The sequence below is a fragment of the Primulina tabacum genome, chromosome 1 (assembly GCF_025594145.1).
Source record: "Primulina tabacum isolate GXHZ01 chromosome 1, ASM2559414v2, whole genome shotgun sequence".
NCBI classification, from domain to species: Eukaryota; Viridiplantae; Streptophyta; class Magnoliopsida; order Lamiales; family Gesneriaceae; genus Primulina; species Primulina tabacum.
In genome coordinates this window covers 40557167-40629255 of record NC_134550.1, presented here as the reverse complement: position 1 = coordinate 40629255, position 72089 = coordinate 40557167, and the positions used below count along the sequence as shown (strand labels likewise).

The 72089-nt window shown below is 38.3% G+C and overlaps 1 protein-coding gene and 1 pseudogene across 1 annotated transcript; both read left to right on the top strand.

Annotated features, from left to right (window-relative positions):
* The first annotated feature begins 22567 nt into the window (after nucleotides 1-22567).
* LOC142509355 (uncharacterized) lies at nucleotides 22568-23699 on the top strand. The gene is made up of 3 exons (XM_075619564.1): nucleotides 22568-22586; nucleotides 22732-23517; nucleotides 23581-23699. Exons 1-3 carry the CDS (start codon nucleotides 22568-22570, stop codon nucleotides 23697-23699), a joined length of 924 nt encoding a protein of 307 aa, XP_075475679.1.
* Nucleotides 23700-32713: 9014 nt separating this feature from the next.
* Nucleotides 32714-53012, top strand: LOC142509339 (hydroxyproline O-arabinosyltransferase 3-like; annotated as a pseudogene).
* The last annotated feature ends 19077 nt before the right edge of the window (nucleotides 53013-72089 follow it).

Here is a 72089-nt window from a genome sequence, read left to right as displayed (position 1 = left end):
AGAAAGTGATAAGTATGAGGTTCAGGGAATGAACACTCGGATTTAACCTGTTGGAGGAAGAACATGTGTTTCAGCTGTCAATTCTTCTTCAAATCCGTAGGACCATTCCTTTCAGCCATGTGATTATACGATGTATCTGAATAGTTAGAAGACTGAACAAAAGCAAATATATAGCAACCTTGGCCCACTGGGCCGAATTTGTCAGATTAGCCAAATTGGCCATTGGCCCAAATTGGCTAGGGGGGCAATTGTTGTGCCTAAAATATAATCCAAGAAGCCCACTTTGAAGCTCATGAGCAGTAGCCCAACAAAGGAAAGCCCAGGAGAATAGCGGTTGGTCCAGGGAAAAGAACGATGCACCATTACACGACGTGGAAATCGTGGGGAATCGTGGAATGTGGCTGAAACTCCTCCGTGGAGGGTGACAAAAGCAGAAGGAATAACTAGAAAAAGTCTCTCGACAAATTCAAAAAAAATCCATAGCAAACTCTCTGAAGAATTTCTCTCATCTGTCTGTTGTTTATTTCCATTTCCAACAATCTTTTTCTATAGATTTTAGTATGTCTATCCACATTTTATGTAAAAAATTTGTTCGAATTTATAACAACATAATGAATGTTGATGTTGTTTATGGATTTCCTCTTTAATTTCATTATACTCCTCATTCCGTGTTCATATTTTTGGAGTCATTTCGAGGGAATTAGAACGAACGATCGAATCGAGAGTCGCAACGTTTGATAAAGAAGTCAGATTATTTCACAACTTTGGCACAAACACGTGCTTGGCACGCCCGCAATTTTCATGACAAACAGGGCCGAAATCCTTATTCAAAATTTTCTTGATGGCCGAGAGATCATGATTCTAAATCATGATTTCTTGTGATTAATGATTCTTAATCAATAATCAACAAATTAATCAAGCAAATCTAATTTGTCTTTTGTGGCCAAAAAACTTTTTCTTCCAACCAACTTGTGTGGTGGCCGTGAGTGGTATTGCAATTGGCAACGATTTATTTTTGTTTTGTGTGCAATTTTTCATCCTCCAACAATGAGCCCTTATGGTGTATTTATAGAGTGAGACTCCTAATCTAATTAGGAGTTCATCTCCCACAAGGACTCTAATAATTTCATTGGTTAATTTAATTCTAGACTCCTCTAAAACATATATGAGAATTTGTGCAAGTTAGTAGTCACCACTACTAGCACAATAATTTAATTAGTAAATTTTCAATTCACTAAATAAATGATTTCGAACTCATTATAACCCCGATCGACGATTCGAGAGCGCCGATGTGTCAAGAATACAAATCTCGTTCATAAAATGAAAATTGAAAATTTCGAAGATCAAAATTTTCATTTGCCAAATTTAGAACTTACCATATATGGCAGTTACCATATTTTGCAGCTGTCAGTTTTAGTGAACTCCTTCACAAAACAGGCAGTTCCACTCTCCTTCTTATTTAGCAATCATGTTAACTTCCATTTCTTCCATCCTATGGATTCAGCTCATAAACTCCTTTATAAGCTTCTTGTTTGATCTCCATCAAACTATAGTCGCCAAATTCCAACTCTTCGAAATTTGACTATCTCAACGGGAACACAGAATCCGATACTTGTGTGATTTTCAATGGTTCAGGGATACAGCTAGCCGTGGGTTCACATCTCCATGTGATTCAGAATAACATTATTCTTATTCGGGTTTACTCTAGTTAACCCTATTTTTTTCGTCAACTCATTGATCAAGAATGTCAGAACTCATTTCTGATTGCACTCATCAGATCATGGTAAGAGCGTCTAGTAGCATCGCATCCCCTAGGTATCACTGATAGTGCCTACAAGAACCTTTAGTCATGGTTAGCGTACAGTACGGTCCCTTCAACACATATATCCCGATCGAATGTGCAACCATTGGTATATTGAGAGTTGCATATGAATTCAATAACAATGTGATTTATCTTTGAGTACTAATAGTCGCATGGCATGTGTAACTAGGAAAACACCTTTCCCTTAATTACATTTCTTGCTATGGCCAGAGATTCCTTACACTATTAACTCATCAAATCACATATGATATCTTCACCCGTAGGCGAACGGTGAATCCCCGACTACAATGCATTTGCTCCTACGTATTTCGAAACTCCACCCAACCTCGCCTCCTGATGACCCTCGATGGAGTCGGTAAACGGATCAAAGTGCAAGCTACTACGTATAGCCCCTACATTGTCACGGGTCAAAGGACTAATGGTGTACAACAATTACTGCGGACTATTCCACTCGATAAGTGGGAACCACTTGGATAGTCCGCGGGAGGGTTGTTCAGTGCATCATCATATGATCACCCATCTGTGTGAATGGACATCTCCATGCCCTTACCAATGAAACATGGCATTTACACCACAAATGCTAGTCTCGAGCTCGAGCGATCTTTATCCTTGTTTTAGGCGGCTGAATCGACTAGGAACCTGTTTAGAATATACGGTACTTTTCCTAATGAGTTTCATGATCTTACGTTGCGACGCAGACCTCATAGTACCTATTGTATATTCAAGGACTTTATCTATGCAGCATGCATGGGTATACAGATAAAGTATAATGCCATAATCGAATAAAATCATAAAATATTATTAAAATAAATATTGTTTAACATTAGAGTCAATAAAGCCCGAGCCACAAGTTGGCTTGTAGGGCACCTACTCTAACAGTGCGGGGATGAATATGTGCAGAGGATGACATTTGAGAGCTATCTATACAAGAAACTGGCCAAGGGGAATGCGTGGAAGGATGTCCAAATGGCGGCCAACACCATTGGCAGCCTTGTTCGGTTGACATTCTAGGAAGAGAGATGGATGCATATCGGAAGCGACAACGAGTAGAAGAATAATAAATTTTTTTCCCTCAGAAAATAAATATGCATCTAGAGTTACAAGTATTTTGATTTTGTAAAAAATGTATGTTTATTGAGTAATTCTTTTGTGAGACGATCTCACGAATCTTTATCAGTGAGATGGGTCAACCCTACCGATATTTACAATGAAAAGTAATACTCTTATCATAAAAAGTAATACTTTTACATAGATGACCCAAATATGAGATCCGCCTCACAAAATAAGACCCGTGAGACCGTCTCACACAAATTTTTTCCATGTTTATTTGGATGGAATGGTTAAAGTGTGTCTCCGTTAGTGAGTTATGTATATATTTATTGGTATGTGATATTTTTTTTATATTTTCAAATATAACTATGTTTTTTATATCAAGTTTAATTATTATTTCTACAATAATGTAATTAAATAATTAATTTTATTGTTAAATTTTTTCAAGCACATGGTTAACAAAATATGTTAGTAATTTATTTTTACGATTTTGACGAAACTGACTAAAATCGATCAAAATAACATAGTTGCATAACTATAAATCAACGAAATATACATGTCTAAAAATATAACTCATCAATGTATACAAAAATAAAATTGAATTTTTTCTTATATTATATTTAGGTTATTTGATAATTACCTCCTTTATTAAAATGTTAAAAATGATAACATAGAATATATAACAATGACAAATTTTATATAGGTGATGGAAGAATTGACTGCTGTAAAGATTGAGAAAATTTCACAGGTGTTATCTAAGGCAATGTCTGATTGTTTGAAGACCCTTTTGAGTAAACCGAATCAGTTTATCCGAGGGGAGCAAAATAATATTGTCAAAGAGGCTGATCAGGGAAGCAACCAATTCCATGAATTTTACCAGGGAGTAGGAAACTCAATGGCTGGTGATCCTCGCCGCCCAGAGTTCACTCTCCCAAATCAGCCAGAAAGAAGGTATACACCAAATCACAGGAGAGAAGAGACCTTAGGTGGAGAGCCCAGTCATATTCACGTGCTCACGGAGTGGGGAGCTCGAAACAAACAGTTACTCAAGTATACAGCGTGACAAATCCTCTGTACCAACCAAAAGCTTATGATGACATGTCACACATAGATTATCTAGGAGTAGATGGGGGCTTCCCAGGAGGTAATATTGTTTTAAATGCAGGGTTTCGAGCTCGGAGGAAACTATTATTACCATCCATTCCCCAATAGAAATGCAGCAATAATCAATCCTGATGTGGTGAGGGAAATTGTTCAAGAGCTGTATGGGTCGACTTTGAGAGAGATAGGCCGCCCAGAGTTCCACAAACAATATCCAGACTACATTGACGTGAATAACCTGTACCCAAGGGGTTATAGAGTTCATGATTTCAGTCTATTATCTGGGGTGGATGGACAGTCTAACATGTAACACATAGCCAGGTTTACCATCCAGTGCGGGGAATTAGCCAACCTGGAGAACTTCAATAATTTAAAGTTGCGACTATTCCCGGATTCTCTCACAGGGACTGAATTTGCGTGGTATGCCTCACTCCCAAGAAATTCAGTGATGAGTTGGCAAGAGATGGAAAGACAATTTCACATCCAATTCTATAGAAAAGAGCCAGAAGTGTGTATTTCCGATTTATCCAGAGTCACCCAAAAGAAAGTATAATCTATAGAGTCTTTTATCGACATGTTCAAAAAGATGAAGAATACGTGTAAGGTGTTCCTACCTGAGACCGAGTTCGTGAAGATGGCACAAAAGGGGCTGTATTTTGAGTTAAGGAAGAAATTCAAAGGTATGGAGTTCAGGGACTTCTTTGAGCTAGCTGCGAAAGTTGCTGAATATGAAGAACTGGTGCGGGAAGAGTCATACAAAAAGAGAACTGATATGGGGTCTTATTATTATGAAGTGGAAGATATGATATTTGCAGAAATTCAATCGGATGATTCTTGCACAGTTCCCCTACTAAAAAAGAAGCCGACAGAACCTAAAAAGAAGAATATCTCTCAACTCCCCAAAGACATTAGTATACATTTGATGTGTCAAAGACTGAGGATGTTTTCAATTTTTTGGTAAAAGAAAACTTCATCACCTTTCCACCTGATCACGGGATGTCACCCAAAGAAGAGCTGAAAGGTCGAGAGTATTGCAAGTACCACAACTCCTACAACCATGCTACTAATCTTGTTGGGCGTTCAAGAACATTTTGTAGGACAAAATTAACAAGGGAATCGTGAAGTTCCCTAACAAACAAGAGTCCATGGATGCATGTAATTTTAACTTAAACATGTACATGCTGAAATTATCACTTGATGCTTAATACATGAAAGAATTTAAAACTTTAAAACTTACGGATTTGAGGTTTGACTTCGTGAGCTTCTCACAACTGGCAGTAGGCATAACCTTTTACAAGAATATCGTTATGATACCAAATGTAATGTACCGTATTTTTGAACTAATTGAAATTTTGCGGAAAATAAAAATTTTCTTAAATAAATAATAAACTTTCAAATTGCGAAAAAAATAAACTGCTCGTCTAAAATATTTGAAATAAAACAACTACGACCAAGATTCGCAAAAGCACTTGTTTAAACATCATAAAGTAATCCCATGAAAATTAGAGTATTTGATATGTGCATAAAAATTTCTTAAAACATAAGCGGTCCTCGGGTTTAGCCTCCGTGAAGTCCGAGCCAACTCACTGATCCCCACCTCACGCCTCCTCAAACTTGTCCTCACCTGCATCGATCAAATCTAGTAAGTCTAAAGACTCAACATGTATAAACTGAGAATAACAAGTAATACGTAATAAAACCACATGCATTTTAAAGTAGACCATATATACTTAAATTTGAACGTACTTATATAAGCATAGACGTGCCATCATTTCATAAAACTTTTCATAAACATACTTGCATCATACATACTTGAACATGCATAACATCATTTTTGCGTAGAGATATGTTTCAAAGCAAGTGACCCATACATAAATGCGTCTTATCAGACTAAACCACTGTACTGGGCTGTTAGGGATGTCCACTACTATATACATGAGATCCCCGGTCATGCTTTACCGGGTGGATTGGTCCCTGGTCATGCTTTACCACTTTCCAATCATGATCTAAACCCGGTTATGCTTTATCGGGGTGGAGAGGTCCCCGGCCACGTTCATCGGCTTCCAAAGCCGTTCATAATTGGTCACAAGACATTTAGAATACCTTAAAAAAACATAAACATTTTCTTTGCATGTCGAACATACTTACATGGCGTTGAGGGATTCGTTGGATCTCACTTGGGCTACTGCTGCACATACTTACTCTATTTCAAGCACTTAATTTTTCATAACTTAGACGTAATAGTCGTGCTCACCTCCGAAATAAAAATTGACTTATGACGTTCTAAATCACTTGGGACTTGACCTCGTTTAATAAACTAACCAAACTATGACATCGAACCCCGAAACAATCTCTTTATGAAGTGTGCATATTTCCCAAAACATGGAAGACATGGACCTAAATTAGTGGTTTAAAAATCATGGAACAAGTGCCTAGGCACTGGGCAGTGCTGTGTTGCGGCGCAGCCTAGCGCCGCGACGCAAGAAAGGCCGCAGCCCTAGTGCTGCGGCGCTAGGCTTGCGAAAGTCGAGGGTTGCGGCGCTCCCGTAGAGTGCTGCGGTGCTAACTCTGCGCAAACTCGACCCCAAAGAATAAAATTTGATGCAAACACTATGCCATGACCAATCGACTCAAACAACACCTGGAGATCCATCCTAGGACGCTATGGCAAGATTCAACTCACACAAACGCCTCAAAACAATGACGCACGACATGCAATGCAACACAACTCATAAACACGAATTTTTTTTTACGCAAAATGCTTTTTACGACTTCTAATACAATCAAATGCTTAAAGACATGAAACACCAAAATATATCAAAACACCATACAGGATATACCTAAGCGCAGCAGTGATCACCCGGCGGTTCCCAACAAAGCCTGCAACAAAGAATTCTCAAGAACACGTAATGAACACATTTTCATAACATCACACTTTGAGCAGTCCCACAAAAATGATCATAATTCACTCGTTTCTTGTCCAAAAATTTCCAGAAAATCAACCTAAATTAACAGTAATAAAAATGACAGCAAACTCGGTTTTTCAGATCTAAAAAACGTTTCAAAATCGATCCAACAATTTTTGCTCAGACTTTGCATAACATACATGGATTTTTGTACACAATAAACATCAAAACGTATAGTATGACAAGAACGATGCAAAAACAAAAGAATATACATGCCTTTGATGATTATACTCACAAAACGACGAAAAACGAAGCGGAGAGATGCGAGGGTTGATCTGGGACGAGTTGAAACACGATTTCTTGAGGTAAAATGGATGTGACTTGTTGAAATTTTTGAAGGGTAAGGGTGGAGATGTGGCTGCTGAAGAAAGAGCCTATGAACCCTAGATTTACCTCTCAACAAAATGAAATGAAATGTAATGTGTATGTGTTTGTTGTGTGTCGTGTATGTGTGTGTGTGTATGTGTGTGTGCATGTGTTTTAATATTAATTAGGGGGAAAAATTGCTTAATTAAACAATTAGAAGGTTAATTAAAATACTAACCCCCCACTAACTATTCTAAAATCTCTTATTTTAAAATAAAATTTACAAGTGTTAAATTTTAAAAGTTTTTAAAAATCTTAAAATCTTCAAATAATTAGGCTTAAAAATTGCTAAAAACTTCATAAATCATTTAAAATATCAAATTCTTGTCTTGGAATAAAATACCACATTTTTTTCAAATCGTTCAAATTGTCGTCGATCTCTTTTCCCGATCCCGCATCGAACAGTCGTATGAAACTTGAAACTCAAGGAAATATTGTAACGTGCATCAACTAAACATAAATTAAATTCAAATAACGAAAATCATAAATTATGCATCACTAATATTCATTTTAAAACTAAATAAATAATTTAAAAATTTAAATAAATGCACGGGTTTTACGTGTATTAATTTTTGAGCTCTACATGTATTACTTGCTATCATGGTTAAGGTTGGTTGAGTCAATAGACTAACTAAGTGTGATCGATGCAGGTGAGCATGATGTTGGTTTTAATGGAGGATTTGATGATTGAACTAGCTGGACTAAAAATGCAAACAACCCGATGATCGTCGCTAGTTTTCCGCAAAATTATGTTTATGATTTAAGTTTACTTTAAAAATTTAATGACTTATGATGCTTTGAGTGGTTTTGAGAGGAATTAAAGAGCTTATGCTTTATTTTGAAAGAAAAATGCTAGCTTTAGTATGGTTGACGATTTACGATTTCATGTTTTGAATTGCCTTTTTGGGGTTTTCAAATAATAGGTTGGTTGGTATTTAATAGCAATTCTATATATATATATATATATTATATGTATATTGTTTCGGCCGAAAGTATGCATGGAAAAATAATCTCTAGTATATTTTAAAAAAAAGAATAGTGGACGTTTCGGTTTTTTCTGAAAATTCAAAGGACAAAATGCTTCTACGTCTCCCCTTCTTTTGTTTTCAGAAGGTTCTCTAGAAGACTTTGATCAATACACACTTGTACAAACGCAGTTCAGTAGGACTTACTTTTTCCTACTAAAACTTTAAGCATTACAACTCAACACTTAATGAATTATGATTCTAGGAAAGACTTTTTTAATAGATTACAAACAATTTAACTTTTTAGTAAGAAAATACTGTAAGGCCCGAGGATTTGATTATCATGATCTGAAATGATTTGTGGATAAATTGATGTGATTATAGACGGAACGGTTCATTTTGAGATAGACGAAAAGAAGATTTAATTATGTGCAAGGAGGAGCCCTCGCGCATATGCGCGACCCCGTCGGGTGCATATGCGCGAGGTAGGCAGAGGACATCGCGCATATGCACGACCAGGATTCGTGCATATGCGCGAGGGTGGCAGAAACTTGTGAAGGACCTCGCGGATATGCGCCGAGCAAGGGCGCGCATAAGCGCGAGCTGCCGTGAGAATGACGCGCCGAGACATATTGTCTCGCGCATATGCGCCGAAGAAGGTCGCGCATATGCGCGAGACGTGTTTCTTAAAGAAGCGAGCCACGTTTCTATACATGCATGGGATATATATATATATTACTTCCTTCATTCAGAATTGAGAAAGGAAAAGGAAAAATCGAAGGGAAAAGCTCCAAGTCCTTACGTACTAGAATTTGAAGGTAACGTAGAATCCGTCCGTCTGATTTTGAATCCGACTTCGGTATCGTGTTTCTAGCGACGAGGGATTCAACTGGACGTAAGTTTTATTACGTTTTGATATGATTTTAAATTATGATACTGCCAGAATCAGATATGATTGATATATGTTATTCTTGACATAGTAGACATCGTATAATCGAAACCGGATCGAAGAACAGATACCGTATGAAATTGTTATGATTTTCTGAACTGATATGATCGAGATTGTACAGATTTGAGATTATGATATGTTATTGTTGAGATTATGGGTTGTACTGATATTGATTATGAGACGTGTTATTATATCTGTGATGTTGAGATTAATGGGGTTATTGAAATTGTATTGTTATGCCGTCGAAACATCAGTAGATTGATATTAATCAGATTCGCTATTGATTGCGATTGTATCGTTGTATAGTTGACATTGATCAGATTATGTCTAGATTGAGTATTGATACATGTCTTGAATTGAGTTGTACATTGACATAGTATATTCGATATTGTCATTACCAGATTGAATATGGACAGAGTTGAATTCGAGACTTCGACTTCGTCAGACCGAGAAGAGAAAGGTATAAATTAATGTTGATTCGGGATTGCACAACTCGAGTTTGATTTAACTTGAGTCTCCCAAAATCACATACTTGATTTTCATTGCCTCGATATATAGCAGTGTTTAAGATTGATATGCTTATTTTATAATTTATAGTTAAGCATTTGTTATGTGAGTAGACATTGGCAGGATATGCCCAGTCTTTGGCAGGATATGGCTAGTCATTGGCAGGATATGCCCAGTTTTGGCAGGATATGCCAAGTCTTTGGCAGGATATGTCAAGACGCCGGACGTTTGGTCGTATCGATGTTGCTTAGGAAAAGAGCAGCTCCTATCGCCGAGATTCGATACAGAGAGGGCCAGAGTCCGTGAATGAGAACGTACCACCACCACGATCGGGAGAGTAGGTGGGTGTTATGTTCTTATTCAGATCGGGATCCCTAGATTAGGAAAGAGTCGAGTCAGAGATTGTGAGTCAGAGTTTGATTTACAGCTTTATATCTTTTCATGTCTTTCAGATTTGATATATGTTATTGATATTTGTTTCATGCTTTTATATCTATTTATATGATTGCATGTATACATGATTTATACTAGGAATGTATTTCTCACCAGAGTTATCCGGCTGTTGTTTGTTTGTATGTGTGCATGACAACAGGTGGGATTAGATCTGTTGCATCACATGACATGTAGTGAATGAACAGTAGTTGTTATGATTTACTTTTGTACATGAATTGTACTTAGATCTAGATACTGATCTTTTAAATGAAATAAGATTTATTTCATTTGTTACCGCATTTGTATTTTAAAAAAAAAATTTAGACCCTATTTATTATAATTGATTAAATTATTCCCAAAGATGATTAAAAAACGAATTAGCGTCCGGGTCCCCACAAATACAATGAAAGAGTGTGTAACCAATGATAGCTCAAATACTTTTCTAAATATGAAAGAATTTTATAGTGTGTAATGGTTTTTGTAGATTTCAATATGATAAGCTAGAAGATGTGAGTGATTTTGCAATTTCACAAAGAGGTCAGTGTTTCTGAACTCATCATAAAACCTTTTATAAGTCATCTTCAACGTTCAAATGAGAACGACTATTTTTTTCTGTCACGAGTACCTGAATCCAAAAGTAGACGTCTCACTTATTTTTGTACCAAAAATGACAATGAACAATTGATGATCTGCATTTAACGACTTTAAATAAAGTGTATTATTTTACAAAATGACTACAATAAATAGGTCATTCTCTGGTAAATAATACAAACAAAACATATATCACTAATCTAATCTGATAAATTATCGTAAAAGACTATCTTTCTGACTATTGTTGTTGGTTCTATATCACTTCATTTTTAGTCTAGTCTACTGATATTTCTAGTTAATAGTGTGTTCTGATTCTCCTTGAGATGAATATTACTTCTGGTTTTCAGTTTTCTTTAAAAGTTTTCTGGAATTCCAACAACATCATCTTCTTTTAAATTACTCTCAATTACTGAGATTGTCATTTCTGAAGCCCTAAGATCAGAAGAAGCTGATTAATCATTGCTTGATCAGGAGAGGTAGTGGGATCTTGATAATCATAATTGGAGCTTAGAACGGACCGTGCCTCTCACAACTTTTGAATTTTGACATGCAGAAGGACATTATTTATTCCGTTCATTGCTTCAATGACAAAGTCTGTTTTGGTGGCAACAAATACCATTATGAAATTTTTGAGGGCTTTGGCATATGCGCCCTTGGTTTTGAAAGCTGATAGATGTTGAAGTGTGCAGATGTGAACCCAGTCATCAAAGTATGCAATATCCTTTACACTTCTTTAAATTTCCTCCATGTGAAGGTCTAATTGTGTTTCAACAGAGGATTTGTGTCCTGCAGTGACTGGTTCTTCAGAAACCTTAGGATTTTTCATTTGCCCTTGTATGTTAAAACTGGTTGCTTAAGTCTAGTGTGAGTTGACTCTGGCAGTAGATCTCGAATGTCCACGCTACCAGTTGGCCTTGGAGCGATGAGAATAGAGCCTGAGCTTCCCGCTATTGCATGATTCGGTGTTGGAGCACTACTTTGGTCTGAATTTGGTAGAGGTGCTTTGGGAGTTTGAGATGTGGTATTGACAGCAACATCAACAAGAGTGAGGATAAATCGGACATGGCTCTAGTTTTTGTGACGCAGATAGGAGGTTTGGATAACTTCTTTGTTGGGGTTAGATTTGGTGGAGGTTGGGTAGGACCAGAGGATTCCTCGGAGACAGTTTGTTCAAAGTCACTAACCACAATGATTTGTTTCCTCTTGGTCATTGTTTGTTTTTTAGCAGTCTCTTGCTTGGTCTTTATTTCTTTTTTGGCTTCAATAAATTCAGAGACAGTGGGTTTGGGTAAAAGGATAATAACATTATAATCATTATCAATCATGGTAGTTGTCGTGCCATCTTTATCAAAATTGAAACCAAAATCAACATCCTTGAGAAGTTTGCTGATGTGTGTAGCAAAGCTAGTACTTTTTCTATTCAAATTGCAACTTAGATAATATGCATATGAATGATAAAATGTAGAGTCTTTTGATACCATAAACCAACATTCGGAATACCATTTAAATATTTTATTAACATCTGTATAATTAGATTGCTTGTGATCAAATTAAAAGCTAATATAGATGCATATTGCAAATATTATGTATGACCTACTGAGTAAGATTTAGCAAGAGTTTATTTGCATCCCAAAGCTCGCACAGTCGAGGGTCATTTTCATAGGTTGTTTTCTGGGTTCATTCAGTTAGATTACAGCACAACACAAATCTCAAGGTGTCACTTCTATGGCCACCCATTTGTTTTATTGGAGTAATGGTGAGCCTTCGATATTTTATTGGGTTTGTCGCAATGATTTTCTGTTGTGGCTTTCTTTCTTGAATTTTGTATTTTGAAATGATTTGTATGAGGGAAATGTTGACTTTATCACGTGGTACAATATATATATATGTATATATTTTGTTTTTTTGGAGATTTTTCCTGTGCTATTTATCAGAAATTTTTGTTTATTTTGTCTGAAAATCTTGTTTGAGGTTATGTTCTGTAATCTGTGTGAAACGTTTGTTAGAGTAGATGCCCTGCAAGCCAACTGTTGGTTAGGAATTTTATTGACTCAGTTGTAATAAACAATTTTTATTTTGATATAATTCATTATTTCATGTTTTGTTATTTTTTTATCTGTATACCCATGTTATCAAATATAAATAAAGACCTTGATTATACTTTAATACAAATGAATCGTAATTCGATGTTGAAACTCGTTTGTAAACACTGTATGATCTAAATTCGTTCCTAATCAATTCAGCCGCCTAAAACATGGATAAAGGTCGCTTGAGCTCGAAACTAGCATCTGTGATGTTGTGTACTGCGTTTCTTGGTAAGGGCATATAGATGTCCAAACATGCAGATGGGTAGTCATATGATGATTATACCGAACAACCCTCCTCAGACTTTCCAAGTGGTTATCATTCATCGAGAGGATAAGTTCGTGTTTATTTGTACACCATTAGTCCTTACGACCCGGGACAACACTGAGACTCAATATGCTAGGGCTGTGCTTTGACTCGTTTACCGAATCCAGGAGAGCCATCAGGTGGCGAGGTTGGGTACAGTTGCGACACATATATGAGCCAGTACATTGTAGTCGGGGATTCACCGCTCACCTATGGGTGTGAATATCCTATGTGATCTGATAAAACAATAGTGCGTGGAATCTCTGGCTAGAGTATGAAATGTACTTTAGAGAAATAGTTCTCCAATAGTACATGTGATGCCACTATTTATATTTATCACATAGTTATCAAATTATTATGCAACCCTCAATGAACCAATGGCTGCAGATTTGATCGGGATATATGAGATGAAGGGACCGTACTTTACATTAATCATAATCGACTGGTTCTTGCAGGCACTATCAGTGATACCTAGGGGATCATGGGGCGATGCTACTAGACGCTCTTACCATGATCCGATGGGTGCAATCAGAAATGAGTTCTGAAATTCTTGATCAAGGTGTTGATGAAAAGAATGGGGCTAACTAGGGTAAGCCCGAATAAAAATAAATGTTATTTTGAATCACAAAGAGTTGTGAACCCAGGGCTAGCTGTATCCCTGAACCATTGAGGATCACACAAGTACTGGATCATTTGTTCCCGTTGAAGTTGAATTTATATATTATAGTAAATTCAAGAAGTTGAATTTATGATAATTAAATTTTGGAGGTGATAAAATTCAAGGAGTTGAATTTACAATTTATGTAATCAATTCAAATGTTGAATTTATAATTAATTTAATTTATTAAACTCAAAAGTTAGGTCTGTTAAATGTTAAATTAAAAATGGTGGGAAATATGTTTAAATGGGCTTGTAGGAGTAAAACTATAACATACTAAATAATTAAAGTTTAAATGGACTTTGATTAATTAATTAAAACTATTTGGACTAGTCAATTAATTAACCAAACCCATTAATATTAATTAGAAGGCCCATGTATTATTTTATGTGTATTAAGGTAATGACTTAATTATAAATAGGTTAATCAAGCCATAACCCTAGACATAACAAGCTGAAATTTTCGAAAATTTCGGCCTCCTTCCTCCTCCATAAAATTTCGGTCATCTCTTGAAAAAGGGTTGAGCCGCCTCTCGTTTTTAATCTCAAACGTAAAAATTTCTCACAATTTTCTAGTGCAAATTGGAAGAGAAATAAATAATCTAGTCGTGGACCTGATTAGAAGAACAAAGAAAGGAGTCTCCTCTTGAAGAAAGTTCGTAGGGATTGATCAAGAGCTATCTCCGCTAAACCCGGAATAGTTGGAGCCGTGTGATTAATTCACTAAAAGTATGAAATTATAACGCCCTATGAATGTTTGATTTTTAAAATCATACGAGCGCTGATAAGCACGAATTATAAAGCGCTTTAGGGACTTTATTTTTTCATATTCGTGCTTATCAGGCGTTTTTATTCCGAGTTTCGCGCTTTATTAGTGTTATTGTTGCTATTTGCAGGTTTGACCAAAAGATAATAAATGCCAAATAAAAGAAAGAAAAGTCAACCTTCGCAATGCCATGTCAGAAACAACCGGAAAAATAGGAAAATAGCACAAAGAAGTATCCGGACCGGGGTCCGTGCCTTAGAAGCCGAGGGAAGATTTTGACAGAGTCTACACGGACCCCATGACAGACCGGTACACGGGGTTCGTGTACATCAGCATCCGAGAATGAATATCACAGTGACTACACGGACCCCGAAACGGACCTTTACACGGGGTCCGTGTCCATCGTTTCCGGAAAGAAATTTTTAACAGTGTCTACACGGACCCCTCCCCTGATGTATGCATGGGGTCCGTGCCCTTGAGAACAGACTCAAATTTGGTAAGATTTTGGAGAGATTTTGGAGAGATAAAAAGGGAAAACCTAGATCATTTTGGGGCACTTTTTGGCTGGGCAACGTTTGATTGAGAAAAAGAACAAAAGGCGGCGGCTAGAGCTTGGAGAAAGGAGAGGAAAAATGTGCTTTACACGCAAGATTCGCGCATCATTGCTGAGATTTTCTCCTCTTCTACTTTCTTATTTTTAGTCATGAATTCAAATATTAGAGTTTTTTCTAGTCTTGAATTTATGGAGTAGTTTTTCTTGTGTTTGGGACCACAATCGGGACAAAATTTTAATCTTATGCATTCATTGGATTATTTGATTTATGAATTAATCTATGTTATTGATTAATGTTTGCGCAATTTTCTTGCTTTTAATTTGGCTAATTATTTGCATGTTTGTTGTTCGATCTCGACTCGAAAGAGAATAGATTGAATTTAGCATAAAAAATATTAATCAACACACGGTTAAATCGACTAGAAATAATATTCGGTTTCAATGTGCGATTTTAGGCGACAGCTGTAATGTCATTGTTGAATAATGCGTTTTTGTTTGATTAAATTCAATTAGAAATAATTGGACTGTTGAATGAAAATAGGATTATAAATTCTAGAAATAGATTTATAGTTAATTCAGGGAATTTCATCGTGGCATCGAATAATCGGTGGTTAATTAATTCCAATGCGTGATAATAATCAAAGTTTGGACCGTTGTGCGTTCCCGGTCATTTTCTTTAAATTTGAAAATCCCCAAGTTCCAAGCTGTTCTGCGAATTCGATCTTGATCATTAATTTAGCATAAATTAGTTTAATTTAATTAATTTAAATTATCATCAAATCACTCGTTACTGTTTGCCTAGATTAATTCGAATAATTCAATCTTAGTAGTTAAATAATAGTCTCTATGGGATCGATACTTGGACGTGTCCTCCATTTACTATTACCTGACCTAGTCCGCTTGCTAGAATTTTTCCCAACCGAATTCGTCGGTCAAGTTTTTGACGCCGTTGCTGGGGACTATTTGTTTAATAGTAGGATAAATTATTTATTTTAGACTAGGAATTTATTCTTAGTTCTTATTTTCATTTAAAAATGTTTTATCATTTTTTATTAATTTTTGCTTCAGACTTTTGCATTCTTTTGGAGCTTGAATTGTGCACTTAAATTTTTGATTTCAGGAGTCTAGCTCGTTTTATATGAGCCGTGCTCAAGGCTTTGAAAATCTAGTGCCACTTGATCTAGAGATTGAAAGTACTCTCCGCCGCATCCGTAGAGCTCGAAGGAACAACAACTTGACTCTTGAATTCGAATCTGAAGAGGAATCTGAATTAGACCTTAAACCAAAATCTGAAGATATGGCCGGGGAAGAGGATAATCGTACTTTAATGGAGCTTCATCGACCAGCGTTTGGAGGTTATGGTTCTAGCATTGTCCGCCCTACAATTCAAGTGAATACATTCAAACTAAAGCCGACCGTATCCAGATGATTCAACTCCAAGTCAAATTTGGAGGATCACCTTCTGAATATCCAATGCACATCTATAGAATTTTCTGTCGATCTGTGATACAATCAAGTGCAATGGGGTGAGTACTGATGCCATTCGACTCAGACTATTTCCATTCTCCCAGGAAGGAGAAGCTATGGAGTGACTTCGAGATCTTCCATCTGCTTCTATTACTACAAGGGATGAGTTAGTCGAGGTCTTCATGCACATGTATTTTCCCCCAACCAAGATTACACGGTTGAGAAATGAAATTACATCAGTTAGACAGAGAGATGGGGAATCATTGAATTCAGCATGGGCAAGGTTTAAGAAGATGTTGAGAATGTGCCCGAGACATGGTTTTTTGATAGGCCAACAAGTTGAGACGATCTACTACGGGGTGGATCCATCTGTGAGATCCATGCTTGATGCAGCAGCAAACGGTAGCTTATGCAGGAAAATGCCAACCGCAGTGCCTGAAATCATATCTAATATGGCTGAGATCAATGTAGGCTGGCAAGACAATCGAAGGGAGAAGAAAGTCGGATTCCTTGAGATGGATGCTTTGACAGCGATAACAGCAAATCTTGATGGATTGACACATCAGAAGGCACAGTTACAAACGATAGATCAACATCAGTCAAGTCAATGAATCAAATTCAAGGAAATGCTGAGACAGTTGGGGGATCATCTAGTGACACGCCATTCATGCCAGATATGTCTTGTGAGGGAATACAGTGTTTTGGAGGGGACTCAGTGAATTATGTGGGAAACCAGGGTCAGCAAAAATATAATCCATACAGTTTCTCATATAATCTGGGCTGGAGGAATCATCATTTTGGGTGGAGGCAGTCAGAAAATACTATTGAGCAACCATATTTTAATCCTCCACAACATCCTACACAACAAAAGCCTCCTCAGCAACCACCTAAACTCCGCAAGGTACTGGACCCTCTATGCCACCCGATTTCAAGCCGCAAGATAGCAAGTCGAATCTTGAGGATATGCTAGCCAAGTACATAGCCGGGAACGAGATGATATGGCAAAATCATGATGCTATGATGCAAAAGGTAGAGACTCAACTAGGGCATTTGGCGACACAAATGGTTGCACGAGCTCCGGGTTCACTACGTAGTGACACGGAAAAGAATCCGAAGGGTGTCAATGCAGTCACGGTGACATCTCCCATAAAGCAAGAGATAGTTGATGTTGAAGATGATGTGAAAGAAAAGGGGTCATCCAAGCAAGGGCCCGAGGACGCAAGGAAAGCAGGTAAGTCTCTAAACTCGAACCCCACTGTTGATATTATTTTACTCCCGTTTCCCCAAATAGCAAAGCAACTGCAACTGGATACTCAATTTTAAAAATTCCTTGAGATTTTCAAAAAGATGCACATAAATATCCCGTTTGCATAGGCTTTAGCTCAAATGCCCTCATATGCAAAATTTCTTAAAGAAATTTTATCGAACAAGAGGAAACTAGTGGACTTTGAGACAGTGAAGCTTTCAGAGGAATGTTCTGCAATTTTACAAAATAAGTTGCCTCCAAAAGCTAAGGACCCAGGTAGCTTCTCTATCCCTTGTACCATAGGAACTTCATTTTTTAGTAAAGCTTTATGTGACTTAGGTGCAAGCATTAATTTCATGCCTTATTCATGTTTTGAGAAGCTAGGAATTGGTGAAGTTAAACCTACTACAATTTCCCTACAATTAGCTGATAGATCTATCAAATACCCTAGGGGAGTAGTAGAGGATGTTTTGGTGAAGGTTGACAAGTTTATTTTCCCAGTGGACTTTGTTGTGTTAGATATGGAAGAGGATCGTGAGATTCTTTTTTTTAGGAAGACGATTTTAGCCACTGGAAAAGCTCTGATAGATGTACACAAGGGTGAGTTGGTGTTGAGATTGCGAGAGTGTAGTGTTTAATTTTTTCCAATCTATCAAATATCCCAATGATGTTTCAAATTGTTTTAGAATTGATGATACTGACGAGTCTGTTGAGTATGGTTTGCAGGGATTAATTTGTGAGGATCCTTTGGCGGTTTTTTTGCACCCATTCCTGCCCGCAAGAATTGGGAAGTCAAGAGCTGGACGAATGTATTCATTATCTGGAAGCAGGCAAACCGATTTCGAAAACTGTAAACTCGAGGATTGAAAGGGATCGATTTTAGGTGCCCGAATTCGCAACGGAAGCAACAACATTTTCGAAAATCATATTTTCTAGCATAAAATTTCGAGCACCTCAATACTAGTGTGTAGCAAATACAATACACCTTTGTCATACATAGGGTGTTAAGAAATTATACCTATCAACCTCTTGAGATTGATGATGGCTCCAACCAAGTTGTAAACAACTTAGCTCTTCAATGGCAAGACAATCTTCAAGCTTCCTTTGAGCCCACCTTGCTCAAATATTAAGCCCACCACCAACTAACTAGAACCACTCTAATTTTGCAATAGAAAAATTAGAGCATTTTTCTTTGAGAAGTGTATTGTTTCCTAAACCATTGAAGAACAAAATTGGAGAGAAAGTTGAAGGAGAATTTCGGCCATGGTGAGGTTGAGAGGAGAGAAGGGAAGACTTTTCTTGGTCCTTGAAAAACTTGAGTTAAGCATGTGCATGCCATGCCTTGGTTGTACAAAAAGTTGTCTCCCAACTCTTCACCTCCCTTGCATGCAATATGACTTGGGCTTGTAACAATTACAAGGCCCATGGACTTTATTTAAATGTATTCAAACACATTTGATACCATTTAACATTTAGTTGATTTTAATCAAGCCCACTAGTTTAATAATTATTTCTAATTGGGCTCTACAAGGTCCAATGTTATTTAATTAATCCAACACTTGAATTAATTTAATTATTTGGACTCTACTAGGTCCACTAGTGTTTAATTAATTCAACACTTGAATTAATTTAATTTAGTCCATAATAATGTATATGAAAATCACAATTTTCAAATACATTACTCGTTTGCCCAACTTTTAATTTAGGAACACTTCCTCAAATTAAAAGTTACATTCTCCTTATAGAAGTCATACTTCTATTTTTATTTACGCTTATAAACTCCTCTATAAGCCGTTCAACACATTGAACTATTTTACTTCTCAACGGGATCTAGAAAGCTAGTACTTGTGTGGCCCTCAATGGTTCATTGATACAACTAGCCGTGGGTTCACATCTCCATGTGATTCGGACTAAACATGTCCTTATACGAGCATACCCCAATTGCTCCATCCGTACTTGTCAACCCCTTGATAACAAGAACGTCAGAACTCAAGTCTGATAGTACCCAACCAATCATGTTAAACGCCTAGTAGCATCGCTTACATGATTCTCTAGGTATCAAATGATAGTGCCTGCAAGAACCATTTAATTATGGTTAGCGTACAGTACGGTCCCTTCAACTCATATATCCCGACAGATTCGACAACCATTGGTATATCGAGAGTTGTCAATGAATTGATACTATGTGTCATGTCGTAGTTGCATCGATGGTGTAATCTATGAAACCCCTTTCATAATTACCACCATACTCTGATCAGAGATTTCATACTACATACACATAGGATATCCATACCCGAAGGTAAGCGGTGAATCCCCGACTACAATGCATCGACTCCTATATGTTTCGACAAAACACCCAACCTTGCCACCTGATGACCCCTTGAGAGTCGGTAAACAAGTCAAAGTGTAATTCTAGCACATAGAGTATCAATGTTGTCCCGGGTCATAAGGACTAATGGTGTACAACCATAAACTAGTACGTTTCCACTCGATAAGTGAGAACCACTTGAAAAGTCCTTTATGGAGGGTTGTTCAGTGCACTCTACCAGGAGCACCTATCTGCATGCTCGGACATCACAATGTCCCCTACCAATGAAACATGGTACTCACATCGCAGATACTAGTCTCGAACTCGAGCGGCCTATATCCTTCTTAGCAGCAGCTGAATCGACTAGGAACTGTTTAGAATATACAGTATTCCAAATATGAGTTTCATGATACTCATCATATGAGCATCTCATATTCTTTCTACTATGTGTATATTCAAGGGCTTTATCTATGCAACTAGCATGGGTATTCAGATAAAGATGTGCCAATAATAATTTCAAATATTATTAAAATAAAGATTGTTTATACATAGAGTTTCATTGTGAACACTCGGCCAACACATTGGCTCGACGGGCACCTACTCTAACAAGGATTGGGGAGCTTGGGCATATCCCACGACCTTTAAAATCATCCATTGAAGAAGCCCCAATCCTCGAGATGAAACCTCTTCCTTTGCACTTAAAATATTTATTTTTACTTGATAATGATAAATTGCCAGTGATATTTTCCTCTACTTTGACAGGTACGGAGGAAGAAAAGCTGTTGCGAGTTCTAAGAGATAATATCAAAGCCATAGGTTGGAGCATTGCAGATATAAAAGGGATCAGTTCATCCATGTGCATGCACAATATTCTGATGGAGGCCGACCACAAAACATATACCCAACCTCAAAGGCGGTTAAACCCAGCTATGCAAGAGGTGGTCAAGAAAGAGGTGATAAAGCTACTAGACACAGGTATTATTTACACGATTTCTGATTGCAGGTGGGTAAGTCTTGTACAAGTTGTTCCGAAAAAGGATGGGATCACTGTAGTAAAGAATGAGAACAATGACTTAATTCCTACCAGAAATGTTACAGGGTGGCGTGTTTGCATCGATTATAGAAAACTTAATGACGCTACCCGTAAAGACCATTCCCCCCTCCCGTTTATTGATCAAATGTTGGAAAGATTGGCTGGACATTCTTTTTACTGTTTTTTGGATGGTTATTCGGGTTATATGCAAATTCCCATTGACCCTGAAGATCAGGAGAAAACCACGTTTAGCATGTCCTTACGGGACATTTGCATATAAACGAATGCCATTCGGCCTATGTAATTCACCAGCAACTTTCCAACGATGCATGATGGCAATTTTTCACGACATGATTGAGGATTTTATTGAAATATTCATGGATGATTTTTCCGTCTTTGGCACTTCGTTTGATACATGCTTCGATTAACCTGTCTAAAGTCTTAGAGAGATGCGAGGAGTCAAATTTGGTTTTAAACTGGGAAAAATGTCATTTCATGGTGAGAGAGGGAATTGTGTTGGGGCACAAAATTTCAGAAACTGGGATTGGAGTTGATAAGGCTAAAATTGAAGTAATAGAAAAACTCCCAGTCCCAAAAAACATCAGAGGAGTGCGTAGTTTTCTAGGCCATGCAGGGTTCTATAGGCGCTTCATAAAAGATTTTTCTTGCATTGCTAAGCCACCGAAAAATTTGCTGATAAAAGATGTGCGCTTTGATTTTTCTAATGAGTGTGCGCAGGCTTTTCAAGTTTTGAAGGAGAAATTAGTCACCGCACCTGTGATGATAGCGCCTGACTGGGGGTTGCCATTTGAGGTGATGTGTGATGCAAGCGACATAGCTCTAGGGGCAGTGTTGGGGCAAAAGAGGGAAAAATGCATCCATGTCATCTATTATGCTAGTATGACACTGTCTGCGGCCCAATTGAACTATGCCACTACAGAGAAGGAGCTTCCTGCTGTGGTTTTTGCTCTGGATAAATTTAGATCTTATTTAATAGGGAGCAAAGTTGTAGTCCACACCGATCATTCGGCATTGAAATATCTGATGGCCAAAAAAGATGCAATGCCAAGGCTAAGTCCATGGATTCTTCTGTTGCGGGAATTTGACTTGACGATAATCGATAGAAAGGGAACAGAGAACCAAGTTGCAGACCATCTCTCGCGTTTGGAGAATCCAAGTCAAGGTAATGAAATTATTCGCGATGATTTCCCAGATGAACAACTTCTTGAGATCAATAGTTTACCATGATATTCCGATTTTGTTAATTATCTATCCAGTAAGTTCATTCCTCCCTATTTTACCTATCAGCAAAAGAAAAAAATATTCTCAGATTTGAAATATTATTTGTGGGAGGATCCTTATTTGTTTAGAATATGTGCAGACGGTATAGTCCGGAGATGTATTCCCCAGGAAGAGGTAAGTGAGATTTTGTTTCATTGTCATGTTGTTCCGGCTGGAGGCCATTTTGGAGCAACAAGAACTGCATCAAAAGTCCTCCAGTCTTGTTTTTATTGGCCTACATTGTTTAAGGATGCACATGAATATGTTACAAAATGTTCAGATTGTCAGCGGACAGGTAATATCTCTAGGAGACATGAATTGCCTCTTAATAATATTTTGGTGTGTGAGATATTTGATGTATGGGATATCGATTTTATGGGTCCGTTCCCTAGTTCTTTTGGGAACAAGTATATCATGGTGGCTGTCGATTACGTGTCTAAGTGGGTGGAGGCACTTGCATGCAAAACTAATGAATCTAGGGTTGTCGTTCAATTTCTCATGAAAAATATTTTCTCACGTTTTGGCACACCTAGAGCCATTATTAGTGATGGGGGTACTCACTTTTGTAATCGTCAATTTGACAGTCTGTTGGCTAAGCATGGGGTCCGACATAAGGTGGCCACACCTTATCATCCTCAAACTAGTGGCCAAGTCGAGGTATCGAACAGAGAACTTAAACGCATTCTTGAGAAGACTGTCGGTGCTTCAAGGAAAGAATGGTCTAGAAAACTCGACGATGCACTTTGGGCTTACCGCACTGCTTTTAAAACCCCCATTGGCATGTCTTCTTTTAGATTATTGTATGGGAAGTCGTGTCACCTACCCGTAGAACTTGAACATAGGGCTTATTGGGCTACTAAATTTTTAAATTTTGATGCTAAAGCCACAGGTGACGAGAGGGTGCTGCAACTGAATGAACTGGATGAGTTTAGGTTGGATTCTTATGAGAATGCCAAGCTTTACAAGGAGAAAACTAAACGTTGGCATGATCAAAACATCGTCCATCAAGAATTTGCAGTAGGACAACTAGTGCTGCTATACAATTCTCGATTGAAGTTGATGCCAGGTAAGTTGCGTTCACGTTAGTCAGGACCATACACCATCACGCAAGTTTTCCCTTATGGGACAGTGGACATCACTAGTGAAGCAACCGGAGCGTTCAAGGTGAATGGGCATAGGCTGAAAGTTTATCATGGTGGTACCATGCCCGATGAGCCGACCACCATGGATCTGCAGGATCCAAAATAAATACAGGGCGTACAATCAGGCTATCGACTATAAATTTAGCGATCGCTGGGAAGCAACCCAGTGTTTAGTTTTATTTTTCTTTTATTTTAGTTTTCTTTCTTTTTGTTTTATGCATATCATGTGAGCTAATCTCAGTGAATGGTGGTGCAGGTAATTTATTCACTGGCAGTGGGATTTCTCAAGTGAGGGGAGTCTATTAGGATGAGCGGATTCAGAACATTAAATAGACAAGGGAAGTTTCTGTACAATTCTTGCATCTTGTGTGCTTGATTGAGTTTCAATTTGATGTGTAGATTTATAAAATTGTACATTCATGGCTTTGCATATGTGTTTGGTTCGTAGTATGTGTAGGGTATTTTATAAAAATAAAAAAAAATTCAAAATTCGATTTCTCGAGTCGACACGGACCCTCACTCGGATCCCTGCACGGGGTCCGTGTCTCATTTCTTCCAAATTACCAGCTTTCCAAGCCTACACGGACCTTGCCCCGGACACATACACAGGGTCCGTGTGTATCACTTTAAACAATGCCAGCTTCCCGAGCCTACACGGACCTTGCCCCGGAACCCCACACGGGGTCGTGTCCTTTTACTTCAGCATCTCTCAGAATAAAATCGCCACTTCCCTTTCCCCAATCACAAAATCCCTAAAATCAAATACTTCGCCTACATCGCTACCCTCCGCCGCCTTACTCACGTCGCCTCTGCACAACACCGTCCGGTATCCCCACCACAACCATCATACTATCGCCGCCTCCGCCTTCTCCCACAACCCCAATATCATCACAACCTACTCTTTTTGCCGCCGACCTACTCTCGTCGCCTCCGCCCTCCACCATTGCGCAATAACATCTCATTCTTGTTCGGGTAAGCGTGGCTTCAACTTCACTCCCATTGGATTTTTGCACGTTCGTTCGATTATTGATTGGGTTTGTTCAACGATTGTTGGACGTTATTTTTGGGCGTTGATTTGTCTTGGATTTAATTGTTACTACTTTTAGTGGTTTCTTCGGGATATTCTATTGTTGAGCATATTGATTGTGGATTACGTTGGGATAAGTTTGAATTGTTTCAGTCTGTTTGGTATCCGTTGGGTTGTTGTGCTTCATTTGTTGGGTATTTGAATCTAGCTGTTTGAATCGCCATGCCTCCTCGCCGACACAATAGTAAGCACGCCAGAGGAGGTGCCTCCTCATCCTCTGGGTCCGCCAGGTTGCCATTTGATGCTTTAAAGTTCACCATCCAAGAAAATTTCGAGTGGTACTCGGCGCTTCATGAGAATTCAGTCATTGTGGAACGTTCTATTCATCCACGGATTGACCACGAGGTGCCAATCCGAGCTGAGTTTGAGAAATTTGGCTGGGGACCCCTTCTGGACATCGCCGAGCCTTACTACCCTGACTTGATATGGCAATTCTACGCCAACTTTGAGTAAAAGGACAAAACCGGGATGCAACACCTCCGTACTTATGTCAAGGGGATTACATCGAGTTGACTAGCGATTATCTAGCCGCTATATTGAACTTCCCCAATGACGGGCCTCCGGTAGTCTTCAACCAGTTGGACCTTTTCTTATCAGACATCTCGTTCAGGATCCCCTATGTGCGAAACCGTCTGCAAAACTTCACATCCCAAACCGGTTCTCGCACCAGCGTCCTTCCGACATCCCTCCCGATGCTTGATCGTCTTATCTGTTACTTCACGGGAGCAAATATGGGGTCGATGTGGGCGACTAAGCGCATATGGGAGATTATGATCGACGATATTTGCTCCCGTGAAGTAACAGATAAGACGATCAAGCATCGGGAGGGATGTCGGAAGGACGCTGGTGCGAGAACAGGTTTGGGAAGTGAAGTATTGCAGACGGTTTCACGCATAGGGGATCCTGAACGAGATGTTTGATAAGAAAAGGTCCAATTGGTTGAAGACTACCGGAGGCCCGTCATTGGGGACGTTCAATATAGCGGCCAGATAATCGCTAGTCAACTCAATAGTAATCCCCTTGATGTAAGTACAAAGGTGTTGCATCCCTATTTTGTCCTTTTCCTCAAAGTTGGCGTAAAATTGTCATACCAAGTCAGGGTAGTAAGGCCCGGCGATGTCCAGAAGGGGTCCCTAGCCAATTTCTCAAACTCAGCTCGGAGTGGCACCTTGTGGTCAATCTGTGGATGAATAGAACGTTCCACAATGACTGAATTCTCATGAAGCACCGAGTACCACTCAAAATTTTCTCTGCTGGTGAACTTTAAAGCATCAAATGGCAACCTGGCGGACCCAGAGGATGGGGAGGCACCGCCTCTGGCGCGCTTACTAGTGTGTCGGCGAGGAGGCATGGCGATTCAAACACCTAGATTCAAATACCCAACAAATGAAGCACAACAACCCAACGGATCCCAAACAGACTTAAACAATTCAAACTTATCCCAACGTAATCCACAATCAGTATGCTCAACAATAGAATATCCTGAAGAAACCATTAAAAGTAGTAACAATTAAATCCAAGACAAATCAACGCCCAACAATAACGTCCAACAATCGTCGAACAAACCCAATCAATAATCGAACGAACGTGCAAAAATCCAATGGGAGTGAAGTTGAAGCCACGCTTACCCGAACAAGAATGAGATGTTATTGCGCAATGGTGGAGGGCGGCGGCGACAGGTGTAAGACGGCGGCGACAAGAGTAGGCTGTTATGATATTGGGGTTGTGGGAGAAGGCGGAGGCGGCAATAGTATGATGGTGGTGGTGGGGATACCGGATGTTGTTGCGCGGCGACGACGTGAGTAAGGCGGCAGAGGGTAGCGATGTAGGCGGAGTATTCGATTTTATTGATTTTGTGATTTGGGGAAAGGGAATTCGCGATTTTATTCTTAGAGCTGCTGAAGTAAAAGGACACGGACCCCGTGTAGGGGTCCAGGGAAAGGTCCGTGTAGGCTCGGGAAGCTGGCATTGTTGAAAGTGATACACACGGACCCCGTGTATGGGTCCAGGGCAAGGTCCATGTAGGCTCGGGAAGCTGGCAATTTGGAAGAAATGAGACAAGGACCCCGTGCAGGGATCCGGGAAAGGGTCCGTGTCGACTCGGGAAATCGATTTTTTTTTTAGTTCACCTTGCTCCAATTCACCATTGATGAGTAAAAGTTTGACCGAGTGTATGGAATGAAACGTCGATACAAAACTGGTTCATGTATGACTCTCTCCTTGAAACTACGACTCCTCTCATTCAATACTAATCATGAAACGATTTCCCGGGTGATCCAAAGTCTAACAAATTAATCCGATTATCAAGTAAAACAAGAGTTCTTACTCTAGATATAGTCCCATCCTACGTGAAAAGTGTTGTTAAGTGTTGTGCAACGACGTGTAACAAAACTCGCCTACCCCTAGACTTTGAAATGGACACTGCCCTCACTGTAATGCGATAAAGATTGAAACGAGCAAGACAGTTAAAGCAAAAACACTTCCTTGAAAAAATGCCGAGTACATAGGAAAAGTGGGGTAGAACTCATCAACTCCTGAAAAGCACGACAACGAATACACAGAGAAACGTAAAAAGGAATAGAAAAACCACTCAATCAATCGAATAAACCCAGAAGAAGATAAACATAAAAAATAAGTGTCATAAATTGTACAACAATATCTGAAAGCAAAGCATAAAATGAGAAAACTGAATAGACCCTCTCCCTAGTCCTAAAATAGTACAGCAAACTACTCGTCATCCGCTCCTACGTCAAAATCCTCAAGGGTGTCCAGTGTCGATCTGTCGAAGGGCGGCACATATATATCATCGGAATACGACTGCGTCCTGGCATGGTGCTCTAGTCGAGCCAAACGTGTGCGCAATTCGTCCATGCAGTCGAAAATGGCTGAGAAGACCTGACGATTACCTCTCGGGGCGCGCTGTCTCGGTGGCACATCAACCTGAGGTCCTGCTTGGGCATCCAATGCCGCTTCTTCTGCCACTCGATCCTCCCAGATTTGCTCATTGGCTGTAGGGGGAGGAACCAGTGGGTCCCGGGGGTAGTGACTGATATGTCGACTCCCTGCATTTCGGTACCATGCACCCTGCATGAAAATGAAGTACATACCCTGCATGGCCTGGGAGGTGAGCATATGTGTAGAGGTGGGCAAGAAAGAAGTCTCACCAGCGAAATCGACACCATGGGCCACCATGATCCGAGATATCATAATAGGGAAGGGGGCACTTTTTGGCTGGGCAACGTTTGATTGAGAAAAAGAACAAAAGGCGGCGGCTAGAGCTTGGAGAAAGGAGAGGAAAAACGTGCTTTACATGCAAGATTCGCGCACCATTGCTGAGATTTTCTCCTCTTCTACTTTCTTATTTTTAGTCATGAACTCAAATATTAGAGTTTTTTCTAGTCTTGAATTTATGGAGTAGTTTTTCTTGTGATTGGGACCACGATCGGAACAAACTTTTGATCTTATGCATTCATTGGATTATTTGATTTATGAATTAATCTATGTTATTGATTAATGTTTGCGCAATTTTTGTGCCTTTAATTTGGCCAATTATTTGCCTGTTTGTTGTTCGATCTCGACTCGAAAGAGAATAGATTGAATTTAGCTCAAAAATATTAATCAAAACACGGTTAAATCGACTAGAAATAGTATGCGGTTTCAATGTGCGATTTTAGGCGACAGCTGTAATTCCATTGTTGAATAATGCGTTTTTGTTTGATTAAATTCAATTAGAAATAATTGGACTGTTGAATGAAAATAGGATTATAAATTCTAGAAATAGATTTATAGTTAATTCAGGGAATTTCATCGTGGCATCGAATAATCTGTGGTTAATTAATTCCAATGCCTGATAATAATCAAAGTTTGGACCATTGTGCGTTCCCGGTCATTTTATTTAAATTTGAAAATCCCCAAGTTCCAAGCTGTTCTGCGAATTCGATCTTGATCATTAATTTAGCATAAATTAGTTTAATTTAAATAATTTAAATTATCATCAAATCACTCGTTACTGTTTGCCTAGATTAATTCGAATAATTCAATCTTAGCAGTTAAATAATAGTCTCTGTGGGATCGATACTTGGACCTGTCGTTCATTTACTATAACTTGACCTAGTCCGCTTGCTAGAACTTTTCCCAACCAAATTCGTCGGTCAAGAGTTTTGTATCGACGTTTCATTCCATACACTCAGTCAAAATTTTACTCATCAATGGTGAATTGGAGCAAGGGGAACTAAAAAAAAGATCGAACAATGATCCCTAGAACTCGTCTGATTAGCCCTTGAAGTGAAAATACGAAAGGTGGTGACTTAGGGATGATTTAGGCGATCTTTGGACCGTTTGAGCCTTTCAAGCCTACCCGATACATCATCTACTGTCTCTAGTAAACCTTTTTGAGCATGTTAAAAAATTGAATGGTGTGTGTGAATGACACACAATTAGACCCCATTCGTAATTTATTCAATATCCCACATCAACTACCTGAAGTTTAGCCTATACACTTTTATCCTACCTGAACTGTGAGAGAAATAATCCCTTTGAGCGCTTTGAAATGTTCCAAAACTCTCATGTGTGGAAAAGATTTATTAAAAGGAGTTGTTGAATTGCCTTTAAATGAAAAGAAGTGGATTAGTTGAAAAAAAAAACAAAAACAAAAACAAAAAAAAAGGGAAAAGGAAAAAAATTTGTATGGTGTTGAAGACACTCGAAAAATCTGTGGGTGAAAGTTGAAGGACAATGAGAAATAAAGGAGATAATAGAGCTCTAAAGCTGATAAAAGTACAGTGATGGGTGATGAGTTAAAGGTTGAATGAATGCGCTGGAGGAATATATTTATTGTCTCTCACTTTTGATTCTCATGCCTTTTATTGTAGCCGTAAACCTTGGCCTTACGTTATAAGCTTGAAAAGACCTATTAACCAAGTCATCGTCGTTCAACATTTAGTAGAGAAGGGTATGAAAGTCAAGCATATGGGGCGTTTCAAAAAAAAAATGAAATGAAATTAAGTGATCCTGAAACAAAGTAGCTGGCGATAAGTATGAGTTCAGACCTGCACACTACACACATCTCATTCTGTTGATCTTTACTGAGAAATGTTGGAATCTTAAATTGCGACGAAAACGAATCTTGTGATATTCGAAGCATAATCTTTTAACTGGGGGTGAAGGAGTTTGACCAATTGAGAAGTTTTGATTGTGGTACTTGAATTCTGAATCTAATATATATCTTATCTTTATTTCATATCTGATTTGTTCGAGGACGAACAAAGGTTAAGCGTGGGGGAGTTGATAAGCACGAATTATAAAGCGCTTTAGGGACTTTATTTTGTAATATTCGTGCTTATCAGGCATTTTAATTCCGAGTTTTGCGCTTTATTAGTGGTATTATTGCTATTTGCAGGTTTGACCAAAAGATGATAAAAGCCAAGAAAAGAAAGAAAAGTAAAGCTTCGCAATGACATGTCAGAAACAACCGGAAAAATAGGAAAATAGCACAAAGAAGTATTCGGACTGGTACACGGACCCCGTGTAAGGGTCCGTGCCTTAGAAGCCGAGGTAAGATTTTGACAGAGTCTACACGGACCCCATGACGAACCGATACACGGGGTCCGCGTACATCAGCATTCGAGAATGAATATCACACTGACTACACGGAACCCGAAACGGACCTCTACACAGGGTACGTGTACAGCGTTTTCGGAAAGAAATTTTTAACAGTGTCTACACGGAACCCTCTCCTGATGTATGCACGAGGTACGTGCCCTTGAGATCAGACTCAGCTTTGGGAAGATTTTGGAGAAATTTTGGAGAGATATAAAAAGGGAAAACCTAGATCATTTTGGGCCAATTTTTGGCTGGGCAACGTTAGATTGAGAAAAAGAACAAAAGACGGCGGCTAGAGCTAGGAGAAAGGAGAGGAAAAACGTGTTTTACACGCAAGATTTGCGCACCATTGCTGAGATTTTCTCCTCTTCTACTTTCTTATTTTTAGTCATGAATTCAAATATTAGAGTTTTTTCTAGTCTTGAATTTATGGAGTAGTTTTTCTTGTGATTGGGACCACGATCGAGACAAACTTTTGATCTTATGCATTCATTGGATTATTTGATTTATGAATTAATTTATGTTATTGATTAATATTTATGCAATTTTCGTGCTTTTAATTTGGTCAATTATTTGCATGTTTGTTGTTCGATCTCGACTCGAAAGAGAATAGATTGAATTTAGCTCAAAAATATTAATCAAAACACGGTTAAATCGACTAGAAATAGTATTCGGTTTCAATGTGCGATTTTAGGCGACAGCTGTAATTCCATTGTTGAATAATGCGTTTTTGTTTGATTAAATTCAATTAGAAATAATTGGACTGTTGAATGGAAATAAGATTATAAATTCTAGAAATAGATTTATAGTTAATTCAGGGAATTTCATCGTGGCATCGAATAATCTGTGGTTAATTAATTCCAATGCCTGATAATAATCAAAGTTTGGACCGTTGTGCGCTCCTGGTCATTTTATTTAAATTTGAAAATCCCAAGTTCCAAGATGTTATGTGAATTTGATCTTGATCATTAATTTAGCATAAATTAGTTTAATTTAATTAATTTAAATTATCATCAAATCACTCGTTACTGATTGCCTAGATTAATTCGAATAATTCAATCTTAGTAGTTAAATAATAGTCTATGTGGGATCGATACTTGGACCTGTCGTCCATTTACTATAACTTGACCTAGTCCGCTTGCTAGAACTTTTCCCAACCGAATTCGTCGGTCCAGCACCCAATCATATATATTTTGATTGTCAAAATAAATTTAAAATACAATTTTAAACTTCCGCTGCGTTTTGGGCGCATAGAAAACTGAGATCCAACAACGTTGTGAGAAGGTTTTTGGACAGTTAAATTGGATTTTGGATCTGGGGTTTATTAATTTGTGGGTATTTGAATTCGAATTGTGAATTATTGTTGTTTTTTTTGTAAGAGTGAATAATTTGCATTAGGGATGTAAACGAACCAAACCGTTCGTGAGCTATTCGAAGCTCGATTCGATAAAAGCTCGTTTGAGCTCGTTTAATGAGGCTCGTTAAGATAAACAAACCAAACTCAAGCTTTACAGTATTCGGCTCGTTAGCTCGTGAACATGTTCGTTGGTAAATTCATGAGTAGTCTTTTAAATGAAAAAATAATAGTTTTGATATTTGATTTATTGATTTTGCATATTATTTATGAAATATATAGAAAAATCTATTAAATTTATTTATTATAATAAATTTACAAATTTTTATAAAAATAATATATTTTTCTTTAAATATATAATTTACTTTTTAATTAATTTAATGAAAATTTAAATGTATAATTCATATTTATTAAGGTTGTTTAGGCTCGATAAAGGCTTGAATAAGCTCGTGAGCCATGCATATATTCGTTAAATAAAGCTCGAGCTCGGCTCGATTATAAACGAACCAAGCTCAAACATTCAAGAGTTTGGCTCGGCTCGACTCGATTACATCCCTGATTTGCATGCCTTTCTCCTCGTCCGGCAGTCATTTATTTTTCCATTAATTTCTAATTACAGTACTAGTCATAGCCCGATTTATTATTGGAATTTAAATCAGTGGTCCCATCAAAATCCATTGACTCTGTTTTCCATAGTACAAAAAATGGTAATATAAATGCTAGAGAATTAAATTCAAATTATAATTTATAAATTTTTTTATTTAAATTTGGGTTATCGAATGGTTTAAATCTTGTCTGTTTATGACTCGTTAAATTGTATGTTCTTATGTTTGGCTACTTAAAGCATTGTCCGTGTCATTATTACTGAATCATCTTGCATTCGCAGGTAGCTTCTTCGCTTGCGAATCAACATTGCATTGAACACATTAGAAAACAGAATGAGGTCCTCTTCTTTATAGGAATTTTGGTTGAACGCAATTATTTATTTCTTACAAGATATTTCACATTTTCTCTGATAATAGGTAGTTGGTTTACGGTTTTACTAGATCATATTTGTATGATGTCTGGGAGGCAAATTATGGGGCGAGAAGGACGTGTGTTCCTAATATTATTGTTTATTGGTGTTTTCCTTCGAACATATAACTTTATTACAACGATCAAACGTTACCGGAATATTTATCCTCAAAAATTGAATTATGCTGAGCGCCACAGTCGACTTCCCATTGATCCGGTAATTGAGATGCCGGTAAATGTCAAAAAACCCAAGAGGGAACGGACACCTTTTCATATAGCCCTCACAGCAACTGATTCACCGTACAGCAAATGGCAGAGTCGTGTTATGTATTATTGGTATGTGAAGAATAAGGATTTACCGGGATTGTTGGATCTCGGTTCTTTCATGCCCAAACGCAGTAAAAGTTTTAAAATTTTAATTTTATTTTGACAATCAAAATATTTGTTTGGGCATTCGTATAGTTTAATAATTAAACATACTGTAGGATTTTAAAACTTTTACCTTTGGTGAAAGATTCACAAGGCTCCAACTATTCTGGGATTAGCGGAGATAGCTTTCGATGTATTTCCTACTATCTTCCTTCGAGGCTTCTTTTCTTCAATCCTTTTATCAAGTCCACAACTGGAAGATTTGTTCATCTTCCAAATAGCACTAGAATATTTGGAAGACGTTTCAACGTTGGAGAGAAAATTCGAGAGACGGCTCAAACCCTTTTTTCAAGGGAGGATGGCCGAAAATTCTTTGAGATGAGAGGGAGGCCTTTTCGAAAAATGGAGTCTCTCGGAGGCTAGGGTTTTAGCTCATCAACTATCTTTTAAAATCAAGTCATGACTTAATTTACATAATTAACATTAATGAGCTTGATTAATTAATTGGACTAGTCCAACTAGTTTAATTAATGAATAAAAGTCCATTAAGAACTTTAATTATTTAGTATGTTGGACTTGTACTCATACAAGCCCATTAAACATACTTTCCACTATATTTAATTTAATATTTAATAAACTCAAATTTTGAGTTTAATAAATTAAATTCTTAAATTTTATAAATTCAACACCTTGAATTTATTCTCTCCAAATTTTACAAATTCATAAATTCAACTTTTGAATTTAATATCTCATATATTCAACTCCTTGAATTTATTTTTTCTCAAAATTTAATTATCATAATTTAACTCTTTGAATTTACTATATCATAATTTTATATAAATTCAAATACTTGAATTATTCTCGCAACGGGAACAAATGATCCAGTTCTTGTGTAACCCTCAATGGTTCAGGGATACAGCTAACCGTGGGTTCACAACTCTTTGTGATTCAGGACATAATCTTTTATTCGGGCTTACCCTGATTTTTCTCATTCTATGTATCAACAATTGATCATGAGAATGTCAGAAATAATATTTCTGATTAAACCCATCGAATCATGGTATGAGCGTCTAGTAGCATCGCCTCATGATTCCCTAGGTATCACTGATAGTGCCTGCAAGAACCAGTCAATTATGATTAACGTACAGTATGGTCCCTTCATCTCATATATCCCCATCGAATCTGCAATCATTGGTTCATCGAGGGTTACATAAGAATTCGATAACTATGTGACACATATTTAAGAATAAATAGTGGCATCGCATGTACAACTGGAGAACTCCTTCTTCAACGTGAATTTCATACTCTGGCCAGAGATTCCATGCACTATTATTTAATCATATCACACATGATATCCACACTCGTATGTGAGCGGTGAATTCCCGACTACAATTGTAATGCCTGAAGTAAATATTACAAGTTGTTGATTTAGTAATGTGAGATTACTAAATAATTAATTAATTTTAAAGAGGGAAATATTACATATTTTGGTCATATGAAGTCCAAATGATTTGAAATTTAAATATAACGTAGAAAACTCAAAGATATAGAAGTTTCATGTTTTGAGTTTTGAAAAATTTGATCGTTTGACTGGTCCAAAGGGATATACCGGTGTTAAAAAAATAAAAATGTTAAATATTATAAATTATATTAAAAGAAAAAGAAAAAAAAGAAAAGATGATAAATATGAAACTCACGTGAGTTTCATTCATTTTGGCAGAAGGTATTTGAACAAAGAGAACGAGAGAGGAGGGTTAGGAGAGAAAATAGAATTTTGATTTTCTTTTCGATCGTGCGACTTATCGGTTTATCCAATCGACGAACCGACTTCAGTTTTGGGATCGTTGACATGAGGTCTTCGATTTGAGGTATAAATTTCATATTTTTGGTGATGTTTGAAATTCGTCGATTTCTGGAATAAATCTGATAAATTGTTAAATCATACTGAAATTGAAGAGTATTGTATGATTTTAACGAAGTAGAGAAGATTATTGTGTTGTTGTTTTGAACTATTCTTAAATTATTATAATTAGGGATTTTTAATTGTTGAATTGAAATTGGTGAGTTGTTTTTCAGCTGTTATTAATTCTGATTATATATTCGGAGTCTACGAAGTATAGGCTACACGTTGATATAAAGTTTTCACAATTTGACGGATGTTGTAAAATAGCCTATTATTTGATGTTAAATTAATTAGGATATATTTGATGGTAGTATTGTGAATTAAATACACCAGAATATTAAATTGTTGAGCGATAATAATTTATAATCGAGTTTTATATTTTGTTGAATTAATTGTTGTTGGGCTATTTGATGTTATATATTAAGGCTGTTATAACTGTGTTGATACGGTGACAATGATCTGATAATTATTGTTGAATTATTTAGATACATCACAAGCCTCAGGATCAAAGAAGTAGCCAGATTTGACATATATACTCGATTATCAGGTACGTGTTGACGTACGAGCATATGTTGTTATTGTTTAGTATTGATGAATACTATTGCGTTGAACGATGATAAATCACCGGAATTTGGTGATTTGATATTATATTTGTTGTTGTTTATTATTGTTGATATTTTTGACTATCGTTGTTGGGAGACGTCTCGTTGATGTTGTCACGTTGATGCGTTGATGTTGTTCGTTCAACGATATTGCTGTCGCCGGAGTTGGGGTACGACGTATCGTTGATGTTATTCGTTCGACGATGTTGCTGTCGCCGGTGTTGGGGTGCGACGTATCGTCGATGCTGTTGTTCGTTCGACGATATTTCTGTCGCCGGAGTTGGGGTGCGACGTATCGTCGATGTTATTGTTGCAGTGTGATGTTGTTGAGGTAGTTGATGGCTGATTGTCCAGAAACGGCAAAGGGGGTATTTCTGTTATCATTTCAGTTATATCTTATGTTGTTAATATAACTGTTATGTATTGCGATGATGATTGTTGTATATGCTCACCCTTTGGGGGCTATTTCTGTTGGACAGGTTACAGGACTATGCTGTTAGACAGGATAGTGGTGAAGTACTAGATGTGTCTAGTCAAACAGTCCTGTAGTTGATAGTAGATAGAGACAATATAGTTTATTGTCTAACTTGAGTTGTATGTGTGTATTTATTATACTGTTTGTGCTACATTGACGTAGATAGTGTGGTGATTGCACTATTTTGTCGTATATGCATTATATTATTACGTTGTGGAAAAGAAAATTTTTATGCATATGACATCACATGTTGTATGATTACGTGACGAGGTTTGGGGCGCCACAATTGGTGGTATCAGAGCATATGTTAGATGTCTGGGATGGTTAGGAGTTGGGTTTGTGATGAGGGAGTTGGATGACGATATTATCTGCGTGTGTCTGTGCATTTGACTTGTTATTGATGATTTCTCGATGTGATTGATTGTTCTTTAGTTGCGTGTGCTTTCGTGCGAAAGGTGTGATGATGATTACTGGATTGTAAATGTTAAATGTTATGATTAACAATTTGATTTCCAGTGATGGCAGCTAGAGAACAGGTACATCCACACGAGGAAACATAAGAGGTTGATAGTGGGTTTGAACAGATGAATCCATTGCCACCTCCTCCTATGGGACAGGCACCTACAGATCAGCCTTTATTGCCTGGTGAGTTGACTTTAGCACAGTTCAGCAGTTATCTTCCGCCGAGATTTGATAGTTCTGAGACTGGTGAGCGAGCCGAGGAGTGGATTGAGGGGATTGAGCAGATATTTGTGACCGCTCCGTGTGCTAGATCTGCTTGCTTACGATTGGCTACATTTTAGCTTTCGAGGAATGTACTATTGTGGTGGCAGACGACTGAGGCCAGATTGAGAACTCAGGGCCGTACTGTTGATTGGGATTTGTTTCGGTCTCGTTTTCTTGATAAATATTTTTCTATAGCAGCCAGACAAAAGAAAGAGAAAGAATTTGAGGATTTGAGACAAGGTAGTATGTTTGTTGCTGATTATGAAACTCGATATTCTGCATTGTTGAAATATGTGCCACATGTTGCTGCGAATGTTCATGCTAAGATGAGGCATTTCTTGAAAGGATTGAAGTTAGAGTTATTTGATCGTGTGCAGTCAAACAACCCGGTATCATTTGAGGATTCAGTGACGAGAGCTGAGATGGCTGCGTTGGTGATGCAAGAGTATGGGGCTCATGAACGATTATCAGAGCCGACTAGGGAGTCATTGCGACCACAGGGACAGTCTTTTAAATATCAGAAGCGTTCATCTTCTTCTTCGGCATAATCTGAGAAGCGTCGATTTGATTCACGACGTGTTGAGAGCTCGTGGGGGAAGTTCTCAGTCTATTCAGGGGCAGAGAGGAGAGTCCAGAGCAGTGAGATGTTTTCGTCGTGGGGACCTCATCTGATCAGACAGTGTACACAGACCGAGATCACTTGTTTTGAGTGTGGCGGTGTTGGTCATCTGGCGAGACAGTGTCCTAGTCGTGAGGGACAGCGAGAGCCTAGGAGTGCTAGAGGTAGATCCTCAGAGAGAGGAGGACGACAACCTCAGCAGTTTACACCATGACCTTCTGGAGGACAGCCACGTATGCAGGGAGCTGGTCCGCCTCAGGCACAGGTGTATGCTTTGACACGAGAGTAGGCAGAGGAGGCACGAGAGGAGATGATAGCGGGTAAGTGTTATTTGTGTTCTTATCCTGCTTATATTTTTATTGATACCGGTGCCTCGCATACATTTATATCGAAGAGGTTTGTGGTTGAGCATCATATGCGCTCGTCTCCATTGTCTATGCCTCTTTCTGTTTCGACACCTTCTGGAGTTGATATATCAGTTGTATCTATGATATCAGATGGTATTATTTCTTATGAGGGATATGAGCTGAGATCTGATATGATTATTCTAGAGATGACTGATTTTGATTGTATTATGGGAATTAATGTGTTGAGGAGATATTGTGCGACTGTTGATTGTTATCAGCGAGTAGTATACTTTTATACAGATGAGAAAGAGCGTTGGACATTTTATGGGAAGGGTTCTCGTCCCCGTGTTCCGTTGGTATCTGCTATTCAGATGTCTCGGTTATTGGAGCATGGACATGAGGGATATCTTATTTATGCTGTAGATGTGACAGAGAAGAAGAAGGAGGTGGGAATAGAGGAGATACCTGTAGTTTCTGAGTTTGCCGATGTATTTCCTGATGAGATTCCAGGCTTCCCACCAGTTCGTGAGGTGGAGTTTGGGATTGAGTTGATGCAAGGTACTTCCCCTATTTCTCGTACTCCTTACAGAATGGCACCAGCAGAGTTGAGAGAGTTGAAAGCCCAGTTGCAGGACTTGTTGGACAAGGGATGCATTCCCCCTAGTGTATCGCCTTGGGGTGCACCAGTCTTATTTGTGAGAAAGAAAGATGGGACGATGCGGCTTTGTATTGACTATCGACAGCTGAATAAGGTAACGATTAAGAATAAATATCCCCTCCCTTGTATTGATGATTTGTTTGATCAGTTGCAGGGAACCTCAGTATATTCGAAGATTGATTTGAGGTCAGGATATCATCAGATACGAGTTAGAGAGGAGGATATTTAGAAGACAGCATTCAGGACCAGATATGGGCATTATGAGTTTTTGGTTATGCCGTTTGGGTTGACAAATTCTCCAGCTGTGTTTATGAGTTTGATGAATAGGGTATTTCAGTCTTATCTCGATCAGTTTGTTATTGTGTTTATTGATGATATATTGATATATTCCAGGAGTGAGGCTGAGCATGCAGGGCATTTGCGTTCAGTTTTAAAGGTATTACGAGGTAGACAGTTGTATGCCAAACTCAGTAAGTGTGAGTTTTGGTTGGATCGAGTGGTCTTCTTGGGTCATGTTATATCGAGAGATGGGATTTCAGTTGATCCAACGAAGGTCGAAGCCGTGTTACAGTGGTCTGCACCTATATCTGTACCAGAGATCCGTAGTTTCTTGGGTTTAGCAGGCTATTATCGTCAATTTATCGAGGGATTTTCAAAGATTGCTAGACCTTTGACACAGTTGACCCAGAAAGGATGTGCGATTTCAGTGGTCTGAAGCATGTGAGAGGAGTTTTCAGGAGTTGAAGCACCGACTGACGAATGCACCGGTGTTATCAATTCTTACAGAAAACGAGAGGTTTGTTGTTTATACTGATGCATCATTACATGGTTTAGGATGTGTTTTGATGTAGGATCGACATGTTGTGGCATATGCCTCGAGACAACTGAAACCACACGAAACAAGGTACCTTGTGCATGACTTGGAGTTGGCAGCCATTATCTTTGCCTTGAATATATGGCGACACTATTTATATGGTACCTCTTTTACGATTTATACTGATCATAAGAGCTTGAGATTTCTGTTTACACAGATCGAGTTGAATATGAGACAAAGACGATGGCTAGATTTGCTGAAGGATTATGATTGTGAGATTGAATATCATCCGGGTCGAGCCAATCTTACAGCTGATGCATTGAGCCGTAAAGTGAGTTGTACTGCAGAGGATGTGAGTCGTTTATCAGCTATGATGATGTCTTGTTGTTCCTTGGGATATGATTTTGATATCTCGACGACTCCTATCCAGGTATCTACCTTATTAGCCGAACCTGATATATATGGTTGTATTCTTGATGCACAGATGACAGACGAGAGAGTTCAGCAATGGAAGGAGTTAGTTTCTTAGAAACAAGATACTCGTTTTAGAGTGGTTGATGATGGCAATTTGAGGATGAATGATAGATGGGTAGTTCCTGATATATCTGAGTTGCGCCAAGGCCTGTTGCGGCGTGCACATTGTAGTCGATATTCTATCCACCCTGGTGGCAAGAAGATATATAAGGATCTACGCTCTCAGTTTTGGTGGAAAGGAATGAAACGTGATGTGATTGATTTTGTACGTCGATGTCTCAATTGTCAACAAATCAAAGCTGAGAGGAAAAGGCCGGGAGGTGAATTGAGGAGTTTAGAAGTACCGAATTGGAAATGGGAGCACATATCGATGGATTTTGTGACTCATTTGCCAAGAAGCACTGGAACTATTGATGCTATTTGGGTGATCGTTGATCGATTGACGAAAGTTGCACATTTTATACCCTATAGCATGAGTAGTACGTACTTGACGATGGCACAGTTGTATATACGAGAGATTTTACGGTTGCATGGGATTTCAGTGTCTATTATATCTGATAGAGATCCTCGATTTACTTCTCATTTTGGGAAGGATTGCAGACTGCGATGGGGACAGAGTTGAGATTGAGTACAACTTATCATCCCAAGACAGATAGTCAGACTGAGCGTACTATTCAGACGCTGGAGGATATGTTGCGTGCTTATGTTCGGGATTTTAAATCTGTTTGGCAATCATCTATTCCATTGGTAGAGTTTGCGTATAACAATAGTTATCAGAGTAGTATTCAGATGGCTCCATTTGAGGCATTGTATGGGAGACGTTGTAGATCTCCGTTATACTGGGATGATGTTGATCGAGCTGCAGTTACCGGTCCTGATATGATTCATGAGATGGAACAGAAAGTAAAATTGATACAGCAGCGATTGAAAGTAGCTCAAGATAGACAGGCCACCTATGCAAATAAAAGACGAAGACCCTTAGAGTTTCAGCAGGGCGATCGAGTATTTTTGAAAGTTTCTCCTTTTCGTGGCACAGTGCGATTCGGTATGAAAGGAAAGTTGGCACCGAGGTATGTTGGCCCGTATGAGATATTGCAGCGGATAGGCACTTTGGCTTATCGATTGGCTCTACCTCCATCTTTATCTGGTATTCATGATGTGTTTCATGTGTCGATGTTGCAGAAGTATGAGCCGGATCCTTCACATGTGTTGGATATTTCTGATGTTCAGTTAGATCCTGACGTGTCTTATGTTGAGAGACCAATTTGTATTTTGGATCGATCTGAACGGAAGCTTCGTAGTAAGCTTATACCGATGGTGAAGGTTCAGTGGGAGCATAGAGGTGTCGAAGAGGCTACTTGGGAGATAGAGCGGCATATGAGGGAGCTCTACCCCTACTTATTCTGCTGGTATGACGTATCTTTGTTTATCTATGTTATTACTGTTGTTGATTAATTTCGGGGTCGAAATTCATTTAAGGGGGGTAGAAATGTAATGCCTGAAGTAAATATTACAAGTTGTTGATTTAGTAATGAGAAATTACTAAATAATTAATTAATTTTAAAGAGAAAAATATGACATATTTTGGTCATATGAAGTCCAAATGATTTGAAATTTGGATATAACGTAGAAAACTCAAAGATATAGAAGTTTCATGTTTTGAGTTTTGACAAATTTGATCGTTTGACTGGTCCAAAGGGATATACCGTTGTTAAAAAGTTAAAAATTATAAATTATATTATATTATATTATTTTTATTAATATAATATAAAAGAAAAAGAAAAAAAAAGAAAAGATGATAAATATGAAACTCACGTGAGTTTCATTCATTTTGGCAAAAGGTATTTGAACAGAGAGAACGAGAGAGGAGGGTTAGGAGAGAAAATAGAATTTGATTTTCTTTTCGATCGTGCGACTTATCGGTTTATCTAATCGACGAACCGACTTCAGTTTTGGGATCGTTGACACGAGGTCTTCGATTTGAGGTATAAATTTCATATTTTTGGTGATGTTTGAAATTCGTCGATTTTTGGAATAAATATGATAAATTGTTAAATCATACTGAAATTGAAGAGTATTGTATGATTTTAACGAAGTAGAGAAGATTATTGTGTCAGCTGTTATTAATTCTGATTATATATTCGGAGTCTAGGAAGTATAGGCTACACGTTGATATAAAGTTTTCGCAATTTGATCGATGTTGTAAAATAGCCTATTATTTGATGTTAAATTAATTAGGGTGTATTTGATGGTAGTATTGTGAATTAAATACACCAGAATATTAAATTGTTGAGCGATAATAATTTATAATCGAGTTTTATATTTTGTTGAATTAATTGTTGTTGGGCTATTTGATGTTATATATTGAGGCTGTTATAACTGTGTTGATACGGTGACAATGATTTGATAATTATTGTTGAATTATTTAGATACATCACAAGCCTCAGGATCAAAGAAGTAACCAAATTTGATATATATACTCGATTATCAGGTACGTGTTGACGTACGAGCATATGTTGTTATTGTTTAGTATTGATGAATACTATTGCGTTGTACGATGATAAATCACCGGAATTGGGTGATTTGATATTATATTTGTTGTTGTTTATTATTGTTGACTATCGTTGTTGGGAGACGTCTCGTTGATGTTGTTCGTTCCACGATATTGTTGTCGCCGGAGTTGGGGTGCGACGTATCGTTGATGTTATTCGTTCGACTGATATTGCTGTCGCCGGTGTTGGGGTGCGACGTATCGTCGATGCTGTTGTTCGTTCGACGATATTGCTGTCGCCGGAGTTGGGGTGCGACGTATCGTCGATGTTATTGTTGGAGTGTGATGTTGTTGAGGTAGTTGATGGCTGATTGTCCAGAAACGGCAAAGGGGGTATTTCTGTTATTATTTCAGTTATATCTTATGTTGTTAATATAACTGTTATGTATTGCGATTATGATTATTGTCTATGCTCACCCTTTGGGGACTGTTTCTGTTGGACAGGTTACAGGACTATGCTGTGAGACATGATAGTGGTGAAGGAATAGGTGTGTCTAGTCAAACAGTCCTGTAGTTGATAGTAATAGAGACAGTATAGCTTATTGTCTTACTTGAGTTGTATGTGTGTATTATTATACTGTTTCTGCTGCATTGACGTAGATAGTGTGGTGATTGTACTATTTTGTCGTATATGCATTATATTATTACGTCGTGGGAAAGAAAATTTTTATGCATATGACGTTACATGTTGTATGATTACGTGGCGAGGTTTGGGGCGCCACAACAATGCACTGACTCCTACATGTGTCGCAACTGTACTCAATCTCACCACCTGATGACTCTCCTGGAGTCGGTAAATGAGTCAAAGCACAGCCCTAGTGGTGTACAATCATAACCACAGACTTATCCTCTCGATGAATGATAACCATTTGGAAAGTGCGAGGGAAGGTTGTTTGGTATAATCATCATATGACTACCCATCTGCATGTTTGGACATCTCTATGCTCTTACAAAGAAACGCGGTACACAAGATCACAGATGCTAGTGTCGAGCTCAAACGACCTTTATCCATGTTTTAGGCGGCTAAATCGACTATGAAGGAATTTAGATTATACAATGTTTAAAAATGAGTTTCAACATCGAATTACGATTCATTTGTAGTAAAGTATAATCAAGGTTGTTGGAACATTTCATGTTCGCAATCTTTATTTTGATGTTAACAAAACTTGTTTATTTATTTCTAATAAGTTTACATAAGTGCGCAGAAACTGAAACTGACCAGGAATGAGCTGATCAGTTACAAAGCTTAAACTGAAGCTATCGAGACTCAAACTGAAAGTGACAACTGATTAATCGAACTCAACCAGTACAACTGAAGTATAAAGAGAAATTCAACTGATTGTCCAGCTGACAGGTTGTTCAGCAGAAGACCTTCAGAAGCCCGGCCAGCTGATGAAGTGTTCAACTGATGAAGAGCCCAACTGATTAGTTCAACTGAATCAGTGAAATCAGTTCAGCTGACGAGTCAACTGATTTATCCTCACCAGTTCAAGACCAGTTCAAGTGACCAGTTCAGAACATCAGTTAGGAGCGAACCAGTTTGCCGACAAGCTTAATCTTGCTGTGCATAAAGGTACAAAAGCTATAGTACTATCAAGGTACAATAAGAGACGTTGCAAGCAGCGTTTAAAGCCAAATGTTCCAGATATCTATTTGGCGGAACAAATTCAAACTGCTACGGATTCATTCACTGAGCCTCACTATACGTTCAGCCAAACTCCTATAAATAGAAGCTTAAGCCCAGTGAAGACGATGATGAGAGTTGACGAGTGAAAAGATAAAATACAGAGAGGGCACGCATATCGCATATCAGCTTACAAAGAAGAAATCGCCCAGTTGAAGGAACACTCTAAAGTTATATCAGCTTAGTTTAGAAGTTTATTTCCCTCAGTGTGTGAGAACACTTTCGTATTAATCTCATAGATCAGTTCTCACACACGCACGCACCACCACCCAAAATACTGTCTTGCACAAAGATGTTAAACTTGTGTATGTAGTCTTAGACACACAGACGTTAAACAAGTGTTGGCTAGAAGGTGCTGTCTTCAGTCTAGACTAGGAGTTCAGTTAGGCAGTGGTTAAGTCCTAAGCTGGGTGGGTTTGTACAAGTAGTTGTATAAATCAAAGTCTTCTAGTGGTACCTACCCGAAAAGGTAGAAGGAGTGATGTAGGAGCATTTGAAGTCTCCGAACATCCATAAACATATCTTGTGTACTTTAACTGTTAACCCCTTTCTTTAAGCTGATTTATCAGTTCGAGTAGCTATTAGTTCAGGTCTCACCATAATGGAACTGATACATGCTAGAACTGATCTCCATTATCTTCAGTTAATAAGTTACACGATATTAAAAGCTCTAACTGATCAGCTTTCTAAACGAATGATTACTTCGAGTGTTTTCCGCTTGGTTTCTAACCAAACTCGATCTAATTCATTGATGTCATCATTATTAGAACACGAGCTATTGCAGCTCATTGATTTATTGTGTTGAAAGCACCTCAAAGGTGCCGAGCACACGATCCATCAATTGGTATCAGAGCTAGCTGTTCTGAAAAGGACATTTTAAAACTGATATATCTTTAAAATATGTTTTAAAATGGTTTTCAAAACCCTCTTATAATGTTTTATGTGTTTGCCGTGTTGTTTTTGTTGTTTAAGCTGTATGCAGGATTTTTGAGTTCAATTGACAGCAGGATAGCTAAACTGATCAGCGGACAAGATTTCAGTTGCCAGCTTATCAGTTCAACTGATCAACAGACGAAACCCAACTACCAGCTGAAACTGATGAGTTAAGTAGAGCTTAATCATCATAAGTGCCGCCGCTTCATTGCCATATCAGATCTTAGTAATTGATCAATGCGGTTCAGCATCAGTTGAGTCCAGTTTGCATCAGTTAGACCAGTTAGCTATCACAAAGATAAAGTCCAAGGCAATTAGCTGTTCTTATGGCAAAAAAAAACTCAAAATCGATGCAGCATTCCAAGAATTCTAGACGACCAATTATTGGTACACTCAGTTCTATTTTATATAAACTGACTGATACTTGATGTTATTTGATATTTTCTAAGTGTAGTAGCAATTCCCTTACATAAGATGGTGTGCTTTATATTAATAATAGGGACGCGTAATGGATTAAATTAACAGCATGTTTATCCAGTTAGTTTGCATGTAACTGAACTGATTTTTTTTCCAGTTTTTGTGTTGCCTTAACTGCTTGAGTGTTTATTGCTAAAACTTCTTTTTAAAATCGCATAAACGATTATATTTTTGAGAGGAAGTTTTTTATTCAGTTCTTGAGGGTGAGCTATTCTTTAAAACATATTTTAAATTTGCTATGCCTTGAATTGAATTTTTTTTTTCAAATCGTTTTATTCAGTTGTTGAGGGAGAGATTTTCTTTATGCTATCCCTCGAACTGAAAGTTCTTTTATTCGCTTTAATTTTTTTAAAAGTTTTTTTTATTCTCACAAAGGGAGAGAGTTATTTACTGTTTAAATTTATTTTAAATCGCTTTAACTGTTCAAGTTTTGTGATCATCAAAAAGAGGGAGATTGTTGGAACATTTCATGTTCGCAACCTTTATTTTGATGTTAACAAAACTTGTTTATTTATTTCTAATGAGTTTACCTAAGTGCACAGAAACTGAAATTAACCAGACATCGAACTGATCAGTTACCAAGCTTAAACTAAAGCTATCGAGATGCAAATAGAAAGTGACAACTGATTGAGCAAACTGAACCCGTACAACTGAAGTATCAAGAGCAGTTCAACTGATTGTCAAGTTGACAGGTGGTCAGTAGAAGACCTTCAGAAGCTCGGTCAGCTGATGAAGTTTTCAACTAATGAAGAGCCCAACTGATCAGTTCAACTTAATCAGTAAAATCAATTCAGCTGAAGAGTCAATTGATTTCCCCTCACCAGTTCAACTGATCAGTTCAGAACATCATTTAGGAGCGAACCAGTTTGCAGATACGACAAGCCTAATCCAGCTGTGCACAAAGTACAAAAGCTATTGTACTATCAAGGTACAATAAGAGACGTTGCAGAAACGTTTAAAGCCAAATGTTCCAAATATCTATTTGGGTGAACAAATTCAAACTGCAACGGATTCATTCACTGAGTCTCACTGTATGTTTAGCCAAACTCGTATAAATAGAAATCGAAGCTCAGTGAAGATGATGATGAGAGTTGACGAGTGAAAAGATAAAATATAGAGAGTGCACGCATATCTCGTATCAGCTTACAAAGAAGCAATCGCCCAGTTGAGGGAACACTCCAAAGTTATATCAGCTTAGTTTAGAAGCTTATTTCCCTCAATGTGTGAGAACACTTTCGTCTTATTCCCAGAGATTAGTTATCACACATGCACGCACCATCACCCAAAATACAGTCTTGCACAAAGACATTAAACTTGTGTATATAGTCTTTGACACACAGACGTTAAACAAGTGTTGGCTGGAAAATGCTGCCTTAAGTCTAGACTAGGAGTTCAGTTAGGAAGTGGGTAAGTCCTAAGCTGGGTGGGTTTGTACAAGTAGTTGTATAAATCAGAGTCTTCTAGTGGTACCTACCCGAGGAGGTAGAAGGGGTTACATAGGAGCATTTGAAGTCCCCGAACATCCATAAACATATCTTGTGTACTTTAACTGTTAACCCCTTGCTTTAAACTGATTTTATCAGTTCGAATAGCTATCAGTTCAGTTCTCACCGTAACTGAACTGATACATGCTAGAACTGATCTCTCTTACCTTCAGTTAATAAGTTACACGAGATTAAAAGCTCTAACTGATTAGATTTCTTAACTAAAGAATACTTCGAGTGTTTTCCGCTTGGTTTCTAACCAAACTCGATCTAATTCATCGATGTCATAATTCTTAAAATACGAGCTATTACAGCTCATTGATTTATTGTGTTGAAAGCACCTCAAAGGTGCTGATCACACGATCCATCAAAGGTATTTATCTATGTTGATCACATGGGGATACAGAAAAAGAAATAACAAACCATGAATTAATGAATTATATTAAAATAAAGATTGTTTTTTACAACTGAGTGAATAAATTTCCTAGCCAACAGTTGGTTTACAGGGCATCTACTCTGACAAAAGTTCCCTCGAGTTCTTCATTCAGGAACACCTGACAACCTGATGGATGAGATCCTTTCATTCGTCGTTGATCCTCTTCCTCCAGGCTCAGATAGTGTGAGAAGTTAGAAGCTGTTATGTTTTACCCTTTTATTATGCCTTTTTGTTTCTGATATCTAATTCATTTCGTGTATAATCGTACAACATGGATACATGTAAAAATTATATTTGGAGAGTTTCATTGTTTAGTGTAGTGTATAAGTACTTTAACACTCCATGTGCAGTCTTGGTTCCTTGATATGATTTGAGATTTTGTATGTAGGGTTATATTGTCTTGAATAGATCATGGGATTTTGTGCAATGGCTAGAGAAGGCAACAATTGAAGAAGAGTGAGTTTGCTTTCTTAAGTATGAAATAAGTGGAAATTTACTGTAGTGAGAACATGAATTAAATTTATTTCAGTTTTCTCACTGCTGCAATTATATATTGATGTCAGAATCTTTTCACATATTCTTAAAGCCACTCCCCAACTTGGGAGGTGAAGGACTTCCAGCTGCATTCTCGTTTTTCTACATTAAACCTGTCAAAAATACAAAACCTATAAGGAAATATTTCCCAGAGGAGATGGGTCCGGTGGAAAATGTTGATCCAATCTGAAATTCTTCAGTTATAATTAAAATATAGTAGTGAAGAAGATAAAAGAGCTTTCCGAGCTAGAAGATTAGCTACTCCATTACTCGTCCTTTGCATATGCGATAGTGAAATGAAAGTGTCAGATTACAAAAGCTTATGTATTTATTCGGCTACTATTGTTCCATTCAAGTTGAGGTCCTACACATGATTTTGGACAGCTCTAATTACCTTGATAGAATCCGAGTAAATGCAAACATTTGCCAAGACAAGCCGTAAACACATGTCCATTCCTTACCGGATCACCAACAGCTCTGCACGTTTCACCGAACCCGATTTCCTAATAATGCATGCTTTGCACCCCGAACAGAACCCAATGAGTCTCTAATCATTGTACCAAAGCTATATCTATTTCCAATGCCATCAAAACCTGCATCTACATCAAGTCGAAGTTGTGTTTCTATCGGAGCAATCCAAGCTCTCTCAGAGGCTGGTTGCTGTCCATTGTACAGATTTGCACACATCGAAATAGACTTGCAATAGGCATCCGACAACGCAAATGCCAAGTCAATCTTAACGTCTAATTGGTGTCCCAATGGTTCATGTGTACGCTTACAAGTTTCTAGCCAAACACCCCATATTATCATTGCAGACAGTTCTATCTCCTCTCGCCTATAGTAAGTCGATAATTCTTACACACAATCAAGAAAAGATGCATAGCGGAGCTTTTTCAAACAAAGGTATGGATATGCGGTGGCCTCTGCTCTTCATGGCGTGCGGCATATTCTCCGGAAAGAATTGATGTTGCAGGTTTTATTTCCAAACTGTACTAAAAAGCCAAGCTGCTGATTTCTTTGTTATGTTGTCTTCATCTTAAAATAAATTGCACGTTAATGTTTCAGCCTCCGTGGGACTTGGAAACTCGAAATAAGTTTATTCTTCATTACACCATGGCTATGACTATGACATGAAGGTGAAATCATTTCTATCTTACCATTCATCTTGTAAATAGATAGTTAGCAAGTTCTGAACTCCCAACGAGGACGTGAACTTCTGTGTGACATATATATTATGCATGACATGGTAGGTGTCTCAGGGTAAACCAACTTATGGCAAAATTCGAGAGTGGCGGTTTGACAAAAGATCATTTACGGACGGCTCTCCACCTCGAAACCTATCCATGCCACCTCCAGGTGTTCCCGAAAGTGTGGTAAATATGAACAATTGTCATGTCATGTTATGATATTCGATAATAATATCGAATCATTGTAAAAAGTATGTCATACTTCCAAATTTCAATATATCAGTATCTAATAACACTAATGAAAAGATCCCGATTTAACTCATAATCTTTGAAATGGGTACGTAATCTTTCAAGTTTGACTTGAGTCGAACAACTCATGATAGTTCGGCTCATCTTACACTACATCACACCCCCAATAGCTGAACCCAAGATTGTTGTGCGACAACGCCAATTTATAAATTGGTGATGCCTTGGAAAGGCCCGGGTCATCATTGGACTCGGACAGGAAGAGAAGACCAAAACAAGACTATATTAGAAATTGTTCTGAGGAAAATAAGTATAGCCTGGGTAGAAGTTGATCGGGTTCATTTTGCCTGGCCAGAGTTCATCTTTCCCGACCAGGTTCAGTTCTTCCGACCAGGGTTCATCTCCTTCGACCAGGGTCCAGCTCACCCGATCAAGGTCATCTTGCCCGACTAAGGCTACAAGGATTCAGGTCCCCGATCAGGGTCCATCTTGTCCGACCAAGCTTCATCTCACTTAATCACCAGCCAAAATCTTTCCAAATCGGCTTCCTTCCTACTTTGGCCGATCGAAAGAAGATAGGCCCACCAGTATGGGTCATCATGCCTCGAAATCATTTGCATGTAAATCAGTGCCCATGACAAAGACCAGAACAATATGGGTCGCGATGCCTGCTGACAAAGGACATGGCATGGGCAGCCGTCAGAGGACAGGGCGTGAGCAGATGTCTAATCAGGAACATTGTCCAGGCACCATAACGAGGTCATATTCTCCCCTATAAATACCTAGTTTTCCTCATTCATTTGGAGGATTAGATATTTTATTCTATTGTATTCAATAAATTCTCTCTCTACTTAATGAACCTTGTACTGACTTGAGAGTCTGCGTGGCCACACCGAAAACCCTTCTGGCATACCAATGATATTTTCTTGTTGTGTGTGTGCAGATCGTCTGACCCGAGTTCATCCTACCTTGTCAAGGGTACTCATAGTCTAGGTCAAGCCAGGCCACCGGCTCATCCCATCAGGTCAGACCACACCCGACAAATCCCATCATGTCATCTTCATAGAGAAAGTACGATTCACTGCCCAGTTGATTGCTCAGCTAGCTCACCCAATCTACCCGGACATCATCATTGCGTCGTCTGTAACTAATCTGATCTATAGACGTAGATACAGATTCCATTAAAAAATAAGCCCGACCAGCTCGACACTCAGAATTTATCTGTCTCTTCATCTGGGCTCGAATTTTGGCCACTATTCCTGGATTGGAATGGAAAGACATTCGGCTATGTACTCAGTAGCCTATAACTATATTGGTCACTTAATTCGGCTCAACTAAAAAATCATTCTCCACCGTAAAGGAATTCTGATTTAGGATTTTCATGTTAGTGATTTGGTTTTTATGAAAACTAGTCCGTAGGAGAGGTAGGAAGATCAAAAGTTAAGGAGGCATGAGGCCCTGACGCTTTATCTAAAGCCTTAGAGGCATGAGGCCCCTGTATCTTATCTTAAGCAGAGAGGCATGAGGTCCCAACACTTATTCTAATCCCGAGAAACGTAAGGTGCCAAAATTTATTCTAAATTCGGGAGGTGTGAGGCCCCGAACCTTATTCTAAGCCGGGGAAACATGAGGCTCCGACACTTATTCTAAGCCCGAAGACATAAGACCCCGATTACTTTTCAACACTTAGAAAATTTTACAAAGTGTCGGGGCTACTTAGTCCTTGCTCAGTGATCAAGACCCCATAGTTAGCCCGACTAACTATTGTCAATTCAAAAAAGAAATGATTGAACTAGAAAATGAATATTTTCGTACAATAGCTGAAAAAATACAGTGGAGGGGAGAAGTCTTCCATGTCTGCAGGGAGAACGCCATCCTCTTCAAATTGCTCATTTGTTTGTAGGAGCCGTTCTGAAAGCAAGATTTAACTATCTTTCCGGTGGAGTCAAAGAATGACTAATTGGGACACTGTGGATGACTCTAGCCCGACTATTTAAGGAGGGAGTGGTTATGCCCTAGAAAGGCCCGAGTCAACCTTGGACTCAGGCAGAAAAGGAGGACCAAAGTAGGATCAGATTCTAAGTTGCTCTCGGGAAAGTGGGTAGAGCCCGAGTAGAAATTAACAAGGGTTCATCACCCGACCAGGGTTCATCTTGCCCAACCAGGGTTCATGTCGTCCGACCAAGGTTTAGGTCGCCCGACCAGGGTATATTTTTGCCGATCATGGTTCAGGTCACCCGATCACTCATCTCTCCCAACCAGAGTTTATCTTCCCCGACTAGGGTTAGTCATCCGACTAGTGTTATTGTTACCCAAATAGGGTTTAAGTCCCCAACCAGGGTATATCTTCCCTGACCAAGATTAACGTCCCCGACCAGGGTTCATCTTGACCGACCAAGGTTCATCTAACTTAATTACCAACAGAGATCTTTTCAAATCGGGTTCCTTCACACTTGAGCCGATTGCAAGGAGATGGACCCATTAGTATGGGTCACCATGCCTCGAAATCATTAGCATGACAATCAGTACCTATTATAAGACCAAAATATCATGGATCGACATGCATATTGACAGAAGACAGGGCGTGGGCAGCCAATAGAGGACAGGGCGATGATAGATGTCTAATCAAGAAACATTGTCTTGACATTATAATAAAGATGAATACCTAGGTTTGCTAATTCATTTGGAGGATGAGATATTGCATTATACCGCATTCAATAAATTCTCTCTTTATTTAGAGAACCCTGTACTAACTTGAGTGTTGGAGTGGACACGTCGGAAACCCTTTCGACACCATTTCTTGCTGAGTGTGTACAGATCGTCTGACCCGAGATCATCCTACCCGATCTAGGGTAGTCACAGGCCAAGCTAGGCCACCTAGGCTTATCCCATCAGGTCAGGCTAGGACAGGCGAAGCGGCTCATTCCATCAGGTCAGGCCAGGACAGGCGAAACCACCCGGGCTCATCCCATCAGGTCCGGCCACCCGAGCTCATCCTATCAGGTCAAAAATCTTCATAGGAAAAGTATATGTATCTGTCCGATAGATTACTTACACAGCTCACCCAATCTACCCCAGCATCATCATCAAATATATTTTGAATATTGAAATGTAAGTTTATATATGAAATACAAAAAAGGTTAAACCCTGAGTTTTAACTATTTACAAGAGCTCTTGCTCTCCCTGTCAATGCTAGTAACCGAACTCTAAAGGAAATAACATAATGACTGTAACGACCCTTTCTTTCATCATGTTTTATTCCCCTCTCTCCCGAATCTATATTCTTCTGAAGCCTTGGGACTCTTGGCCTGGGTTCATTGTATCAGGGCCCACATCATATCCGAATCCGTAACAGGTTCAACGTCACCATAGGATCCAAAGCATACGAGTACCTATGGATCTGATGCCAATATTATTATAAGGTGTTTCACAACGAAACTGCAGGATCTTGATCTCCTTATCTTATTGAATCTTACGATAAGAAAATCAAGACATTGGCCCTAATCAAATTTGTGCGTTAGAATTGCAAGGGAGCTTATGCAAACTGCTATTCCAATCTTGAAACTAGTGTTGGAAAGATTGCTTTATATAAACTCATATTGAAAATATATCATATCGAACATAATTCTCATAAAGTGAATATTTTGAGGCATTGAAGAATTCTCTTTTTGTGTATTTCTTGCTTTTATGATAGAAACTTAATGGTTCATGTATGATCCGAATTCCATTATTTGGTGTTTTCTCTTTGTTTGAATCTAATTCATCTGTACAATATTTGCAGATCACGCTGGTAAAGATGGTCAACGAAGCCTCTGCTAATATTCCGAATTGGGACATTACTTGAATACAGAACTCATTACCTTGGGGACTAACTTCGGCAAAACAAACTCATAAGTTTAGCATGATACAAGAATTTTGCGGCTACAGATATCTATATAGTGCTTATCGAGGACTGACTTTTGGGATTACAAAATTTAGATGAATACTTTGTATACAAGATGAATGAATATTTGAAAAACTAGGTGGAGAAAATTACAACTCCAGAGGGATTTGCATCTTCATTTGCACTTCAACCGATGATCTCGTAATAAATATCCATGTTTTTCGAAGTTTTTCTCGAGCTCTAGATCACCGAAAATGGTACAGGTGAATACATACTTAATTCTTTTGATTAATAGGGGGGAGTCAAGTGTGCGTAGAAAATGTGAAGTGCCTTGCTATAATAGGACATTAATCATTGGAAAGATTAGATTTGATATCATCATTCTTAAGATATAATTATTAATTTTAGGAAACGTTAGATTGTTATCTTTTTGCATAATATACATATAAAACTCGAAAATATAATAGATTATTGATTGTTATTGAGATTTTATTTTCAAAATTCTCTCTAGAATTTTTCCAAAGCTTTGTATTTTCCTCGTCTTGTATGTTTCTCAAATCAAACGTATCAAAGTTTAATAATTTGTGGTGTTTGTCAATCGTTTCGTCACGCGAATTGTAAGAGATGATTTATTTGAAGGTTCACTTGAGATCGATTGCTATTTTCGTTTTGTTTGTTACTAATCTTTATAGTTTAGGGGTGAATATCATAATATACTTGTTTCAAAGATCGGGAGAAAACTAAAGATTTGTTGCGTTCTTTGATTGCGGGCTCGTTTTCATCCAAATATTCGAGTTTGCTTTTCATGTTCACAAAGAAACTTATCATTTAGTATCAGTGCTAAGGTTCCTTTGAATCAAGTAAGTTATCTCGTTTATTATTATCGAGTCTTTCGTTGATTCTTGAATTTTGTTTAGTCTTTATTCGTTGTTTCTTTTCACACAAGTTTCTTCGTGTCTTGTCGTGCAGGTAATTGAAAAAAATCGAACAAAAAATTTTAAAAAAGTAAATTTCGAAGCTTGCACTACAAGAAAGAGATATTAGATCGAATGTTTTCTTGTTGATTTATGTTTCCTTCTTCAATTGAAGTACTCCTTATTGTGTGATTTTTTTGGGATTTTTTTTATTGTTCTTGAGATTCTTGGTTCTTGACATCGTCAAAAAAAAGTCGACTCAGAAAAAAATTTTGATCCAAAAAAGAGTGAAGATAGAAATTTGAAAAAGGAAATTGAGATCGAAGTTCCCTTTTGAGTTTGCATCTTAGCATTGGAAATTTTCTTCTAGTGTTAACTCAAATTCACAATATTGGGAAGAAGAGCCTTCAAAATTATCTGTGTTTGTACGGTCCAAGTGAGTCAGTTTGAACTATGCCCAAATAAGATAGAAAATCTTCGATTTATAGAATGATTTCTTTAGTGTATATGAAATCAACAATAATTACTATATATATATATAACAAGTGACAAGTGTAAGTACCATCCCCTGCATGTATGAGAATAAAAATATGTAAATGCTCCCATCATATTTCCTTTTGTTTTATAAACGATAAACGAAAAGCATATCACAAAAAACAACACATGCTAGAGTTACAAACTAAATAAAATTTGTTAAATAAGAATTACGAATTTCATGCATTCCACATGCAGGCCACTAGAACCAACTACCATCGAAGAACTTCAATATATATTGAATCTTTTTCGCCAAACGAGCTCCCAACATTGGTTTTCTTGTGAAATCCCTTACGACTTCTCTTTCCTTTGTGAATACATATCTCTAAGCTGATTATATCAAAAACGAAGATCTGATCTTGGAATAGACGGATGTACCCTGCAACTGATCAAACAAATCATCGATACGTGATAGAGGATACTTATTCTTCACAGTAGCTTTATTCAACTACCGGTAATCAATGCATATCCTCATTGTCCCGTCTTTCTTCTTTACAAAAAATACTGGAGCTCCCAAATGTGACATACTTGGTCTAATATAATCTTTCTCCAGTAAGTCTTGTAATTGTTCCTTGATTTCTTTCAATTACGCTAGAGCCAAAGTGTACGTGCTCTGGAGCCAAAGTGTACGTGCTCTGGAGATAGGATTCATCCCTGACATAACTAAATATTGAAATCTATTTCCCTTTGAGGTGGAAAGCCTGAAATTTCATCAAGAAATATATCGGGAAAATCCTTTACCACAAGAATATCTGAAACTTTCAACATTTTTTCCTGTGTCACATCAACTGCATAAATAATGAATCACTCATTCTCTTCCCATTGCGGTCTAAACATTTCCATCGATGACACTTGTAATGCCCTGGATTGTATGTGGATAAAATAAAAGATGAAGTGGTGCTTGAAGAAAGGGACCGCACCCGCGCCTAGAGAAGCACCGCACTCGCGGTGCATGGACAAAAAGTTAGTCATTTTTACAGTAAGATCACCGCACCCGCGGTCCAAGAAAGAGTGCACCCGCGGTTGATGGACAGAGAGTTGGAAAGTATTTACAGAAATGACACCGCACCCGCGGTTCAAACGTGACCGCACCTGCGTTGATGTTACCGCACCCACGGTCTTATATGTAGCGCACCCGCGGTCGTTTAATTTCAGAAAATGAAAGGCATGCCGTGGGCACAGCGCACCCGCGGTGAAGAGTGACCGCACCCGCGGTGCTGCATGCGAGAAATCCACCTTTGTTCCTTGTTGTGACACATGGCATGTATATATATATAGATATTGAACTGATTAGTCCTTCTCATTTCAGAATTCAGAACCGAGAGCATCTCCAACAATTCCTCAAGTTCTCCCAAAGTTATAATTGTGATTGTGTGAGATTTATACATTAAAACTTGAATCTAAATATAGATTTGGGTTCCTTTCTTTGGAAGCTACAAGAAGATGTAAGTTTCATTCAATTCCAGCACCTTTTGATATATATGTGTTAGGAGAAGGATGAATTGAGTTTCATAATATGTTCTTGAGATTATTGATATCGTAGAAACGCAACCGGATCGAAGAACGGACGTTGTATGCTATAGTTATTATTTTCCAGCATGTTTAGAGTTAACTTATACAGACTTTGAGTACTATCATATGCTTATGATGATGATTATGAGTTGAGAAGTATGAATTGATGATATATGTTGAGAGTTGGATTGACCGGTGTCGAGAAATTGCGTCATTATGCCGTCAAATGGTACCGAGGTCAAGTACTGAATTGGATATGTGTTGATTGAGATTAGAGATTGATAGAATATGTATCAACATTTCCATTTCAGATTTGATAGTGACAGATTCGTCATCGAGACTTCGAGATCGACAGACATTGTGCGACGAAAGGTATAATTCATGTTTTGTTTGGGGAAGACACAACTCAAATGAGATTCAGTTTGAGTTTCCCAACCAAATCACATACTAGAATTGTTGTTTATCTTTTGATGTGATTGTGATTTGTTTATAGATTTATATTCAAATCTCTTGATATGATGATATCTTGTTTATAGATTTATATTCAAGCCTTTGAGATAGGAGAGTCATTGGCAGACTTGCCAAACTAGATGTTCGGTGGTATCGACGCTTCGGATCAGATTCACTCCGATTGTAGACATTCGATACAGATATGAACGAAGTCTAGGAATAAGACGTACAGTTACCCCGATTGGGAGGGTAGGTGACAGACAGTGACGTCTTATTCACACCGGGATCCCTAGAGTAGAGTCGATTCGAGTCAAGACATGATTTGATTTGAGTTGCATGTTTAGATAGATCGGTTTCATAGACTATGGAGCCATTGTTATTGCTTTCATGCATGATTTATGATTTCGTATCAGCATGTTTTATACTGGAATTTGTTCGCACCGGAGTTTCCGGCTGTTGTTATGTCTGTATGTGTGCATAACAACAGGTAGGGCAGGATCAGGGTCGCGACAGAGATGAGAGATGGACATAGCGTGGTGATCACGGGCGTAGCAGATGAACTAGTAGTTGTACTTTTGATATGTATTGTATTTAATTACTGGTTTGTAGAATATGAATAAAACGAGACATGTATATTATGTTTGTTGTAATGAAATGAATATAGAATTATCTTGTGCCTGAGTTATAAACATTTGATTTAATGTTAAAAGCAAAATTTTGACCCGTATTTTTGAATAAAGATCCAATTAGCCCCGAAAAGAATTGAGTTAGAGCCCGGGTCCCCACAACAGGTGGTATCAGAGCAGTAGGTTCTGTAGACTGAGATAGAATAGAATGAGCGGGGTAGATCGAGTCTTCTTCCTTGCTTTTGATGTGCTAGCATGATTTAATGCTTTCTCTATTATATGTTGTATTGTATCTGAGTTGATTTACAGCATATACTTGTAAAGACTGAATCAGAACCGATTCTGGATCAGAGGTATATGATCAGAGGAGGGCTGAGACAGATTGTATAGATTATATCCTAATCTGTTTGATAATCAGATTATGCCGCCTAGAAGAATACCACAACCAGCTGCAGGTCAAGTGCCAGAACAGGGGAGTACGTCAGGTACTCAGATGGACGTAACCGCTACCCCGATGGAGACTCTGTTGAAGCGGTTTCAGTCATTCCGACCCCCGACTTTGAAAGGCACGGAGAATGCAGCGGATTGTGAAAGCTGGTTGGATGATATAGAGATGTTATTTGAATCACTTGCCTATACAGATGAACGTAGAGTGAAGCTGGTTGGGCATCAATTGCAAGAAGTGGCCAAGAGTTGGTGGCTAACGGCGAAACGAGCCTTAGAACATCGAGGTATTGATATTACTTGGAAAGTCTTTAAAGATGAATTTTATCAACGTTTCTTTCCAGTGTCTTACCGAAAAGACAAAGGGGCCGAATTTGCCAACTTGAGACAGGGCCAGTGGAACATAGAGGAGTATGTTGCCAAATTCTCGTCCTTGCTTCGATTTGCACCTCATGTAGCAGGGAATGATGAGGCAGTTGCTGATCAGTTCATAAATGGTTTGAATCCGGATATCTTTACCCTAGTGAACACGGGGCGACCCAACACTTTTTCTGAGGCGCTGAATCCAGCGAAGGGAGCAGAGGCTGGCTTGATTAGGCAGCGAGGAGCTTCCTATAGTATTCAGGGTCAGAGACCGCCACCGTTCGCCACACAGTTTCCACCACCTCCTCCTCGATTTGATAGTGGAATCACTAGTAGTGGAAAGAAAGATTCTTTGAAAGCTAAGGGTAAGCAGTTCAAAAGAGCACGGAGCAGTTCATCGAGCTCCAGTGGGTCAAGACAGAGAGGTACTGGCCAGAGTACAGATGTGACAGGTGTATATTGTACTACTTGTGGAGGCCGTCATGCCACCGAGCAGTGTCAGGGAGTGATGGGCAGATGTAATATATGTAAGCAACAGGAACATTTCGTCAGAGTCTGTCCCCAGAGAGGTGCACAGAGATTTCAGAGTGCAGGGTCATCAGCATCAGTGACTCAGCCTGAGAGGCAAGCTTCGTCTGTCCATTCCTTCCAGCCCACGCCTACACAGTCCCAACCTAGAGCCAGTGGTGGCCAGACAGGGAGCCAACCTCCCAGACAACAAGCTCAGGTGTTTGCATTGACGGAAGAGCAAGCCCAAGATGCACCAGACGATGTGATTGCAGGTAACTGTTTTCTTTGCGGTTATCCTGCATATGTATTGATAGATACAGGTGCATCACATACATTCATATCAGAACGTTTTGCATTGACACATGCATTGCCTGTAGAGTCATTGTCTACTGTAGTGTCTATTTCTTCTCCGTTGGGAAGTGGTCTGATATCTGTGACTTCAGTTAGACATTGTATACTACAGTTTGAAGAGCATAAGATTGATTGAGACTGTATTGTACTTGGCTTATCTGATTTCGATTGTATTGTCGGGATTGACATGTTAACTAAGTACAGAGCCACCGTAGACTGTTTTCACAAGATTGTCAGATTCAGACCTGAAATGACAGAGGAGTGGAAATTCTATGGTAAGGGTTCCAGATCTCGGATTCTCCTAGTGTCTGCTTTGACTATGAGTAGACTGTTGCAACAAGGAGCAGAAGGGTTCCTTATTTATTCAGTAGATTTACTGAAATCGAGCCCGGCATTGGCAGATTTGCCAGTAGTACGAGAGTTTGCAGATGTATTTCCTGACGAGATTCCAGGGTTACCTCCAGCCCGAGAGGTATATTTTAGCATTGATCTTATTCCAGGTACTGTTCCTATTTCGAGAGCTCCGTACAGGATGGCGCCAATAGAATTGAAGGAATTGAAAGCACAACTAGAAGATCTTCTAGCCAAGGGATATATCAGACCTAGTGTATCTCCTTGGGGCGCACCAGTGCTATTTGTGCGAAAGAAAGACGGTTCTATGAGATTGTGTATAGATTACAGGCAACTGAACAAGGCAACGATAAAGAATAAATATCCTTTGCCTCGTATCAACGACTTATTTGATCAGTTGCAGGGATCATCTATCTATTCCAAGATCGATCTGAGATCTGGATATCACCAGCTGCGAGTACGAGATATTGATATACCAAAGACAGCATTCCGAACCAGGTATGGACATTACGAATTTATTGTCATGCCTTTTGGATTAACGAATTCTCCAGCGGTGTTTATGGGACTAATGAACCGTGTCTTTCAAAGGTATTTAGATGAGTTTGTGATTGTTTTTATTGATGATATTTTGGTGTATTCAAAGAATCTGAATGAGCATGCCAATCATTTAAGAATTGTGTTGCAAACATTGAGAAATGAAAGATTATTTGCTAAACTGTCAAAGTGTGAGTTTTGGCTGAGACAGGTTGTCTTCTTGGGTCATATCATATCTGGAGATGGTATTTTCGTGGATCTGAGTAAAGTTGAAGCTGTGATCGGTTGGCCAAGACCGACTTCTGTGCCAGAGATACGCAGTTTCATGGGTCTGGCAGGGTACTATAGACGATTCATTAAAGATTTCTCTAGTATTGCGAAGCCGATTACCCAGTTGACACAGAAGAATGCGCCATTTGTGTGGTCTACAGACTGTGAGTCTAGGCTTTCTAGAGTTGAAGGAGAGGCTGACCAGTGCACCTGTCTTGATGATTCCCTCAGGTACTGGTGATTTCGTTGTATATTGTGATGCATCCCACAGAGGGCTAGGATGTGTTCTTATGCAGCGAGGTCATGTGATTGCTTATGCCTCTAGACAGCTGAAGCCACACGAGATTCGATACCCAATTCATGATCTTGAATTAGCGGCTATTGTTTTTGCCTTAAAGATCTGGCGTCATTATCTTTATGGTGAGAAATTTGAGATTTACTCTGACCATAAAAGCCTGAAGTATCTGTTTTCTCAGTCAGAGTTGAACATGAGGCAGCGTAGATGGCTTGATCTACTGAAAGATTTTGAATGCGAGATCAAATACTATCCAGGGAAGTCAAATGCAACAGCAGATGCCTTGAGTCGAAAGGTTTGTGCCCTATCCTTATCGACGATAGGTGTTTCGAATTTAGTTGAAGATTGTTGTTTGTCTGGTTTAGCATTTGACACAGATAGTAGACCATTGAGACTTGCCACGATTCAAGTTGAGCCAGATTTGATCATGAAAATCAAAGAAGCTCAAAGAACATATCAGAATATACAGAAGTCAATTCAGATGGTCAGATCAGGACATCAGTCTGAATATCAGGTACGTGATTTTGTCCTGTATGTGAATAACCGTATTGTAGTGCCAGATATTTCAGAGTTGAAACAACAAATATTGTCAGCAGCGCACTGTAGTCGGTTCAACATTCACCCTGGTGGCAGAAAGATGTACAACGACTTGAAGACACAGTTCTGGTGGAAACAGATGAAATCAGATGTTGCCGAATATGTGTCTAAGTGCTTAAATTGCCAACAGGTGAAGGCCGAAAGAAAGAAGCCCGGAGATTTACTTCAGAGTTTGTCTATTCCTGAATGGAAATGAGATCACATTTCCATGGATTTCGTGACGAAGTTACCTCGATCATCCCGGGGTTGTGATGCAATTTGGGTTGTGATAGACAGATTAACCAAATCGGTGTGTTTTATTCCGTACAGAATGACGTACAAACATGATCAGATGGCTGAGATATATGTCCGAGAGGTAGTTAGATTACATGGTGTGCCGAATTCTATCGTATCAGATCGTGATCCACGATTCACTTCTCACTTTTGGCACAGTCTGCAGCAGGCTTTAGGTACGACATTGCACCTGAGCACTGCTTATCATCCCCAGACAGACGGACAGTCAGAGCGGACTATCCAGACTTTAGAGGACATGTTGAGAGCTGTAGTGCTAGACTTTGGCACTAGTTGGCAAGATTCACTACCGTTGTGTGAATTCTCGTACAACAGCAGCTATCAAACGAGCATAGAGATGGCACCGTTTGAAGCATTGTATGGCAAGAAGTACAGATCTCCGTTGTACTGGGATGATATATCTGAGGTACCAGAACATGGGCCTGATATGATTCGTGATATGACCGAGAAAGTAAAGATAATTCAGAAGAGGATGAAGACGGCACAGGATAGGCAAGCCAAGTATGCCAATATCAGACGTAGACCGCTAGAATTTGAACAAGGAGACAGAGTGTTTTTGAAGATTTCTCCTTTCAGAGGCGTTGTCAGATTTGGCAAACGCGGGAAGTTGTCTCCTAGATACATCGGTCCATACGTGATTCTTGAAAAGATTGGCGATCGAGCATATCTCGACTAGCTCTTCCTCCTTCTCTATCCAGGATACATGACGTTTTTCATGTATCGATGCTACGTAGATACATGCCAGATTATTCTCATGTCATTCGGCCTGACGAAGCTGAGCTGGATCAGACGTTGAGTTACGTTGAACAACCAATACAAATTCTTGATCGGAAAGAGAAACAGCTCAGAACGAATACTATTCCACTAGTGAAAGTCCAGTGGAGTCGTCATGGCACCGAGGAAGCGACTTGGGAGACAGAAGCAGATATGAGACAGAGATATCCCGAGTTATTCTCATGATGTGAGTATTTATTCAGCTTTTGATTTTACGGCTGTTTGTACATACTTTGATTAATTGATTTCACGTTCGAGGACGAACTAATATCTCAGAGGGGGAGAAATGTAATGCCCTAGGATTGTATGTGGATAAAATATAAAGATGAAGTGGTGCTTGAAGAAAGGGACCGCACCCGCGCCTAGAGAAGCACCGCACCCGCGGTGCAAGGACAAAAAGTTAGTCATTTTTACAGTAAGGTCACCGCACCCGCGGTCCAAGAAAGAGTGCACCCGCGGTTGATGGACAGAGAGTTGGAAAGTATTTACAGAAATGACACCGCTCCCGCGGTTGAAACGTGACCGCACCTGCGTTGATGTTACCGCACCCGCGGTCTTATATGTAGCGCACCCACGGTCGTTTAGTTTCAGAAAATGAAAGGCATGCCGTGGGCACAGCGCACCCGCGGTGAAGAGTGACCGCACCCGCGGTGCTGCATGCGAGAAATCCACCTTTGTTCCTTGTTGTGACACATGGCATGTATATATATATAGATATTGAACTGATTAGTCCTTCTCATTTCAGAATTCAGAACCGAGAGCATCTCCAACAATTCCTCAAGTTCTCCCAAAGTTATAATTGTGATTGTGTGAGATTTATACATTAAAACTTGAATCTAAATATAGATTTGGGTTCCTTTCTTTGGAAGCTACAAGAAGATGTAAGTTTCATTCAATTCCAGTACCTTTTGATATATATATGTTAGGAGATGGATGAATTGAGTTTCATAATATGTTCTTGAGATTATTGATATCGTAGAAACGCAACCGGATCGAAGAACGGACGTTGTATGCTATAGTTATTATTTTCCAGCATGTTTAGAGTTAACTTATACAGACTTTGAGTACTATCATATGCTTATGATGATGATTATGAGTTGAGAAGTATGAATTGATGATATATGTTGAGAGTTGGATTGACCGGTGTCGAGAAATTGCGTCATTATGCCGTCAAATGGTACCGAGGTCAAGTATTGAATTGGATATGTGTTGATTGAGATTAGAGATTGATAGAATATGTATCAACATTTCCATTTCAGATTTGATAGTGACAGATTCGTCATCGAGACTTCGACATCGACAGACATTGTGCGACGAAAGGTATAATTCATGTTTCGTTTAAGGAAGACACAACTCAAATGAGATTCAGTTTGAGTTTCCTAACCAAATCACATACTAGAATTGTTGTTTATCTTTTGATGTGATTGTGATTTGCTTATAGATTTATATTCAAATCTCTTGATATGATGATGTCTTGTTTATAGATTTATATTCAAGCCTTTGAGATAGGAGAGTCATTGGCAGACTTGCCAAACTAGATGTTCGGTGGTATCGACGCATCGGATCAGATTCACTCCGATTGTAGACATTCGATACAGATATGACTGAAGTCTAGGATAAGACGTACAGTTACCCCGATTGGGAGAGTAGGTGACAGACAGTGACGTCTTATTCACACCGGGATCCCTAGAGTAGAGTCGATTCGAGTCAAGACATGATTTGATTTGAGTTGCATGTTTAGATAGATCGGTTTCATAGACTATGGAGCCATTGTTATTGCTTTCATGCATGATTTATGATTTCGTATCAGCATGTTTTATACTGGGATTTTTCTCACCGGAGTTTCCGGCTGTTGTTATGTCTGTATGTGTGCATAACAACAGGTAGGGTAGGATCAGGGTCGCGACAGAGATGAGAGATGGACATGGCGTGGTGATCACGGGCGTAGCAGATGAACTAGTAGTTGTACTTTTGATATGTACTGTATTTAATTACTGGTTTGTAGAATATGAATAAAACGAGACATGTATATTATGTTTGTTGTAATGAAATGAATATAGAATTATCTTGTGCCTGAGTATTAAACATTTGATTTAATGTTAAAAGCAAAATTTTGACCCGTATTTTTGAATAAAGATCCAATTAACCCCGAAAAGAATTGAGTTAGAGTCCGGGTCCCCACAACACTAATGGAATGTGTGATTGAGAATCATTATCATAAAAGATCCACTTATTGCCAAAATAAGGTCTAAATCTGACAACTGCATGAAAACAATCCACGGTTGCTCGATAGTTTGTCAAAGTATCAAATCCCAAAATAGAGTTGAAGTCAGACATAGATAATTTGATTAGATTAGTTATCATAAGGTTATCATCAAATCTAATCAAAAAGTTGAGAACTATCTCACGAGACATCAAGCAGTGGTAGACATAGACACCATATCCAACAACAAGGTAGTCGCTATCTCATGTCATCGATAAATGCAACAGAAACGAATAAATGAGATGCTCCCGTGTCTATCAATATACGTGCAGGATGAAAAAAATAAAGCATATACCTGCAATGAACCCTCCGGGCATATAATGAGCCAGGTCCTGTGTCAAAGCATGTAACCTAGCTAGCTGAGATCTTGGAAAGTACTACTAAGAAGATTCTTTAAGAATTTGGTAGCTAAGCTTTCTGGTAAATGGTCTTGGCACCAGGGCTCGTGGAAACTGGCTAAACTGTGAGGACTGATAATGTTGTTGTAAGATCCAAAATAAGATAACATAACCTAACTACATGCAAATTTAGGAAAAATAGAAAATGACTAATTAAATTGTTTTAATTGCATGAATTAAATATGGTGTACATGATTACATGTTTAAAAAGGTAGTTCTATATTAGAATGCATAAAACTGTTGATGGATCGGTTCTAACACCTGCAAAGGTGCTTCAAACACAATATTTTCCTTGCTTCAATTGCTCGTGTTCTAAGAATATCAACACCGATAAATTATATCGAGTTTGGTTTTAAACCAAGCGAAAAATACTCGAAATAATCTTTCATAAAGAAAGCAAACTAATTTGAAAGCATTATAACTTGTGTGAACTGAATAACTGAAATGATGGTGATAAGTTCTTGCAATTAACAGTTCAGTTATGGTGAGAACCGAAATGATAATTGATCGAACTGATAAAATCAGTTTGAAAACAATAGTTAGACAGTTAAATACACAAGATATGTTTATGGATGTTCGGAGACTTCAATTGCTCCTACGTCACCCCTTCAACCATCTCGGGTAGGATCCACTAGAAGGCTTTGATTTATAAAATACTTTTTACAAACCTAGTCAGCTCAGGACTTACCCTACTGCCTAACTGAACTCCTAGCCTAGACTGAAGGCAACACCTTCAAGCCAACACTTGTTTAACGTCTATGTGTTAAAGACTACATACACAAGTTTAACGTCTTTGTGTAAGACTCACTCAACTTATCAGTACAGTCAATTCTTAGTATATGTGAGTCATTGTGCGTGTGCGTGTGTGAGAACAGATATGAAAGTTTTCTCACACACTGAGGGAAATGTGCTTCTAATCTAAGCTGATAACACTTTGAATGTTCCCTCAAATCTGGGCTGATTGCTTCTTGAAAGCAGATGTGAGTTGAGCGTGCCCTTCTTCTTCACACACTTTGGTATATGTTTTTCCACACTTCAGTTGATGGTCTTGGTCTTGTATTTATAGAGTCTTCGAGCCCGTGTTAGAGTAGGTGCCCGTCGAGCTAAGTGTTGGCCGAGTGTTCACAATGAAACTCTATGTATAAACAATCTTTATTTTAATAATATTTGAAATTATTATTTTGGCACATCTTTATCTGTATACCCATGTTAGTTGCATAGATAAAGCCCTTGAATATACAAATAGTAGAAAGAATATGAGATGCTCATATGATGAGTATCATGAAACTCATATTTGGAATACTGTATATTCTAAACAGTTCCTAGTCGATTCAGCCGCCGCTAAGAAGGATATAGGCCGTTCGAGTTCGAGACTAGTATCTGCGATGTGAGTACCATGTTTTATTGGTAGGGGACTGTAACGCCCCGAAAATTTTAAGGTCCACGCAAATCACGTGCATGCAATTATTAAATTCCTTTGTATTTTAATTAATTGTTTTAATTGCATGAATTAATTATGTTGTGCATTTTGACATGTTTAAAATATACTTTTCTACATTGTTGCATTAAAAATATATTTTTAAAGGTTATTCGAGTTGCGATCGAGGAACGGAGACCGAGGGCTGAAAATAGAAAATGTTTCTATTAATAGTTGTTTTTAATTATTTAAAATATGAGTGATGCTTTTTCTTATTTTAAAAAAAATATGGGGTTTTGAGGTGATTTTATAAGCCGGGACGTAAATTTTATCGGTGTTGGTTTTTCAACAAAAATACGAACGTTTTGACAACCCGGCTAATAAATTCACAAACTTTTTTAAACAAAATTATTTTAATATTTTAATTAAATTCTAATTAAGCGTTAATGGCCCTAATTTGTATGCTTAATGGGCCTAAGCTTAATTAAAGAATTATTAACTATAAAATATGTTAATCACCCCCATAACCCCACAAACACCCACGCCTCCCTCACCCCAACAAATTCAAGGAATCCTTTGCACCTTAAACTCACGGCACACACATCATATTCTTCAAGGAGGATCAAATTTTGCAAGGAAAAATCAAGCCATCGTCTTCGTGTCGTCGTTCTTCAATCGTCAACGTATAATCGTGCGTTAATAACGCAAAGGTACGCCATATTCTCCTTTTACTCATCTTTCACACCATATTATGTGTTTGATACATGATTGCATGAAAAACATTATACAACATTTATATTTTCGTTTTTATGGTATACATGCACAAAACAAGAGTTTTTCTTTTTTAAAACTCTTCATAATGATGCACAAAGGGGCTGCCATGGTAGGGCTACTTGAAGGGATGTTTTTCCACATGTTTAAGGGTCCCTAGGTGTATGTTTAAAGGCTGAAAAAAATAGGGAAGGAATAAAAACGAAAAAGACTCCTTAAGGGAAAGAACTCTTCGACTAGGAATCTTTGAGGGTCACGGCTGCTAGATGCGGTTAGGGAGGGTCCACTAGACTTAATTGGGCTGCATAGGAGGGATGGGTAGAGGCTGGACATGGTGGTTAAGGGCTGGAGGCGAAGCTAGCCTAGGTTCGAATCATATTAGGACTAGGACTCTTGTGCAGAAAAATTCAGTAGCTTTCTATGCATATCCAAGGGACTTAATGGGCTGGAATTTGGTTGTAAATGGGTTAGTTAGGTGTTATTAAGCTTTGGTTCAAGTTTGGTCAAGTTTGGTTAAGTTTCGAGTCCATACAAGTCAAAACTGAGAAGTACGTATAAGTTTAAAAACAAATAGGGAAACACCTAGATTTAAGCTTAATAAAATTATAAAAAATTATGTTTAAGCTTAAATAATTATTAGAAGTCTAAGTTTTCAATTTAGGAATTTTATATTAAGGTTTTGTTTAATTCGGGATTAAAGCGCATTAATACGTCACGTTAAAAGATTAATTTAAAAGTCCTCGATTTAAGCCAAATAAAAATATGAGAAAATTCTTGTAGGCTTAAATAATTATTTGGGACATGTTAGAGTCAAAGAACTTAAGAAAAAGTCAAAACGGGAAATTATACGTCCAGGGGTAATACGGTCATTTTACACCTAGAAATTAGTAAACATCATGGCAGTGCCCTGAATGCTGTTTTATGTGCTAATATGATTATTTTCTATGGTTATGGATGTTTATGGAATTTTTTTTATGTTAAAATGATATTTTAAATGTTTAAGGAATTCTATATGTTTATGATTTAATATGTAAAAATGTTATTTTACATGTTTTGAGGGTAAAATGTCATTTTAAATATTTATGAAATGTTCATGATTAAATTATGATTTTTTTAAATGTCCATGGGATTTTTATGAATTAAGGAAGACATTTAAAAGACATGTTGCATGCTTGGTTTAAAAGAAAAACGTTATATGCATGTTTAAATTTTATAAAGTGATGAGAATATGAAACGTTGAAGAAAGTGAAGTAATTGTGACTAATACGATGATATGTTGGAAATTTCGTGAGGGTTATGGTCACAGTGGGAGCCCGACGATCGTGTTTCCTTGGATACGGACATGTAGATGTATACGATGATATGTTAATACGTAAGGCCAAGGCCCAGTTGAACGGTGAAGAGTGTTGCTAGTATCCCCGCCGCCCAGTACTGTGGTTACATGCAGATGGATCCATCGCCCAACACGTAGACTGTAGACGTAGACGTAGATGAACACGAAAGTCACAATTAACGATCTGAATTCAACGAAAGGAAAAAGGAATATGTATATGTTGATGATAATATGAATGTGAATATGTTGAGGATGATATGATTATGTGGGGACCCGGACGCTAATCATTTTCTTAATCATCTTTGTGATTTAATTATCAATTAAGATAAACAGGGTCTAAAAATTTTTCTTTTAAAACACAAGTGCGGAGCGTAATGGAATGTAACTAATATACATCTCAGTATATAACTACAATAATGTACAACAATTATTCAAACTAGTCTAAGGTTCAACTACTAAATTTCAAGTATTAAACCAAGTTTACACTAAGTCCGGAATCACCACTCTAACTCATCTTCTCTCATCATCTTCTTGACCCCGATCCTGTCCCACCTGTTGCCATGCACACATACAAAACAAGACAACAGCCGGATACTCCGGTGAGAATAAATCACAGTATAAAACATGGTAGACATGCATATACACAATATAAATCATAAAGCATATTATCATGCATAAAATCAATAACAATAGGTTTCATCGTCTATGAAACTAAATCAAAATAAGCATGCAGTAACAATGGGTTCCATAATCTCTGAAACCAAAATAACATAAGCATGCGGCTCAATTCATTTCATATCTTGACTCAACTCAACTCTAACTCTAGGGATCCCGGTGTGAATAAGACGTCACTGTCTGTCACCTACCCTTCCAATCGGGGTTACTGTACGTCTTATTCCTAGACTTCGGCCCTATCTGTATCGAATATCTACAATCGGAGTGACTCTGATCCGAAGCGTCGATACCACCGAACATCTAGTAATTTGGCGAATCTACCAAATGACATTCCTATCTCAAATGCTTGAATATAAATCTATAAACAAAGCATAATCATATAAAAAGATAAACAATAATTCTAGTATGTGATTTTGTTGGGAAACTCAAATTGAATCTCATTTGAGTTGTGTCTTCCCCAAACAAAACATGAATTATACATTTGTCTTCCCGGTCTGACGAAGACGAAGTCTTGTATTCCAATATGTCCATACCGAGTCTGGCAATGACCATCACATAAATACAATATCAGTATATAATTCGATTCAAAACCTGTTCTGATCAATACTCAAATCAGTATATAATCTGATCCATATCTGAACAAGGTACAATCTAATTCATATCAACGATATCATCGAAATCATTACTGAATCTGATCACTCTAAATCAACTGATGTTTCGACGGCATAACAATACAATTTCGATATCCCCGTCAATCTCAACATCACAAATATAATATCAGAATTCATAATCAGTATCAGTACATTTCATAATCTCAATATCTGTACAATTAAGATCAGTAACAATACAACTCTGATATCAAATCCCAATCATTATCTTTCGAAATTCATAACAATTGTATAAACAGTCTATTCTTTAATCTGACTTCAATTATACAATGTCTACTGTAGCAGAAACATCATATCTGATTCATATTCAATTCTGACAATATCATAATTTCAAATCATGTCTAAACGTAACAAAACTTACGTCCAGTTGTAGTCTGAGTTGATAGGAATTCAGTACTGTAATCGGATTTAAAATCGGACGGGCGGATTTTGCGTAACACTCAAATTTCACATGTAAGGAACTTGGAGCTTTCTTAAGATTCTCTCGACTTTTGTTCCTTCATTCTGAAGAGAATTCGCATGCTTAAATATATATATACACATACCAAACATGCAGCAAGGCAAGTGGCGTCGTGCATGTTCTGCACGTATGCGCGCACAAAGTCGCGCATATGCGCCGGTAGTTCTAACCAGCATTCTGTCAGCTCGCGCATATGCGCCGTCTACGTCGCGCATATGCGCCAAACATTCTGCCCATCCAGCGCATGTGCGCCATCTACGTCGCGCATATGCGCGAAAGGTTCTGCCTTCCTCGCGCATGTGCGCCCAACACGTCGCGCATGTGCGCGAGGACTTCTCCTTACATCCTCATGTCAAATCTTCTTTCGGCTCTCTCGGTCTGATCCGTTCCGTTTATAATCATCTCGATTAATAAATAAATCATTTCAGATTACTCTCAGATCACAGTAATAAAATCTCGGGCCTTACATTTCTCCCCCTCTTAGATCTGAGTTCGTCCTCGAACTCGCAAGTAATCAATTCAGACATATCAGAAGAAATGTATAACAGAGTTTAATCAGAACTCATCTCAATAAAATCATTCTGAAATCTCAGTCTCATGACAAATTCTGTCTTTCAGATAGTCTCTTTGATGCCCTGTCAACTTACTGTATTTTCAATAATAGAATAGTCTTCATTCTGAAATATCTTTCTTGTACGGATCTGTGATTCTAAATTGGAACAATAATTCAAGAGCATAATATCATAATACCCTTCGAAATTACTCTGACAGAATCAATCTCACAATACTGGCTATACTACATCCGTATATATCAATCAACAGCTCATACCAATCAATATCATCAGCTGTTATCAAATCCGTTTATCCCAGTCAAGGATATATTAAATCTTCGGCCCTAAATACCAATCGTCATCATCCGACGTTGGCATATTAAGTCTGTCTGGTCTGAGCTATCTTCATTCCCTTCTGATTAGCTACATTTTCTTTGTCATATCTTTGACCGTATCAGATCCTATCTCAGGTATCTCCGAGATATTATTCTTATATCAAAGAAATCTGCAATACTTACTGTACAATGTGTCGTCTGTAACTATTTCATTATCCATCTGGTTATCCGATAACTATTATCGTACAATAATTCACACAACGATATTATGTCATATCAACTGGTGCTAGCATCCAGCACTGCAACTCTCTGGATATCTCTCAATATCCGGATAGTACACTCTGGCTATCTGTCACGTCTCACTCGTTTTATAAAGTGAGGAATTTTTTTTTTAAAGCTCGCGCTTTTCGAAATAACATTTAAAATAATCGTAATTATCTGACCGTAAAAATAATACAGTTTAAATTAACCATAATCGTCCCAAAATCATGCGTAAACATAAACGAGTATAAATCTTAAAATCATCGACGTATGAAAATATTATCTCCTCTCAATCTCATAAATCGTAATGCAGAAAATATGTGGTCCTCGGGTCGTGTCGTCGCACCAGGTCTGCCTACTCAGAGTTCGGCACCTCCAGTCTCCTCATCATTAAGCTCACCTGCATCACACACGCCTAGTGAGTTTAAAGACTCAACACACCTGCACCGTTAATAACAAGTACATATACATAGCACACAGCAGTGAAAAATATCATACTCAACATATCTTTCATGAGCTTAAAAGCATAATGTAAGCGTGTTGTGTAAAATCATGTCATGTCAAAGCATGTCATCTCATACCATCATATGCGTAAACATATCTTTCATGAACTTTAAAAGCATGAACATCAACGTCTCGTGTAAAATCATGTCGTATGCGTAACTGTGACCTGTCAAAACATGGTAATAGCATGTATCATCGTATCAGCATATACGTGTTAAAATCTTAATTTGAATTCCGTTCATTAGCTGTGACTTTCGTATCATCATATCATCATGTCAGTCGATGGATCCATCTACGTGTAACCACAGTACTGGGCGGCGGGGACACCAGCGACACTCTCACCCGTCAACTGGGCCTTGGCCTATCATATCATCATATCATGTCAATGGAAATACGATCGTCGGGCTCCCTCTGGGGCCTTCTCCCGTAAACGGGCTCCCTCTGGGGCCTTTTCCCTCACGATATCTCCAATCATATCATCATGTTATCGTATCATCGTATTAGTCACAACTAAATCACTTCCTTCAAAACGTGTCATCATATTCATCACTTAATAAAATTATGCATATACGTAATTTTTTTCCTT

Coding starts and splice junctions, on each gene's coding strand:
- LOC142509355 (XM_075619564.1), top strand. Junction 23,518..23,580: donor TCGATTGAAGTTGATGCCAG/GTAAGTTGCGTT, acceptor CTTATGGGACAG/TGGACATCACTAGTGAAGCA.